The sequence below is a fragment of the Leopardus geoffroyi genome, chromosome D4, assembly GCF_018350155.1.
Source record: "Leopardus geoffroyi isolate Oge1 chromosome D4, O.geoffroyi_Oge1_pat1.0, whole genome shotgun sequence".
Classification (NCBI taxonomy): Eukaryota; Metazoa; Chordata; class Mammalia; order Carnivora; family Felidae; genus Leopardus; species Leopardus geoffroyi.
The window spans coordinates 81904310-81976398 of NC_059342.1; the positions used below are offsets into that span (position 1 = coordinate 81904310).

Below are 72089 nucleotides of genomic sequence, written 5' to 3' on the forward strand. Positions count from 1 at the left end.
CCCCTGAAATATTACATCAAGTCTATCAGTGTGTTTAAACAGCTCCACTTACCTTTAGTCCCAAATCAGACCACCTACTTCTGGTGTTAGAGCCATTATGAAGACTCTCCCACCCAGTCTCTATTACCAGTGGCCTAGATTGTCTTTTATGAAGTGACATGAACACTCAGATGGAATAATTCAGTATAAATACTGAACTTCTTATTAGTACTGTGAGTTGAAAATAATGCGAGACTGTAAAATTATTACTGCTTTAAAAGAGGTTTAGCAGCACTTTCAACAGTATCCAAATTATGGAAAGAGCCTAAATGTCCATCAATGATGAATAGATAAAGAAGATGTGGTTTATATATACAATGGAATACTGCTTGGCAATGAGAAAGAATGAAATCTGGCCATTTGCAGCAATGTGGATGGAACTGGAGAGTGTTATGCTAAGTGAAATAAGTCATACAGAGAAAGACAGATACCATATGTTTTCACTCATATGTGGATCTTCAGAAACTTAACAGAAGACCATGGGGGAGGGGAAGGGGGGAAAAGTTACAGAGAGGGAGGGAGACAAACCATAAGGGACTCTTGAGGACTGAGAACAAACTAAGGGTAGATAGGGGGTTGAGGAGAGGGGAAAGTGGGTGATGGTCAGGGAGGAGGGCACTTGTTGGGATGAGCACTGTGTGTTGTATGGAAACCAATTTGACAACAAATTATAATTTAAAAATAAAAATAAATAAAAATAAAAGAGGTTTAGGCTACTCCATGGTCCACTCAAAACTCACTCTCCTGGGTGAAACACCTGTACTCTGAAAACTATAAAACACTGATGAAAGAAATTGAAGATTACACAAATAAATGGAAAGATATTCCATGTTCATGGACTAGGAGAACAAATATTGCTAAAATGTTCATGCTACCAAAAGCAATCTATAGATCTAATGCAGTCCCTCTAAAAATATCAACAGCATTTTTCAAAGAACTAGAACAAATAATCCTAAAATTTGTATGAAACCACTGAAGACCCTGACTAGCCAAAGCAATCCTGAGAAAGAAGAACAAAAGTGGAGACATCACAATCCCAAATTTCAAGATATAATACAAAGATGTAGTAATCAAAACAGTACTGGCACAAAAGTAGACATAGATCAATGGAACAGAATAAAGAGCCCAGAAATAAATCCAATATTATATGGTTAACTAACCTTTGACAAAGGAGGCAGAATATGCAATGGGAAAAAGTCTCTTCAAGAAACGGTGTTGGGAGACTGGATAGTAGCATGCAAAAGAATGAAACTGGACCACTTTCTTGCACCATACATAAAAATAAACTCAAAATGGATTAAAGACCTAAATGTGAGACCTGAAACCACAAAGATCCTAGATGAGAATGCAGGCAGTAATTTCTCTGACATTGGCCATAGCAACATTTTTCTACATATGGCTCCGAAGGCAAGGGAAACAAAAGCAAAAATTAACTATTGAAACTACGTTACAATAGAAAGCTTTTGCACAGCAAAGAAAACAAGCAATAACACAAAAATACAACCTACTGAATGGGAGAAGATATTTGCTAATGATATATCTTATAAGGGGTTAATATCCTAAATATATAAAGAACTTATGCAACTCAACACCAAAAAACCCCACCAATAATCCAATTAAAAAGGGCAGAAGACATGAACAGACACACCAAAGAAGACATACAGATGGCCAAGAGACACATGAAAAGATGCTCGACATCACTCATCATTAGGAAAATGCAAATCAAATCCACAATGAGATATCACCTCACACTTGTCAAAATGGCTAAAATAAAAAACATGAGAAATAACAGCTGTTGGTGAGGATATGGAGAAAAAGAACCCTTGTGCTGTTGGTGGGAATTCAAACTGGTGTAGCCACTGTGAAAAACACTATGTAGGTTCCTCAAACAATTAAACAGAGAATTACCATATGATCAAGTAAGTCCACTACTTAGTATTTACCCAAAGAAGACAAAACAAAATCATGAATTCAAATATATATATATATATATATATATATATATATATACATATATATATATATGCACCCCTATGTTTATTGCAGCATTATTTATAATAGCCAAGATATGGTAGCAACCCAAGTGCCCATTGGTAGATGAATGGATAAAGAATATGTGATACACACACACACTTACACACACACACACACACACACACACACACACACACACACACACACACCATGGAATATTACTCAGCCATAAAAAAGAATGAAACCTTGCCATGTTCAACAATGTGGATGGATCTAGAGGGTATAATGCTAAGTGAAATAAGTCAGTCAGAGAAAGACAAAACCATATGATTTCACTCATAAGAAACAAAACAAATGAACAAAGGAAAAAGAGACAAACAAAACAACAAGACCCTTAAATATAAAGAACAAGCTGGTGGTTACCAGAGGGGAGATGGGTGGGAGGATGGGTAAAATTGGTGAAGGGGATTAAGAGTACACTTACCATGACAAGCACTGAGTAATGTGTAAAATTGTTGAATCACTATATTGTGCACCCAAAACTAATGCAACACTGTAAATTAATTATACTGGAATTATAGATAGATGATAGATAGATAGATAGTTAGATAGATACAAAAACACTCTCCTGTATAATGGTATTGTAACTCACTTTAACTTTTCTCTGGAAAACAGTACATGCCACAACATCACTAAAATGATCAAAATTCTGCAAGCCTTACTATGTGTAATAATCTGGTTTAGTAATCCCCTATGCCCTATATTAGATCTGAAAGATGAGAGATTCAGATGTTGAGATCTAAAAACATCTGTTCAGTTCCAATATGATGAGATTCTAGGTCAGTCAATGGGGACCAGAACTATTTATTCATGAACTCACTTCTTTCTACCAGATCCAAACAAGAGGGAGCCAACAAGGAAGATTATTCCACAGGAATGTGAACCATACCAGTTATTAGGAATGTAATCCATATATTTGAGGTATTTTCAAGTTAAATCTTAACTCTGTGCTCAGGAGATGTTCTGCCATCCCCCATTTACCTGGGAACCAGGTTGGAAGTTTCTTGAGATGCAGAGTTTCCTGAAAAGCCTTCGCAGAGCTCCCTTAACCTCCTGGTTCCTCAGGCTGTAGATCAGTGGGTTTAGCATAGGAGTAACTACTGTGTAAAACATGGCGACTTGGCGATCCTGGTCCAAGTCATAGCTGGAGGATGGCCGGAGATACATGTGGATCACAGAGCCATACAGGAGCAGCACAACCAGAATGTGGGAGCTACATGTGGACAGGGCTTTGCGCAGGGCAGCAACTGAATGCGTGCGAGCTATGGCAACAGCAATGCGGGCATAGGAACCTAAAATGAAGAAGAAGGGGCTGACCACCACAGCTACGCCCTCAGTAAATATTAGCATTTCATTGACCACTGGTCGGGTGCAGGAGAGTTTTAACAAGGGTGTGATGTCACAGAAGAAATGGGTGATCTGGTTGCCACAAAAGGTTAAGCGGGTGACCAACACACTATAAAGCAGGCTGTTGAGGCTGACAACCACCCACGAGGTCAAGGTTATACGCAGACAGAGGCCACGGCTGATGATGGCAGAGTATCTTAATGGGTCACAGATGGCAACATAGCGGTCATAGGCCATGGCAGCCAGCAAGTGGCCTTCCATGCTGCCCACAGCCATAAAACAGAAGAGCTGGATCATGCAGCAATTAAAGGAGATGATTCTATTCACAGACAGTGTGTGCACCAGCATCTGGGGAACAGTGATGGTTGTCAGAAACATGTCGATAAAGGAAAGCTGGCTGAGCAGGAAATACATTGGAGTCTGAAGCTTGGGGTCTGAGAGGGCAACAATTACTAATAGGGCATTGCCCATAAGTGCCACCAGGTACATGGCAAGGACAATCCCAAAAATAACTGGCTGCATCTCTGCCCAGCTGGACAGGCCCAATAAGAAAAATTCAGTTACTTCTGTCCTGTTTCTAGTGGCCATAACACATGATCTATAACACCTGCAAAGAGCAAGTGTTAGTATCAAATAATGCTGAAATCTACTCTGAGATAGCTTTTAGGAAACTTCTTGCACGCATACCCCTAGTTTCCAAAAGAGTTTTTTCCTTCATTTCTTTCCCTTGTCATTATCTTTCTATCTATCCACTGGAGTACCCACCCACTCTTTAGTTTATTCCAGGTTCATTTACTGACTATTTTATAATCTCTCAATGTGATATATATTAAGGGCATCAGGATAAATCACACATGGTTCCTGCATTTTCAAAATTCCCTGTATAACAAACAAGGGATCACTAAACACAAAATTTCTTTGGCGTTTGCTCTGCGCTAAACAGCATACTAAATATCATACGTTTAATTGTCACAACAATCCCGTATGGTACAAACTACTTTTATATTACAGACAAGAAAACTAAAGCAAAGAAACTACTTTGATGAAGGTCTTATAGGAGCTGGGAATCAAAACCTTGACTCAACCCTGTATAGTTTTATTAGACACAAGCACCACATTTCGCTGATTGTCAGAGTTGGAAAGAAACGAAACTTATGTCAAGGCTCCAGGCAAATGTCTGAGTCTCTACATCTCTGATGGGGCACTGGAGTGAAGATCTGGTCCTAACTTTGTATGTCCAAAAGCTATTGTTCTTTTGTAGGGGAGTTCTTCTTCCATTAAGTCAATTGAACTTGCCTGGGATGAGAGTAGAAATGGTTAATAACATCGTTGCTTTTATTAATGATTAATTTTCAATAAATAATGTAAACTGCCAGTGGATGGGAGTGTTTCTTTCCAGTTCAGGTTTTCCCTATAGGCAGATGTACATGGTACACCAAAGAGGTAACATTTTGGGACTACTATATGGATAAGGATATTTTGATGAAATACTGTATTTCTTCATGAATGTGAGAAAAATTGTTTTAAAATAGTAAGGTATAAAAGAACATACAATAAAAAGCATCAGTCTCTGACCCTAACTTTGCTCCATTTTGGTTTTATCACATCTGGTGGTTCGTACATTTACACCTTTAAATAAAATACTACTTGTTTATGTATCTATTTACCAGTTTTATCAATTTATCTTTTGGCTTTATACTACGCAAGATGGTTTATCTTGTTTCCATTATCCCCATTCTTCTCTCCTCCCTTCCCCAATTTTTTGATGATTATTTTAGTTCTTAAATTTGTTGCTTTTCTGCTTTCCAGCAGTATACTTAAAATCTATATTTTTTATTCCATCAACTGCTGACTCCACTTCTCTTCCTCATCCCTGACCCTCCCAACATTTAGAAAGCTATATCTTGATCTATATGTTGTCAAAATTGAAAACATATAAATTATGAGCTGGAACCACAATTATTTCTTTAAGGTAAAAACTATAAATTAGTAGACATTTACATTAGTATAACTACATAAATAATTTTCATTGCAGAGCCAAATGATGAGCTATAGTTGCATTTATTCTTTGATGAGTCCAGTGTCCCACCTCACTAAGGGAGAGTATTCCCAATATTCAGAGAAAGAATCAAAACACTTCTCTTAGTGATTTTCTTCACTCAAGATGATGGAGAGGCACTTAGGTGGCTCAATTGGCTGAGCGTCCAACTCCAGCTCAGGTCATGATCTCATGGTTTCTGAGTTCAAGCCCACATCAGACTCACTGCTGTCAGCCTGTCAGTGCAGAGACCACTTTGGATCCTCTCTCCCCCTCTCTTTGCCCCTCCCCAGCTTGTGCTCTCTTGAAAATAAATAAATATTTTTTTAAAAAAGGTCACGGAACAGGAGCTTAAATGATAACAAGGACTTACATTTTCCAGTGTCTGATAGTCTTTATATCTTCCTGTATCTTTCTCTATGTCTGTGGATATAGATCAATCTATACCCTCCTGTGATCCTATTACCCATTCAAGGCAGTGGTGACACAGAGATATTAACATGAAGATATAGATGAAGGTGAACAAGAAGAGATGGGAAGGAAGAGAGATGGGATAAGTTCCTTCATGGGGAAAGGATGAAAGAAAATGAACTTCAAGAAGGAAAAAGTGCCAAAGATATAGATTTATCCATTATGAAGAGAATGTATTAACATAGAGTCCATTTTCTTCCAAGAAAAGCAAAACAGTATTTTTAAACAAATTATATGCAAAAAGAGTAATAAGCAGTGGTAGTACTCTTGGCTGACTTCTTCAAGACTCATTTCTGTATATTTCCTATTTCCCCAAATGTCAACATTAGTCTTGTCAGAGCTCTGTAGGTCCTATTTAGACAATTTTGAGGGATTAAGGATGCTGATGGTTTGGAGTAGTCCATTTAGGGAAGGAAGGTATGGACACATATTCATATACAGATTTGAACACCTCAAGACAGTAAACTAAACTGAAATCAGAGAGAGAAAAAGAGGAAGAATCCCTGGCATGAAACAGAAAAGCATCTCAGGTTCCCACCTGATGCTTTGGGGATATCTAAAGTCATGGAGAAGGAACAGAGCTAGAGTGTCAGGCCTTAATCATGCTTATTCTTGTCTTTCTTCTTTGATGAAAGAACCAAGAGATACTAGATAATTCACTGTTTTATAAATATCTAAATATTAGGGATCTGCTCTATTAAATGCCTTCTTGGTCTAAATTCTATTTCTAGTCTGTTCCCCTGTGTTGATGAATCACAAAGTTTGAATCTGAGATGTGTAAATTGGAATTTCCTTTTCTCTGTCTCAAAAATGCATCTTCCAAATTATCATAAAATAAATTAGATGCTCTGTCACATATTTCTTGCACCTGGGAACTGTGGAATGTCTTTCCATACCCTCCCTGACTGCATGACTATATTCTCCATCTAAGCCTTCATAATTTCACTCAAAATCCTATTTTTTTCATGTTATAACTGACAATTCTCCCATCCCATGACTTCCCTTGACTATAATACTAGTTCCTCATTCTATTCTTTGATATTCTTAGTACCAATACCACACTATTTTCTAAAAGAGGGCTATGATTTATTATTTCTTCTTTCCTTTTGATTTACCATTAGGACAGAATATAGCCTTATTCTCACCTTTTCTCTGTATCTGCCACCATACACTCAAGATAGAAAGTTTAGGTAGAGTTGTGCTCCCTCTTCACCACAATCTTACAAAAATAAGGATTCTCTTTCCATCATTTTCCATAAAAGCCTTTCTATATAGTAGCTCGTTCCAGTGAAGTGTCACTTATACACACTCACCCTGGACTCTACCAACCCTAGGCACCTCTGTGTTCAGATGAAATATTAATTATAATGGGCTGAGCCCATCTACTTTCCATTATCAGCTGGGACTGGAGAGTGTGCTTCTTCTGCTTCCTTACACCTGGATCTCACCATAAAACTTCTGACAACAATTAGGTCTATAGGGAAGGTCTACTCCCTGGGGGACACCACAGGTTTTCTTGCATAATGTCAACAATTGAGCAAGAAAAAACCCCAAGAGGAAAATGATTCCCATTTCATCATTTCAAGAATACAGCTCTCCTAACCTATCCTTTCTGTTATTGAGTGTTATTAAATCAAACATCTTAACTCAGCTGACTTAGCTACAAGGCATAAGGCTTTATGAGATACCAGTGGGATGACTCTGACCCCTGCTGTTTCCATTCTGCTCTCCAGTGACTTTTGCATTTCCTGCCCTCACTCAGCTGCATTCTTTGTTGAAAGTCATCTGCCCATTTTGCTGATTTATTTTAGAACTATCATCTTCAAAATACCTGATTTGAACAAGTCTTTGAATATAAAAGAAGCAGTAAGAAGTGGAGCACCACACTGAAAAATCTGAGAGTATATGCAAATTAGAGATATTCTTGGTCTCACTATAAAATAATGACATATAACTTATTGACACAGATTATACATTGTGGAAATGACTGTAAATTGGATACAAACAGGTACTTTCCACGATTAACCTGCAAAAGTAGCCCAGTCACAAGCTAGAAAACCAAATTATTAACTGATGAATATGACCAAAATTCAGTGGAAACAAAGAGATTTTAACCAATCAAAATATTATCAATTTCCTCAAAAAATGTAATACATTTATTTTTGTTTGCAGTGGATCTATTTGACTTTCTAATGGCCCTTCTTACTTTGGGGAAGTGATTTCTTCCCACAGTGGATACAGGCTGATGGCATTGTCAATCAGCTGTGTTTCATTTCTACTAATCTCACTCTGAGCAGACAGTCCTGGATTTTAGACTGTTCTTTCCTCCCAATACCTGATTTCTTACCCCATCCATACACGTACACCTCTGTTTTAATTACTGCTCTAATAAATAGATCTAGACATTGAATAGCAACAGCTGCTAATTTCACCAAAAAAGTGACATAAGCAGACATTCCATCTTCCATACAACCTAGGAAGTAGTCTCACCTTTCCAAAAGCCAAACATGAATCTGATAAACCTTCTACATCCAGCTTCCAACTTATCGAAAATATAAAGTGCAGAGGAACACGTTAAACTACAATACATTGATTAACTCACACAAAACCAGACTGTAGGGAATTCCACAGGAAAATTACATGATGTCTTCCACAAATAAATTGCTAGAGATAGAGGAGAGGGGAGAAGAGGAAGAAAAAAAGGAGGTGGGGGGAGAGAGAAGAAAGAGACTGAAAAGACAAAATAACCAATTACAGTATGTAAACCTTACTTGGATCTTAATTTTAAAAACTATAGAAGTGTTTTATTATATTTATAAAAACAATGAGAAATTTCAATACTGGCCAGGAATTTCAGAATATTAAAAGAATTATTTGCATTTCAGATATGATAATAACATTGAAATTTTTGTTTAAGTCCTTATCCTGGGGCACCTGGGTGACTTAATCGGTTAAGCAACCAACTCTTGATTTCAGCTCAAGTAATGATCTCACAGTTTGTGAGTTCGAGCCCCACATTGAGCTCTGTGCTGACATCATGGAGCCTGCTTGGGATTCTGTCTCCCTCACTCTCTGCCCATCCCCCACTGGCTCTCTCTCTCTTAAAAGAAATAAAAATAAACTTTAAAAAAGTCCTTATCTTTTAGAGATTAGTATTGAAACATATATGGATGAAATGATACGACATCTGGGATTATTTCAAAGCTAATGAGGAGCAAGTAGAAGCAGAAAAGATACAACATCAGCAATGACTTGACAATAAAGTTGGGTAACTATAATATTCTGTTATGGTTATTTGTGTCAGAAATATTTCATTAAAAATACCAGGATATTTTTTAGAACACTTTGAGAAAAATAGATATTAACTCTTCTTTAAATGTTTGGTAGAATTTCGCCGGGAAGCCAGCTGGCCCTGGACTTCTGTTTTTTGGGAAATTTTTGATTGCTGATTCAATTTTTTTGTTGGCTATTGGTCTGTTCAAATTTTCTGTTTCTTCCTGTTTCAGTTTTGTTGGTTTATATGTTTCTAGGAATTTATCCATTTCTTCCAGATTACCCAATTTGTTGGTATATAATTTTTCATAATATTCTTTTATAATTGTTTGTATTTCTGTGGTGTGACTGTGACCTCTCTCATTTGTGATTTTATTTATTTGGGCCCTTTTGATAAGTCTGACTAGGGGATTATCAATTTTATTAATTCTTTCAAAGAACCACTCCTAGTTTCATTTATCTCTTCTACTGAGTTTGTTTGTTTCTAAATGTTTGCTTTATTCATTTTGAGAGGGGGAGAATGGGGCAGAAAGAAAGAATCCCAAGCGGGCTCCATGCTGAGCATGAGAGCTCAACCTCATGATGGTGAGATCATGACTTGAGCTGAAATCGAGAGCTGGATGCTTAACCAAATGAGCCACTCGGGTGCCTTTCTACTGTTTTTTGTTGTGGTTGTTTCTATGTAATTTGTTTCCATATCATTGATTTCAGCTCTAATCTTCATTGTTTTCCTTCTTCTGCTGGCTTTAGGCTTCATTTATTGTTCTTTTTCTAGCTTCTTTAGGTATAAGGATAGGTTGTGTATTTGAGATTTTTCGTGCTTTTTGATGTAGACCTGTATTGCTAAATACTTCCCTCTTATGACTACTTTTGCTGCGTCCCAAAGGTTTTGGACTCTCATGTCTTCATTTTCATTGGTTTCCACTATATGGCCAACAAACCTTTGACAAACCACGAAAAAATATCCAATGGAAAAACGATAGTCTCTTCAACAAATGGTGTTCGGAAAACTCAGCAGCAACATACAGAAAAATCACACTGGACCACTTTTTTACACCATACAAAAAAATAAATTGAAAATGGATGAAAGACCTAAATGTGAGACAGGAAGCCATCAAAATCCTAGAGGAGAACACAGGCAGAAATCTCTTTGACATCAGCCATAGCAAATTCCTACTATACATGTCTCTGGAAGCAAGGAAAGCAAAAGCAAACATGAATTACTGGGAATTTATCAAGATAAAATGCTTTCACACAATGAACAATCAAGAAAACTAAAAGGCAATCTTTGGGATAGGAGAAGATATTTGCGAATGACATATCTAATAAAGGGTAGTATCTAAAATATATAACAAACTTATAAAACTCAACACCGAAAAAACAAATAATCCAGTTAAGAAATGGGCAGCAGGATTAATAGGGGCACATGTTCCCCAATGTTTATAGCAAACTGCCAACAATAGTCAAATTATGGAAAAAGCCCAAATGTCCATCAATTGATGAATGGATAAAGAAGATGTGGTTTGTGTGTGTGTGTGTGTGTGTGTGTGTGTGTGTGTGTGTGTGATACACACACACACACACACACACACACACACACACACACACACAAAATGCAATACTACTCTGCAATGAAAAAGAATTAAATCTTGCCATTTGCCACAACATGGATGGAACTGGAACTGGAGGGTATTATGCTATGCGAAATAAGCCAGTCAGAAAAAGACAGATATATGTTTTCACTCATATGTGGAATTTGAGAAAATTAACAGAAAACCATAGGGTAAAGGAAGGAAAAATAAGTTACAAACAGAGAAGGAGGCAAACCATAAGAGACTTATATAGAGAACAAACTGAGAGGAGGTGGGGGGGGATGGGATAAATGGGTGATGGGCATTAAGAAGGGCACTTGTTGTGATAAACATTATATGTTAGTGAAATAAACCAGTAAAAGACAAATACCATATTAAATCACTCATGCGGAATTTAAGAAACACAACAGATGAACATAGGGGAAGGGAAGGAAACACAAGACAAAAACAGAGAGGGAGGCAAAGCATAAGACACTCTTAAATATAGAGAACAAACTGAGATCTATTGGAGGGGGTGTGATAGGGGGAGTGGGCTAGATGGGTGATGGGCATTAGGAGGGCACTTGTTGGGATGAGCACTGGGTGTTTTATGTAAATGATGAATTGCTGGGTTCTACTCCTGAAACCAATACTACACTGTATGTTAACTAACTTGAATTTAAATAAATGGATTTTTTAAAAAGACTACTCAGTGGGGAAAGAATAATCTCCACAACAAATGGTGTTGGAGAAACTATATGTGGATAACCACATATACAGAAATGAAATTGAACCCCCATCTTACACCATACACAAAAATTAGCTTGAAATGGACTAAAGACAGAAACATAAGGCCTGACAATGTAAAACTTCTAGAAGAAAACAGGGAAGAATTTCCTTCACATTGGTCTAGGCAATGATATCCGGATATGATACCAAAAGCACAGACAACAAAAGCATAATCAAGTGGGACTACATCAAACTAAAAAGCTTCTGCACAGTAAAAGAGACAAAGAAAAGACAACCTAGGGAACAGGAAAGAATATTTGCAAGCCATGTATCTGATAAGGGGTTCATATCCAAAATATATAAGGAACTCATATAACTCAACAGCAAAAATCAAACCCACAAATAACTCAATTAAGAAAGTGGCAAGGGATTTGAATAGTCATTTCTTCAAAAAGAACAAATAGTACAAAAAGACAATCAAATAATGAAAAAGTACTCTGCTTCACTAATCAGCAGTGAGATGCAAATCAAAACTATGATGAAATATCCCCTCACATCTGTGACAATAGCTGTCACCAAAAAGGTAAGTTGTGAAGAAAAGGGAACCCTTGGGCACTGATGCTGAAAATGTAGATGGGTGCAACCACTACAGAAAACAGCATGGAGGTTCCTCAAAAAATTAAAAATATAACCACCATATGAACCAGGAATACGACTTCTGGGTATACATGCAAAGGAAATGAAAGACGGGTATCAAAAAGATATGTTTATTTCAGCATTGTTCACAATAGAAAAGATTATGGAAACAACTTAGGTGCCTTCCAGACAAGTTTTTATTAAATTCCAGGTGGTTAACATATAGTGTAATATTAGTTTCAACTGTAGAATTTAGTGATTCATCACTTGCATACAATACCCAGTGCTCATCACAAGTGACACATCACCTATTTAACCCTTCCCCCTGTCCACCTCCCCTCCATTTGTTTGCTCTGTATTGTTAAGTCTGTTTTCTGGCTTGCCTCTCTTTTGCCCCCTATGTTCATCTGTTTTGTTTCTTAAATTCCACATATGAGTGAAATCTAACTGACTTACTTCTCTTAGCATAATACCTTCTAGCTCCATCCACATCGTTGCAAATGGCAAGATTTCATTTTTTTTAATTTTAATGTTAATTTATTTTTGAGAGAAACAGAGACAGGATGCGAGTGGGTTAGGGGAAGAGAGAGAGGGAGACACAGAATCTGAAGCAGGCTCCAGGCTCTGAGCTGTCAGCACAGAGCCCCACGTGGGGCTCAAACTCACAAGCTGTGAGATCATGACCTGAGCCAAAGTCGGAGGCTCAACTGACTGAGCCACCCAAGTGCCCCTAGATTTCATTCTCTTTTATGGCTGAGTAATATTCCATTTATCATTCAACCATAAGAAAGAAGGAAATTCTACTATTTGTGACCCATGAATGGATCTTGAGGGTATTATGCTGAGATAAGTCAGACAGAGAAAGAGAAATACTGTATGATCTCACTTTATATGTAGAACCTAAAATAACTGAACTCATAAAAACAGTAAAATGGTAGCCCAGAGACTGAGGAGTTGGGGGGGTTGGGGGGGATGTTGTTTAAGGATACAAACTCACAACTAGTAGATAAAGAAGTCCTGGAGATGTAATGCACAGCACTGTGATTTTTTTTTTTTTTTTTTTTTTTTTTTTTTTTTTTTTTTTGCACAGCATTGTGATTATAGGCAACAATACTGTATTTACAAACTTCAAAGTTGCTAGGAGACTAGATCTTCATTTTTCCTACCACAAGAAGAAATAATTACACGACATGATAGATGTGGTAGCTAACACTTGGCTGGTGCCACAGTCCCTACCACCCCCCCACCCTTATCTGTGGTTTCATTTTCTGCAGTTTCGGTTAATTACAGTCAACCGTAGTCCAGAAGATGATCCTCCTTGTGACATATTGTCAGAAGGTCAGTAGATGCCTAATGCTATTTCACATTGCCTGTGTCATTGATCTCACTTCATCTCATCACATAAACATTTTATCATCTCACACCACTGCAAGAAGGGTGAGCACCATATAATAAGATACTCTGAGAGAGAACACATTCACATAACTTCTGTTGCAGCATATTGTTATAATTGTTCCATTTTATTACCGATGTTGTTGATCTCTTACTCTGCCTAATTTGTAAGTTAAACTTTATCATAGTTATGTATATATAGGAAAAAACATAGCATATATAGAGTTCAGTACTATCTGCTGTTTTGTGCATCCACTGGGGGTTTTGGAACATATCCCCCTTTGGGGTAAGGGGGGGACTACTGTAATAATATTACCATACAAAAATGTATCAAATCAACATATTATACACCTTAAACTTACAGTGTTATATTTCAATTATATTTAAAAAGTAGTCCATGGTACTGTAACAGCATTGTATGGTGACAGATGGTATCTACACTTTCGGTGAGCACAGCATGACATATGGAGTTATCAAACTACTATGTTGTACACCTGAAACTAATGTAACATTGTGTGTCAACTACACTCCAATTAAAAAAGGGTTCAAAATATTTTTAATTATTATTCTAAATCTCATAGGAGCCAATAAAATAGAAGTCAAGTCCACCTCCCAACAGGCTAAGCACAGCCATTTTGTTTTCTTCACTGTTGAAACAGTTTGCTGTTCTTTGTTTTATTCAGAAAACTATTAAACTTTACATTTTCTCTCTATATCTTACTTGAATATGTAAATAAAATTAATTTAAAATGTAAAAAATAGAAATCATACACATCAGAATAAGATGATTACACAACGGCAGGTTCATGGAAACTGAGGCTAAGATATGGAATGGTAGAATCATGGCCCCCATTTCACACTCAATTCTGGGCATATATTTGCTCACTGAATGGAACAGGGGTAAAATTGCCATCCCTATTTGCCTAAATTGTTCCCTTTCCCTAACTTTCTGATACACACACTTGCCACAAGCAAGCACACCAAGTTAAACATGGTCATAATTAACTTCACTGTCTCTTATTTAGTTAAGATTTCATAGTATATTCCCATATTTCTTCAAAACTGTGGGATTACATATTCTAGCCCTAGTGACTCATTTATATCTACTTTGATAACTGAAGATAAATGGTCTGAGGAAGGGGTTCCTGAGGCATGCTGATGAGGAAGCCCTGAGCACATGTGGAATGAATGTGGAATGTTCACAGCTCTGTCAGAGCACCACATTAACAAGAGCTGAATCTGGGGTTCCATAAGTTGTCCAGGCCATCCGTCCCTCAACTTTCCAAAACTGGCCATGCTTAAATCTTCCCACTTCTTTCCTCAGCTAACCAAAATGGCTCTTAGGCAGGCTAATCACTTTTCTCCATCCAAGCAGCCTGTGAAGTGCACTCTTGACATCCTTGTTGCGGAGGCTGTACACAAAAGGGTTGGCCAAAGGTGTAATGGCAGTGTACATCACAGAAGCCACCATGTCTTGTTCCTGAGAGTTCTGGGAAGAAGGCTGGAAGTAGACCCAAATAATGGTGCCATAGAGGAAGCCAACCATGGTGAGGTGGGATCCACAAGTAGAGACTGCACGGTGGCGACCAGCAGCTGAAGGCAAACGCAGGATGGTGGCCCCAATGCGAACATAGGAGAGTACAATAAGGGCACAGGGACCTAGCATGAGGAAGCCACCCTCCAAAAATATGGCCAGCTCATTGGAATGTATGTCAGAGCAAGAGGCTCGCAGAAGTGGTCGGTGGTCACAAAAGAAGTGGGGAAGTTTAACGTTGCCCTTGGCATCCCCAGCCCAGTATAGAGGCAAGAGAAGTCCTACATGCAGCATGGTGTGCACTATGGACACCATCCAGCTCAAGGCCAGTAAGCGGGCACAGAGTCGACGATTCATCACTGAATGGTAGTGCAGGGGGTCACAGATGGCCACATAGCGATCCAGAGCCATGATGGAAATAACAAGTGTATCCGTAACTCCAAATGCATAGAAGAAAAAGAACTGGGCCAAGCAGCGGGCAGCAGGAATGGCTGGGTAATTAGACACCAGATGGGCCAGCAACTGGGGCAGGGTGACTGTGGACAGCCCCATGTCAATCACAGAGAGACCACGGAGCAGATAATACATCGGTGAGTGGAGCCTGGAGTCCCGGGAGATTAGCAGCACTAGAGTCACGTTCCCCATTATGGTGGCCAGGTAAATAGCCAGGAACAGGAGAAAAAGGAGATTTGGGGAGATTCTAGCTCTTGAGAACCCAAGGAGCAAGAAGACTGGAGAGTGTGAAGCATTAGGGGTGCAGCCCATGATAAATGACAATGAGCCTGCCTGAAAGAGAGTTTGTATCAAAAATCAAGTCATAGGTAGTAGGCTGAGGGTCATAACAGTTCTAATTGATTTATGTACGTTATTCAAGCTCCTTAAAGACTTAAATTCAACTGACCGCCATGGCCCTTCTACTAGGTCTATGACTTCACTTCCTTAATTTATTACAGCATCTTCTCCATTATTGCTTCCTTTTCATCCACTCTAGTGGCTCCTTTTCTGTAAACCAGCAACCCTGATAAAGTCCCTCAAACAGTTATAAAACCTTCACTCAATATGGTCTTTTCATTCTACTAGTACTCCTCTCCTTCCAATGGCAAACTTGGTGACAAAATTCCTATACTCATAGGCACTAGCTCCTCATCTTCAGTTTACACCTCATCCCACTGCAGCCCTCATGATCTCTTCTCTCTGACCCTGTAAAGAACATAATGTATCATTTAATATGTAACATATAAAAATGGTTTACTATCAGTGGTTGGTTTTTATAGTGAAATCGCTTCAGGTTGTCCTGAAATAACTTATTTTTACTCTTTATTCAATTTTGTTGGTTGATGGCATCACCATTATCATCTATCTGGTTGCCCAAAACTGGGGTCAATCTCTCCCTCATCTCCTCATGTTCAACCACTCCTTGACTTCTACATTTTTCCTTATATCCATCCTTTGCTCTCCTTTGAGTGTAATCCACTCACACTATTTAAGCTTCAGCAACTCTGACCAGTGCTAATTTCATAACCTCATGATAAGTTTCTCCACTTATTTCCCTTGATAGATCTTCCATACTGATTTGAGAGGAAAACTTTCAACAAGTGATTCCCTATTTAAAGAGTCCGGGTCTTCAGAATAGAATCCAAATAGCTTGATCTGGCTTGTAAAGAACTTTCACTGTCAATAGCTAAACTATCTTACCAAGTTCATGCTGAGTCACCTACCCAGTATTTTTTTTTTATTCTCAAGTTAGTTCACATACAGTGTAGTCTTGGCTTTAGGAATAGAACCCAGTGATTCATCTCTTACATATATCACCCAGTGTTCATCCCAACAGGTGCTTTCCTTAATGCCCATCACCCATTTACCCCACTCCCATCTATCAACAATAGCCAAATTATGGCAAGAGCCCAAATGTCCATTAACTGATGAATGGATTCAGAAGATGTGGTATATACACACAATGGAATACTGCTTGGTAATCAAAAAGAATGAAATATTGCCATTTGCAACAACATGGATGGAATTGGAGGGTATTATGCTAAGTGAAATAAGTTAGATAAAGATAGGTATCATATGATTTCGTTAATATGTGGAATTTGAGAAACCTACCCAGTATTTTTAAAACTAGACAGTTCTTTCTCAGTTTTATGAACATGGTAAGCTCTCAGATTTCTGTAGATCTTTATATTTTATTCTGAAAGCTTCAGCTTCCTGAAATATAAGGTACTAAGCACCTTCCCCACTCAACACAGGTAGAAATTTTGAAAAAATACAATAATCACCTCTTTAAATTTATAACTGAACTTTCAAGAATGTAAAGGAAATATAAGGGTTGATAAACAAGTAGGGATATGAAAAAATAATATCTAAATTGTCCATGATGGTGTAGGTGGTGGTGGTAACAGGTAGGTGAGAGGGGCATAGTATCAGTCTTGGTTGTCCAGAGGCTCAAGTAACAATTCCCATGTGGAACAGGAGGTAAGAGTATGGGCCTGTGTGAGCCAAAAGATAGACAACATCACATTAATTTAGGACATTCAAAAAGTTAAGCTTTCAAAGAGAGAATATACACAAACAAGCAAATGTATATATACCAGTGGCTACAGGACACCCAAAGAAAACTCTTATCTCCCAACCTGTACTACATGGAAGGGAAATGTCTCCCAAGAGAATGAAGGTATGGGTCTGCACAGCACACAGAATGGGTAAGCTGATTTATAAAACACATATGATCCCACACCCCGCAAACTGACAAGCTAACATAAAAATCATTCTCAGACTGCTGCCTTACAGAAGTAAACATAAAACTTCTCAAGGACTTGCAGACCCCAGATGATGCAGGAATCCCACAGGTAAAAACCAGCCAAAGAGATGAGTTCACAATTCACAATTACTAAAACAAGACCTATTTATTATGAAGACAATCAGCAATCAATAAATAATAGAATCACTTCCCTCTAAATATTATAAAATTAACTAATCTGTCAGGTTTTATAAATTTTGTTTAAAATACTTTGTGTCTAAGGCAGAGAATAAAGACTATAAAATGATATTATAAAAATAAAATACAACAGGCCAAGATGGCAGAACAGCATGGAAGCTTTTTGTGTGTCTCGCGTCTATGAAATACAGCCAGACCAACACTAAACAATCCTACACACCTAGAAAACTGACTGGAGGATTAACACAACAATCTGCACAACTTGAACCACAGAATTCAGCAGGTATGTGGCATGGAGAGGTAAACTTGGGGAGAGAGAAGCCGGTGGCAGGCAGGGAGCCGCTTTTGCAGGTGGAGACAGGACTGAGACTGGGTGGGGGGAGAATACGGGAAAAGCACCCCTCCCCAAGAGCAGCTGGAGAGAAAGTGGAAAATTGGGAAGAGCCACAGGGACTAAACTAAAAAGGGAGAAAGGAGAAAGGAGAGGGTTTAAATTTCATTAAGACTGTAAACAAGGGGAGTGCAAAGTCTGCAACTCCACCGCTCAATACCTGGCGGTGCTCTGGTGGGAAAGGTGAATCCCCAGGAACAGAGTGGGGTCTGGGAGGTTCTGAGGCCGCATGGGGAAAAGCAGTTCCACTGCTGGAAGGACACTTGGTAGAAACTGTTGAAGCCAGCTGGTCCCAGCAGGCCCCGGAAGGCGGCCACATTAGCTGGTGCTGGGGAAAGGTCACTGAGGGTGAAGCCTGGTGCCAGATGTGTGTTGCAATTTTCCATAATCCCCGAAACATTGCTGCTACACTGTCTCGCGAACTTTTTTGGGGGCAGGCTGGCACCTGGCCACAGTCTCGGGGCACCGGCAACAGAAGGGTCCAGCTGGCGTTCCTGGGTGCAGCCAACATTCAGCCATTGTTTGGTGAGACCCTCCCACAGAGGGGCAGAATGGGTCAAAGCCGCAGTCCTTCAGAAGTAAGGAGCCGGGGAAAACAGCTGCATCTGAGACAAAACTTGGGAGAGAAGTAATGCCTGAGGCCTGGTCACAGAGAGTGAAAAAGTGGGGAGTGGACGAGAACTGAAGACAGAGGACCGGTGCGCAATTGCTGATCCGGGAGAACAGACTGGGTAGCTGGGTGGCACCATTTTCACCTCTCCTGTGCATGCCATGCGCACCTACGAGCACCATGACAATCCACCCCAGTAGGGTAGCAGCGCCATCTAGTGGAGAGCAGAGCTGTTACACCGAGCCCCGCCCAACTGGGCCAACTTTGCTCGTCAAGAACACAAGCCTCACCACTGGCTTAATTTATGGACTATAAAGAGCTACATGGACTGACTTCTAGGGGAAAATGAAGCAATTTAAGTCCTACTTCCATCTGTTAGCAGGTTCATCTATTCAATTTTTTTCTTTTTTTTTCTTTTTCCTTTTTCTCTTTTACAATTCTTTTTCTTGAATGCAGAAAGAGAAAAAAACTCATTTTTATTTTCAATTTTTATTAAAAATATCTGTCTTTAATTTTTATTACTATATTTTTTACTTTTGTGTAAATTTTTTCAAATTCTACTTTCTTCCATCATTTTATTTTAGTCTACTTCAGTGTACTCACCTTTTCAAATTTTCGAACAATTATCTTTTTTCTTTCTTTTTCTTTTTTTCTCTTTTTCATTTCTTTTTTTTGAATGCAGAAAGAGAAAAACTTCATTTTTACTTTCAATTTCATCTAAAAATATTTTTATTTAATTTTTATTACTATATTTTCTGCTTTTATGTAAATGTTTTCAAATTCGATCTTACTCCCATCATTTTATCTTAGCCTACTACACTGTATTAACTTTTTCAAATTTTCAAATGATTTTTTTCTTTTATTTTTCTTTTTTTCTTTTTTTCTCTTTTTCATTTTTTTTCTTAAATACAGAAAATGAAAAAATTCATATTTCTTTTTAATTTTTATTAAAAATAATTTTTCTTTAATTTTTTCTCCTATATTCTCTACTTTTGTGTATATTTTTTCAAATTCTATTTTAACCACATCATCTCATTTTAGTCTACTTTAGTGTATTCATTGTTTCAAATTCTCAAACTATTTCCTTTTTTTTTCTCTCCCCCACCTTTGTTTTTCCTCTAATCTGTCAAATCACTTTCAAAACCCAGACCAAAACACATCTAGGACATAGCATCATCTATTCAATTTCTGTGTGTGTGTGTGTGTGTGTGTGTGTGTGCTTAATTTTTAATTTTAATATTTTTTTTAATTTTAATTTTTTTATTTCAATTTTTCTACCTCATTAATTCCTTTCCTCCCTTCAAAATGACAAAACAAAGGAATTCACTCCAAAAGAAAGAGCATGAAGAAATGACATCCAGGGATTTAACCAACACAGATACAAGCAAGATGTCTGAACCAGAATTTAGAATCATAATAATAAGAATACTAGCTGGAACCGAAAATAGATTAGAATCCCTTTCTGCAGAGATAAAAGAAGTAAAAAATAGCCAGAATGAAATTAAAAATGCTATAACTGAGCTGCAATCATGGATGGATGCAGTAGCGGCAAGGATGGATGAGGCAGAACAGACAATCAGCAATATAGAGGACAAACTTAGAGAATAACAAAGCAGAAAAAAAGAAGAAGATTAAGGCAAAAGAGCACGATTTAAGAATTAGAGAAATCAGTGACTCATTAAAAAGGAATAACATCAGAATCATAGGGGTCCCAGAGAAGGAAGAGAGAGAAATAGGGGTAGAAGAGTTATGTGAGCAAATTATAGCAGAAAACTTTCCTAACCTGGGGAAAGACACAGACATCAAAATCCAGGAAGCACAGAGGACTTCCACTAGATTCAACAAAAACTGACCATCAACAAGGCATAACAAATTCACAAAATACTCAGGCAAGGAGAGAATCATGAAAGCAGCAAGGGAAAAAAAGTCCCTAACACACAAGGGAAGACATATCAGGTTTGCAGCAGACCTATCTACAGAAACTTGGCAGGCCAGAAAGGAGTGGCAGGATATATTCAGTGTGCTGAATCACAAAAATATGCAGCCAAGAATTCTTTATCCAGTAAGGCTGTCATTCAAAGTAGAAGGAGAGATAAAAAGTTTCCCAGGCAAACAAAAATTAAAGGAGTTGTGACCACTAAACCAGCCCTGCAAGAAAGTTTAAGGGCGATTCTCTAAGGGGAGAAAAGATGAAAAAAAAAAAAAAAAAAAAAAATATATATATATATATATATATATATATATATATATACACACACACACACATATGTAAACAAATACCAAAAGCAACAAAAGATTAGAAAGGACCAGAGAACACCACCAGAAACTCCAACTCTACGAGCATCATAATGGTGATAAATTCATATCTTTCAGTATTCACTCTAAATGTCAATGGACTCAATGCTCCAATCAAAAGACATAGGGTAACAGAATGGATAAGAAAACAAGATCCATTTATATGCTGTTTACAAGAGACCCACTTTAGACCTACAGACACCTTCAGTTTGAAAATAAGGGGATGGAGAACAATCTATCATGCTAATGGTCAACAAAATAAAGCCGGAGTAGCCATACTTATATCAGACAATCTAGACTTTTTTTTTAACGTTTATTCATCTTTGAGAGACAGAGCATGAGCGGGGAAGGGGCAGAGAGAGGGAGACACAGAATCCTAAGCAGGCTCCAGGCTCTGAGCTGTCAGCACAGAGCCCGACGTGGGGCTCGAACCCACGAATCGTGAGACCATGACCTCAGCCAAAGTCGGATGCCCAACTGACTGAGCCACCCAGGCGCCCCCAGACAATCTAGACTTTAAAATAAAGACTGTATCAAGAGATGCAGAAGAGCATTATATCATAATCAAGGGGTCTATCCACAAAGAAGGCCTAACAATTGTAAACATTTATGTGCCAAATGTGAAAGCACCCAAATATATAAATCAATTAATCACAAACGTAAAGAAACTCATTGAGAGTAACACTATAACAGTAGGAGACTTCAACACCCCACTCACAACAATGGACAGATCATCTAATCAAAAAAAAATCCACAAGGAAACAATGGCTTTGAATGACACATTGGACCAGATGGACTTAACAGATACATTCACAACATTTCATCCTAAAGCAGCAGAATATCCATTCTTCTCCAGTGCACATGGAACGTTGTGCAGAATAGACCATACACTGGGACACAAATCAGCCCTAAGTCAGTACAAAATGATCAAGATCATACCACGCATATTTTCAGACCACACTGCTATGAAACTCGCAATCAACCATGAGAAAAAATTTGGAAAGGTAACAAATACTTGGAGACTGAAGAACACCCTGCTAAAGAATGAAAGGGCTAACCAAGCAGTTAAAGAGGAAATTAAAAAGTACATGGAAGTCAATGAAAATGATAGCACCACAACCCAAAACCTCTGGGATGCAGCAAAGGCGGTCATAAGAGGAAAGTATATAGCAATCCAGACCTTCCTAAAGAAGGAAGAAAGATCTCAGATACACAACCTAACCTTACACCTTAAAGACCTGGAAAAAGAAAAGCAAATGAAACCCCAAACTAGCAGAAGACAGGAAATAATAAAGATTAGAGCAAAAATTAATGCTATCGAAACCAAAAAAACCAGTAGAACAGATTAATGAAACCAGAAGCTGGTTCCTTGAAAGAATTAACAAACCTGATAAACACCTAGCCAGTTTGATCAACAAGAAAAAGGGAAGGAACCAAATAAATAAAATTAAGAATAAAAGAGGAGAGATCACAACCAACACAACAGAAATAAAAACAATAATAAGAGAATATTACGAGCAATTATATGCCAATAAAATGGGTAATCTGGAAGAAATGGACAAATTCCTAGAAACATATAAACTACCAAAACTGAAACAGGAAGAAATAGAAAATTTGAACAGATCCATAACCAGTAAGGAAATCAAATTAGTAATAAAAAATCTGCCAAAAAACAAGAGTCCAGGGCCAGATGGCTTTCCAGGGGAATTCTACCAAACATTTAAGGAAGAGTTAACACCTGTTCTCTTGAAACTGTTACAAAAAATAGAAATGGAAGGAAAACTTCCAAACTCTATGAAAGCCAGCATTACCTTGATTCCAAAACCAGACAGGGACCCCCAAAAAAGGAGAACTATAGACCAATTTCCCTGATGAACATGGATGCAAAAATCCTCAACAAGATATTAGCCAACCGGATCCAACAATACATTAAAAAGATTATTCACCACGACCAAGTGGGATTTATACCTGGGATGCAGGGCTGGTTCAACATCCACAAAACAATTGACATGATTCATCACATCAATAAAAGAAAAGACAAAAACTATATGATCCTCTCAATAGATGCAGAGAAAGCATTTGACAAAATACAACATCCTTTCTTGATAAAAACCCTCAAGGAAGTAGGGATAGAAGGAGCAAACCTTGAGATCATAAAAGTCATATATGAATGACCCAATGCTAATATCATCCTCAATGGGGAAAAACTGAGAGCTTTCCCCCTAAGGTCAGGAACAAGACAGGGATGTCCACTCTCACCACTGTTATTCAACATAGTAGTGGAAGTCTCTGCAATCAGACAACACAAAGAAATAAAAGGCATCCAAATTGGCCAGGAGGAGGTCAAACTTTCACTCTTTGCAGATATGATACTCTTTATGGAAAACCCAAAAGAATCCATCAAAAACTGCTAGAACTGATTCATGAATCCAGCAAAGTTGCAGGATATAAAATCAATGCACAGAAATTGGTTGCGTTCCTATACACCAACAGTGAAGCGACAGAAAGAGAAATCAAGGAATCGATCCCATTTACAGTTGCACCAAAAACCATAAAATACCTAGGAATAAATCTAACCAAAGAGGTGAAAAATCTATACACTGAAAACTATAGAAAGCTTATGAAAGAAATTGAAGAAGACACAAAAAAATAAAAAAAAGATTCCATGCTCCTGGATAGGAAGAACAAATATTGTTAAAATGTCGATACTACCCAAAGCAATCTACATATTCAATGCAATCCTTATCAAAGTAACACCCGCATTCTTCACAGAGTTAGAACAAATAATCCTAAAATTTGTATGGAATCAGAAAAGACCTGAATAGCCAAAGCAATCTTGAAAAAGAAAACCAAAGCAGGAGGCATCACAATCCCAGACTTCAAGCTATACTACAAAGCTGTAATCATCAAGACAGTATGGTACTGGCACAAGAACAGACACTCAGATCAATGAAATAGAATACAGAACCCAGAATTAGACTCACAAACGTATGGCCAACTAATATTTGACAAAGCAGGAAAGAATATCCAATGGAATAGAGACAGTCTCTTCAACAAGTGGTGCTGGGAAAACTGGACAGCGACATGCATAAGATTGAACCTGGACCACTTTCTTACACCATACACAAAAATAAACTCGAAATAGATGAAAGACCTCAATGTAAGACAGGAAGCCATCAAAATCCTCAAGAGAAAGCAGGCAAAAACCTCTTTGATCTTGACCGCAGCAACTTCTTACTCAACACGTCTCCAGAGGCAAGGGAAACAAAAGCAAAAATGAACTACTAGGACCTCATCAAAATAAAAAGCTTCTGCACAGCAAAGGAAACAATCAGCAAAACTAAAAGGCAACTGACAGAATGGGAGAAGATATTTGCAAATGACATATCAGAAAAAGGGTTAGTATCCAAAATCTATAAAGAACTTATTAAACTCAACATCCAAAAAACAAATAATCCAGTGAAGAAATGGGCAAAAGACATGAATAGATACTTCTCCAAGGAAGACATCCAGATGGCCAACCGACACATGAAAACATGCTCAACATCACTCATCATCAGGGAAATACAAATCAAAACCACAATGAGATACCACCTCACACCTATCAGAATGGCTAACATGAACAACTCAGGCAACAACAGATGTTGGCGAGGATGCGGAGAAAAGGATCTCTTTTGCCTTGTTGGTGGGAATGCAAGCTGGTGCAGCCACTCTGGAAAACAGTATGGAGGTTACTCAAAAAACTAAAAACATAACTACCCTACGACCCAGCAATTGCACTACTGGGCATTTATCCAAGGGATACTGGTGTGCTCTTTCGAAGGGACACATGCAGCCCCATGTTTATAGCAGCACTATTGACAATAGCCAAAGTATGGAAAGAGCCCAAATGTCCATCAATGGATAAATGGGTAAAGAAGATGTGGTATATATATATAATGGAGTATTACTCATCAATCAAAAAGAATGAAATCTTGCCATTTGCAACTACCTGGATGGAACTGGAGGGTATTATGCAAAGTGAAATTAGTCAGAGAAAGACAAAATCATATGACTTCACTCATATGAGGACTTTAAGAGAAAAAACAGATGAACCTAAGGGAAGGGAAACAAAAATAATATAAAAACAGGGAGGGGGACAAAACAGAAGAGTCTCATAATTATGGAGAACAAACTGAGGGTTGCTGGAGGGGTTGTGGGAGGGGGGATGGGCTAAGTGGATAAGGGGCACTAAGGAATCTACTCCTGAAATCACTGTTGCACTATATGCTAACTAATTTGGATGTAAATTTAAAAAAATAAAAAATAAAACAAGTTTAAAAAAATTAATAATAAAATAAAATAAATACAACAGATTTGGCAAAGACTCAAAATGAATTACTAGAAAACACAAATATTCACATTCAAAGTAAAAACTCAATGGGTGACTTGGGCAGTGACTAAAGAGAAGAGCTAGTTCTGACAAAATACGTAGAAACAGTAAAAAGTGACCAAGATGTGGGGAAAGGAGTCAAGACTTTTGGGGAAAAAAATAAAGGAGATCCACTAAGATACCAAATAAGTACAAGAAAAAAAATAATGAGGAAATAGAGGAGAGGCAATATTGAAGGAACAGACTAAGAATTTTCCAGATTTAATTAAAGAAACAAGGCCTCAGACTGAAGAATCACAATGACTTCCAAATAAGATAAATTTTTTAAAATCTATGCATAGACACTATGTTAGGGAAATTGCTATACAGCAAATACAAAGAGAAAATACTTTTTTCCTTACTGTTTATTTTATTTTTCCAAGTTTTTATTTAAATTCCAGTTAGTTAACATACAGTGTAATATTAGTTTCAAGTGTAAAATTTAGTAATTCATAACCTACATACGAAGATAAAATATTAAAACCAACCAGAGAGAACAGAAAGATTATCTACAAAGGAAAGATAATTAGACTTTCTGGTAAAAGATTTCTCAGCAACAATAGACTCTAGAAAGCTTCAAACATCCTTATCCTAACAGATTGTGTAAATGCAGCCTTCTCTAACTTTTATCCATGCACTGACAGGAGTTGCACATGACCTCTTGCTCAAATTTTGTTTAAGGCCTTAAATAATGCTTTGAGTTGTATTTTTGTTTCCAAATATGTTTTCTTAAGCTATCTTTTCATTATTGAGCTCTAATTTAATAATGTCCTGGCCTGAGAATTAAGTCGGCATGAGATTAGTTCTTAAGCTTTTTGAGACTCACATTGTGGCTAATACGTGGCTAAGTGCGGGCCTGTGGAATACAGCAAATGGCAACCCCAAAGCAAACTCACAATTTCTAGAACCTGCAATATATAACAGAGATGACATTCTCAGTCTTTGAAGGATAGGTTATTCAGTTAAATATAGTACCACAACTGTACATACTTATTTTAACGTGTGGTTTACTCATAGTATATATCAGTAGAAAGGATGCACCAATAAATCTAAGTCTCAAGAACATAATATTAACTTTAAAAATGTCAGTTCAGAATGACAGGAAAATATGACATATATGGAGATTTAAAACATGTAAAAAATATTATATATATAAACATGCATGAGAATAATGAATACTTTATTCAGGAGAGTGGTTATCTTTGGGGAAGGAAGGAAGTATAAGGATAAGATGGAGAAGTAGTTTGGGGTTTTGTTTGTTTGTTTGTTTTTGTTTTTAAGTTTAATTATTTTGAAAGAGAGAGAGAGAGAGAGAGAGAGAGAGAGAAAGTGGGGGAGGGGCAGAGAAAAAGAGGGAGAGAGAGAGAGAATCCTAAGCAAGCTCCACACTGTCAGTGCAGAACCCAGTGTGGGGCTTGAACTCACAAACTGTGAGATCATGACCTGAGCCAAAGTCAGATGTGCCAAAGCCAGGCACTTAACCAACTGAGCCATCCAGGTGCCCCTAGTTTGGGTTTTAACTGTATCTGTAACCACCTATTTTCTTTTTTTTTTCAAAATAAGAACTGAAACCAAAAAAGGCAAATGTTAAGTTTTTTTTAAGTTGGATGTTGGGTAGATGTATTATCTTGGTTTCCATATATTTTTCTATATTGTGAAAATTTTCTTACTAAAAACTATAAACAGTAAAGGCAAGAATAGAAACTGAGATATAAGAGCTTTTACTTTCTTATATTTTTTTGCAACTTATTTTTATTTTTATTTTTTAATATAATTTATTGTCAAGTTATCTAACATACAGTGTATACGATGTACCCTTGGCTTTGGGAGTAGATTCCCATGATTCATCACTTACATACAACACCCAGTACTCTTCCCAATGAGTGCCTTCCTCAATGCCCATCACCCATTTTCCCCTCCCCTCAGTCCTCCCACCATCAACCTTCAGTTTGTTCTCTGTATTTAAGAGTTTCTTATGGTTTGCCTCCCTCTCTGTTTGAAACTACTTTTTCCCCTTCCTTCCCCCATGGTCCTCTGTTAAGTTTCTCAGATTCCACATATGAATGAAAACATATGATTTCTGTCTTTCTCTATTCCTTCATAAGACTAAGCATTCCATTCTAGTTCCAAATAATACCCACCAGTTAATTCAATCACATACTCAACATCAGGACACTCAAGCCAGAACATCATGGAGAATCCATAATTAGGTAATATGTATCTTAGAACAGGGAGAACCAGAGATTTACTTCCAAAACAATTTTCCAAACCTTGTGGAAGGAGGAAGATTTCAAAATACATGTGAAATATTAACCATCAGAACTATAATGAGCCACTGGGCTGAGAAGTTTCCCTAAATTGTCTTTCCCTAATTCCAGGTACGTTTCATGTTTGCAATTACCATTCCTATTTCTCTATCTGGCTGTAGTAAATTTTACAGTAAGTTTCTGATAGAAACTCTTTCATCTGGGACTGACTCTAGAGATCTATAGCCAGGAACAAGGTTTAGACAGGTCTCTGGAAGAGAAGGGAAAAATCTTCAGCAAGACTATAATAGACAGAGGTGGAGGACTCATAACTGCTTATATTTCTCTGGCCTCAGGAGCCCAGGACTGGATTAATCAAAATCCCTGGTTCATACTGCACCTTCTTCATTGGTCCAAGCATCACTTGCTTGCTCCCTTAGTTCTGAACACTATTACAAACACCCATTAAATTGGTGTTAACACAGAAACTAGAACATTGATTATAATTCATATCTACTCATACATTACTTCACCCTGTCACTTCCTAAGACAACCAGCCTCCTGAATCTTGGGTTAATCATTCCTTTTCTTTCATTAATACATGTTTATATTTGATATATATCTCCTAAGGTATTCCAAGAAGAATAGTGCTAAGTTTGAAATGATGTGAAATTTATAAAAGGATAACCAAATTTAAATGATTTGGGGTTACTTGATTTTATGTCTGAATATTATACTACTTAGATTCACTGATATTATTGGATATAGCCATGGCTTATTTATTTTTCATTGCTACATAATAGCCCCTTGTATCAATATACCACAATGTGTTTATCTATTTTCTGTGATGTGTATTTGTGTTGCTTAGTTATTCCTGCTACAGAGTATGGGTCCAAGCTAACATAGTTTATATTTCTGTGCTCCAAGTTAGTAACTCTTACATGGGCAAGTTTCTCGATTTGTCTGAATCATGGATTTCTAAAATGGACATAGAATTTATTTTCACAAAGATGTGAGAAAAATTAAATAAAATTCCCATTAGTGTTTACAAAATAAAAAAGTATGGTCACCTCAAAAAATGCAGAAAGTGAATTTGATAAAATTTGGTAACCATTCATAACCAAAATATCCTAGTATACTAGAAATAAAAAGAATAACCCAATAGAGTTTGTCTACTATTAATCTAGAGTGAAAGTCATACTTGGCGCATTTCTAAAATAATTTCACTGAAGTTCAGGAACAAGGCAAGGATGACTATTATCCTCGGCTCAGTCAGTGGCCCAGTGTGTTAAGCATCTGACTTGATTTTGGCTCAGGTCATGATCTCAAGGTTTGAGAGATCGAGCCCTGCACTGGGCTCTGTGCTTAGAGCATGGAGCCTGCTTTGGATTCTCTCACTCTCTCTCTCTCTCGTCTCTCTCTCTCTGTCCTTCCCCTGCTCTCTCTCTCTCTCTCTCAAAATAAATAAATAAACTTTTTTAAAGGCCTATTCAACATTGCTTTGTAAGTCTTGGCCATTGAAGTAGTGGCAAGAAAAAGAAATGAAATGAATATTTAAAATTTTTAAAATACGATTCATATTTTATAATCTATCAACCATTTTCTCCATCTTGTTTGTATAATTAAACATAGTATAATTAAATATAGTTTACTTCTAAAATGATTTATTCAAATTTTTGTTTCCAAGGTTGTCAATAAACAGCCCTCACCATATACAATGACCTGTAAAAATGGTGGTGATGGTAGTCATAGTCGTAGTCATAGTAGTAAAATACGTAACATTTCTGGACCCCTTGCTACGTGACAAACAGTACAAACACTCTACATGTATGATTTTATTAAACCCGTACTCCATGAGGTAAATACGATTTTATTCTCGTTTTATACATGGGGAAATGGAGGCATAGAGAAATTAAGCAACTTGCTTAATATTGCACAGCTAGTCACTGGAAGAAGTGGAATTTTAACACAGAGAACAGTCAACACCTCAACCGCTGCTTCTCTCAATCCTTCATTTTTCTTCTCTACCAATACTCAATGTTCTTGACATTTGGTTTTTTCCAATCTCCTGAATACAGTAAAATTGTGAATTTCATCCTCCTTCCTTCAGTGGTTAGCGTTTTTCTATATATTTTTTCTCCCTTCTTCCCCCATTCCCTTCACTATGGAGGCTCCCCAAAAGCAAACCTCAAGAACATATCCAGTCCTAGAGCCTCATTGACCAACGTAATTTTAATTTTTCATAAATCAACACCTTTAAACCTGACCAACCTCACTGCTACAGTAAAAGGCTGAAGGATTCATCCTATAGTTTTGGTAAAAAATGAAGCACATAACGAACCAGAGTATACCAGGGAGGGTTAATAATATAGGTAAAGAATATAGAGAGAATATGAGTACTGGAAGAGAAAAGGAGACAGAATAACAGCCAAAAGAAAAGCAGGAAAGGAGGTGGTGGAGTATGGAGCAGGGGAAAAAATGTAGATCTAATCATTATGAATCATTCATGCCAGGGGCTTTTAATCATTTATAAGAGTAATTGCCAAAGAATATTTTTCTCTCAAAGTACAATTGTTACTCTAAGCAGGAATTAGCAACTGGAAACTGTGCCTCTGGAAATATCTCAGAGGAGAGATAACAGAAGGGATGAAGAATTTAAAAATTGATCTGAATACCTAAGTTTGCCTATGGTCCCCACAAAGTAATTTTGGCTAGATCAAGTGCAGAAGGTAATCACATGATCCAGAAGATCATTCATTTATTTATCCATTTGTTGATTAATTCATCTGCTCTATAAATATTGGATTTCTTACCTATGATGGCACTTCTTTACCTATGACGGCACATTGAAATAAACCACACAAAGGCTCTGCCATGAGGAAGCCACAGTGTGGAAAGAAGGGAAGATAAACACTAAGTGAAAAACAGTGTGATAACTTATATGATAAATATAAGCAAAGGAGCTTGTGGAGTTTACTTGGAGAACGTCCCATCTCAGCCTTAGATGAGGTCAGGGATGGGATGAGGTCATGAAAAGGTTTCTAGAAGATAGCAAAATCACAGCAAAGTGTAACATATAAAAACTCTTCTGGCTGGCACCAAAACTGCCCTCTATTTTATTCATAGAACAGCTGGCATTCTGAACAAAGAATGTGAATGTGATATAACTGTGTGTGTGCATGTGTGTGCTGTGTATAAGCTGTAAGTAGGTGACAAAGATTTAGAAAATAATTCTTGGAAAGCAGAATTTACTGTCAGTTGAGAGTTTCTCTTAAACTTTATTTCCTAAAATTTCAGCCTTCTAAAAATAATTGTGTGCTGTCACAGAGAGATGACTGGGAAGAATAATGAGAGTCAGAAACATGGAAATGGAGACAGTGGAAGAAAGGACAAAAGGGAAGAGGAAATGAAAAAAAGAATGCAAAGTGCTGGGGTAAGAGAAGAGAAAGGCATGACGGAATAAGAGTACAGAGTGCATGGGTGAATGAAAGAAACATAAGAAAAATAGGAAGAGTTTTGATTGGAGAAGAGCAGAATTAAGGGTGGGGATTTCTTTAATGACTGGGGCATAGATAATAAGCAGAAATAAAGATTTCTTTTTTAGAAGAAAGGAGAAAGGCATGTAGATGATGAGTGAGAGCAGGGTGATGATGTGTATAGGGTAGAAGGAGAAAAGAATAGAGTGACATGAAATGGTTTCTGGAAGATAGAAAGAAAAGTGAAGGCAAGTGTGAGAAATGGAACATCAAGAATGGGAACAGAAAGGAGGGCTGGTAAGAGAGATGGACAGGGTTGGGGGGGGGGATGTCTGTGAAGACATAAAGCACAAAGGATGATGCTAAACAAAATAGGTTCAGAGTGAGAGACAGAATGTTGATAGAAAAATCCTAGAATGGGTCAAGGAGAGACAAGATGGAGAATGAAGGCTAGCTCCCTACCTGCACACTCACTGGCAAGAAAGGACTGCTCTGATTCTGGATTTTGTGGCTCCAGCCTACAAACTCAGGGATATGGCCATGGTGCTGAAGGACGACAGATCAGTGCGTGGGACTGGAAGTCAGTGCTGGCAAGGTTGAGTGAGATTTAGAGGCTGTGGGGCCCCAGAGACTTTTCCCCTAGAGTCTCCTTGGGGGAGACCAAGTACAACATCTACCATACCATGGAGCAAGAGAGTGTGGACATGATCTCAAGGGAAAGTTAAAAGCACTGGAAGCCCCTCCAAATGGCTCCACTCCACTCTTCATTCAGTCTACGCACAGGCAACCCCAAATGACAGACACTTGTGTATCATTATTCTAGTCATTCACACCATCATCATCTTATTACTTTTCTACAATAATTAAAGTATGACATAATGGCCAGGACCAGAACGTTGGAGCCAAATAACAACTGAGTATAATTCCGGGGCATACCACTTGCAAGTTCTGTGGATTTGGCAAATTCGTTAGCCTCTCTGAAGTTTCACCTCCTTATAATAAAATTATAATAATATGTAATCTTCTAAAAATCATTGATTTAAGGATTAGAATATTATACATAAGGTGCTGAGAACGGGCCTCCCGTGTAGTAAAAGACTCAAATGGTAATTGCTGTTGTGGCTGCTTCTACCGCTACTGCTATGATTATTGTGGGTATTACAACAAAGTAAGTTCAGGTTTTTCAGACGTTGCTAAGATGCATTGTTTACAGCTCATTTCCTCCATTTGACGATGTGCTCCTGGAGGAAAGGGGCTGTGATGAACTCACCTCTGTCTCCAGTACTTCAGCACAGTGCTCGCAGAAAGCAAGCACTCAAAAAAGACTGGCTGGCTGAATGGCCAGTGAGTAACCATCCTTCTCTCATTTGCCCTAATTTCCCAACTCCAGCAAAATGTCCTACCTTGTCTATCATTCTCCAACACAGAACTCTTATTTACCAAGAGTAAATATGAAAAAGATCAATGCATTGTTTTCTCATTATTTCCTTTGTTTTTGCAATCAGTTAATCCATTCTCCTATCTCTTTACTAGGCTAATTGAACATTCCTTATCTGGGGATCAATTTATTATTAATGTTTTTTATAATAATAAAATATACTCTAACAAACTTATATGGAGCTTTATCCTAGGAGTATGCATAAGACAAAATAGACACAGTCCTCAACAAGTGAAGGCAGATGTGGCAAGGACTCAGGCCCATGCTGTGATCTCGGAGAGCAAGGATTGCTTCATATTCCAGAGTGATTTATGTTTACAAACTTAGTGAAATTCCAAAGCCTGGCTTAAATGTTAAAATTTTAAGTTTTCATAATTAGCAAGGAGAATCTCAGAAAAAGATGAAGTAAATGGCCTTTAACCCAATCATCAATGGGAGAAATAGCATTCTTTTTTATAAAATTCATTCAAAGAATCTGATTTAGTAAGGTGTTAGGTTGAGAACTTTCACAAGAGCATCAAAGTTGGAGACTTGCCTGAATGTTCATCGCTGTTACCAACTTGTTCTATTGTAATTCATTTATCTTGTTATTATTCATTTATCCTTGGAGGTACAATTTGAAGAAAATGATTTTTTTTTAATTCCAAAGACTTTAGAAAGTGTTGTCATATTCTGAGAAAGTAAGCTTTAAAGAGAAACCCAGAACTCTGACTGGTTGTTTTGATAACTTCTTTCCTTAGTAATAATATTAAAATTGAAAGCTTTCTGTTTCTAAACAATATAAGCATATTAAAATTTTCTCTGTGAAGTCAGATGAAGGCCATGAGCACTTTCTTCTTTTCCCTTATGTATACTGCAAAAATAAGAGCCTTCAAAACTGTTTTATTTCTTACTTTAACATTTAAACACTTTCAACCTACAATTTACTAGCCTGTCTTCTTTTTTTATTGTAGTATAATTAACATACAGTGTTTCATTAGTTTTTCAGGTGTACAATATAACAATTGTATACATTACCCAGTGCTCATCAAGGTAAGTGTACTCTTAATCCCCTTTATTTCACCCAACTGCCCACCCACCTCCCTTCTGGCAACCACCAGTTTGTTCTCTATATGTAAGAGTTTGGGTTTTTGTTTGCTCATTTATTTTGTTTCTTAAATTCCATATATGAACGAAATCATATGGTATTTGTCTTTCTCTGTCTGATTTATCTCGCTTAGCATTACATCCTCTAGGTCTATCTTGGTTATTGCAAATAGCCAACAGGAAAGACACATGCAGGGAGGGTTGCCTGGGTGGCTCAGTTGGTTGAACACTGACATCAGCTCAGGTCATGATCTCCCAACGCGTGGGTTTGAGCCCATGCAGACTCTGTGCTCAGAGCCTGGAGCCTGTTTTCGATTCTCTCTCTCTCTCTCTCTCTCTCTCTCTCTCTCTCTCTCTCTCTCTCTCCCCTTCTCCCACTTGCACTCTGTCTCTTTGTCTCTCTCTCAAAAATAAAATGAACATTAAAAAAACAAAAAGACACTTGCAAAGACGCTCAACATCACTCATCATCAGGGAAATGCAAATCAAAACCATAATGATATATCACTGTACACCTGTCAGAATGGCTGAAATCTAAAAGACAAGAAATAACAAGTGCTGGTGAGGATGTGCAGAAAAAGGAACCCTTGTACACTGCTGTTGGTATGCAAATTAGTGCAGCCATTCTGTTGGAAAACAGAATGAGGGTTCCTCAAAAAATTAAAATTAAAATTACCATATGATCCAGTAATTCCACTACTGGGTGTTTACTCAAAGAAAACAAAAACACTAATTCAAAAAGATATATGCACTCCCTATTACAGCATTATTTACAATAGCTAAGACAATAGAAGCAACCCAATTGTCCCTCAATACATGAATGGATAAAGAAGATGTGGTATATGTATAAAGTAGAATATTACTCAGTTATTTTGACAGACAATGAGAGTCTTTTCACTTAAATTAACATGTGTTTGGGGTTTTATTTGGTTGGACTTATATGTTTACTGTTTCTTGGTTTGATTAGATTTGCCAATTCCATTTGCTAAAAATAATGATATGACTATGAGTCTACATTCCTTGACCATGTTAGCTAACAGCATTGCTTTAAAAATACAAAGTCAAAAATGGCTAGAGAGGGAGGGAACCAAAACATAAGAGACTCCTAAAAACTGAAAACAAACTGAGGGTTTATGGGGGGTGGGAGGGTGGGATGGGTGGGTGATGGGTATTGAGGAGGGCACCTGTTGGGATGAGCACTGGGTGTTGTATGGAAACCAATTTGACAATAAATTTCATAATAAAAAAATAAACAAAAAATAAAAATAAAAATAAAAAAATAAAAATAAAAATACAAAGTCAAATCAGTATATTGTATACCTAAAACTAATGTAACATTGTGTGTCAACTATACTTCAAAAAATACTTTAAAAAAGGATAGAAAGAAAGAAAAATAAAAGAAGGAAGCCAAAGTTTTAGAAGGAAAACTAGTTTGGACTTTAAGAAGTATTTTACAACCTGAGATGCACAGATACCTGGGGAACTATGAACATATCCTCAGGGGTTCGGAATCATCTCTACTAGACCTTAAGAATGCAATTTCATGCCAGGAATAATCTAAAACAATTAGTGTAAAACATATTCAGACTTACCTAAGTGAGCACATTATATTGGAGAACTGGCCTTCAAATTCAACACTGGCATTGGTGTGTTTTATCTACCATGTTAATTATAACAAAGAATAACATAAAAATGATAGCAATTAATTTTTAATGTGTAGTTACAGAAATCTAATTACTCTTAAAAGTAAATGTGAAAACACTTCAACATCCTTCATCATACATCTGTTGAATTACTTAAATTTAAAAACAAAACTCTTAGAATTGAAACATATTTTATAGTCTTTAGTTTCTTGAATTGTTTAAGGCATTGAAACATTAAGACAATTATTGGCGTAACATAGAAATTAACTATTTTCACTTTTCTGAAAGAAGGTGTTTCCTAGTTCATGTTTTCAAAGAAGGTATTTCCTAGTACATATATTCCAATCTTAATAAAAATGGAAATAATTGCAAGAAATTTGATTTGTTATGAATTCATTTTTTAAACTATCACTTCCAATATCTATTTATTCCATTAAGAGCCATTGAGAGTCAATCAGCAAACCATGCTGAATTAAAAATAAAAACCTTTTTCAAAAAAAATTTTATATGATCCTTATATATAAATTTTATATAGGTATAAAATCTGCATTGGTGAAGTCAAGAACAGTTTGAAATTAAGTCATAACTGGACTTTAACTTTAAATCCCCATTATTGAAGCCACCACTATTGATTTGTTTCAATCAATATTAAAACATTGCACATGTACAGTGTACTCATGGTGTGATGAGTTCTGGCCATTATTGACAGAAGTTAAGCCTTTTACAAAAGTTAGGCTGAAGAACAGTTCATTGAGGACATGTTGTAAATTGATCAAAAGGAAAGAAGACACTTTCCACAGGGACCGAAAAGTCTCTGAGGATTATGAGTGTAATGATGACCAAGTACTAGTTAATTTGTATTGAGTGATGACTATATGACACACACCATACTATCACATGCTTTTTGTTCATTTCATACTCACAATAGAACTTTTGTGTCAGTACTTTGAAAGGCAGTATAGCTTCAAGTTTGGGCTAACAGACTGTGAAGCTATAATCCCAGCTCTACCACTTACCAGCTGTGACATCTTGGGCAAGTATCTTAATCTATATGCACCTCGGTTTTCTAACCAGTAATGAGAATTAATAATAGTCCACAACTCATAAGGTTGTTAATTGGTAATAAATGAGATTATGTAAAATATTAAAACAGCCCTAATACATAGGAAAAATTACATGAAAAATTACTGTTGGGATGCCTGGGTGGCTCAGTTGGTTAAGCGTCCAACTCTTGATTTCAGCTCAGTTCATGATCTTACGGTCATGAGATCAAGCCACATGTTGGGTTCTGCACTGAGTGTGGAGCTGCTTGGTATTCTCTCTCTCTCCATCTCTCTCTCTCTCTCTCTCTCTGCTCCTCCCCCACTCATTCTCCCTCCCTCCCTCTCTTTCTCTGTCAAATAAATAAACATTTGAAAAATCACTGTTGAGGGTGGCCCAGTGGGTTAAGCGTCCAACTTCAGCTCAGGTCATGATCTTAAGGTTTGTGGGTTGAACCCCTGGTTCAGGCTCTGTGCTGATGTCCCAGAACCTGGAGCCTGCTTCAGATACTGTGTCTCCCTCTCTCTCTGCCCCTTCCCCACTTGTGTTCTGTCTTTCTCTCTCCCTCTCTCAAAAATAAACATAAAAAATTACTGTTGAAATATTTCAAATGTTGGAAATTGAGGTTCTTTACAGTCTTAAAGTATTTTAGTAAGATTCAGTTCCTAGTCTGTCTGAAACTAAACTTATGTTCTTAACCTCCACCTGTAGCACTTTCCTATGGCTATGCTAACTGAAGTTGTAAAATCACATTTCCCAGCCTTTACAATCTTTCTCTTACTAATTCATGCAAGAATATATTCTTGTTAAGGATAGAGAGTTTGCCATGAGGATATCATTCAACACATTCAGGCTCAAGATACTGTTAGAAATTAGGGGATAGGAAGCTCTCATTTACATTAGAGCCTACTTAATTCAAGACTCTGGACTAGACAATTTATTCATCCACGTATTTTTTTAAAACTGGTCATTGTTCTTTATAAAGAACTCTGAGGGGCATTAAGGATACAACAATGAAAAATATATGATTATGTCCCTAATAGATCCTCAGTCTAGTGAGGATAAAAGGTAAGACATAATTTCAAGTGTCATGTAAACAAAAGAGAAGCACAGGTGAAGATGAGGGAAGTTTTATTCACACTACTTTTCATGTGGATGACTGAAACTATAAGAAGAATTAGGTTCTTTCCTTCATCCCCACAATTTGGAAAAAAATGTGCTGATTCTAACCCACAATGTCTTTCTGATTCTAATTTCTCCACTAGGCCATACTTTCGTCCACATGAAAAGCAGAAGACATGAAAATTCAGTGTCTTGTTGCTTCAAGAATATTCCCCTTCTTTCTGCTCTCATCATATAGGGTAGATTTCTTGGATTTCTGACAATGTTTTTGTTTTGAAATTTCAATTATTCGTTACTATACCAATTTCCTCATCGTATCTTCTAACGATATCCTTCTTTTCTATTGTTTTTTTTTGTTAGTTTTTTAGTTTTTATTTAAATTCCAGTTAGTTAACATACACTGCAATATTAGTTTCAGGAGTCGATTTCAGTCATTCATCACTCACATACAACACCCAGGGCTCATCGTAACAAGTGTCCTCCTTAATACCCATCACCCATCTAGCCCATCCCCCACCTCCTCCCTCCATCAACCTCAGTTTGTTCTCTATCTTTAGGAGTCTCTCCTGGTTTGTTTCCCTCTCCTCCCCCCATATGTTCATCTGTTTTGTGTCTTAAATTCCACATATGAGTGAAATGATATGGCATTTTTGTCTTTCTCTTACTGACTTATTTCACTTAGCATAATACTCTCTAGCTCCATCCATGTCATTGCAAATGGCAAGATTTCATTCTTTTTTATGGATGAGTAATATTCCATTGTATATATATACCACTTCTTTATCCATTCATCAGTCAATGGACATCAGTCAATGGCTCTTTCCATAAAGTAGCTATTGTTGATAATGCTGCTATAAACATTGGGGTGCATATATCCCTTTGAATCAGTATTTTTGTATCCTTTGGGTAAATACCTAGTTGTACAATTACTGGGTCATAGGGCAGTTCTATTTTTAACTTTTTGAGGAAACTCTATACTGTTTTCCAGAGTAGCTGCCCTAGTTTGCATTCTCACCAACAGTGCAAGAGGGTTCCCTTTTCTCTGCATCCTCACCAATACCTGTTGTTTCCTGTGTTGTTAATTTTAGCCATTCTGACAGGTGTGAGGTGATATCTCATTGCAGTTTTGATTTGTATTTCCCTGATGATGAGTGATGTTGAGCATCTTTTCTTGTGTCCATTAGCCATCTGTATGTCTTTTTTTGTAAAAATGTCTATTCACGTTTTCTGCCCATTTTTTTTAAACTAGATTATTTGCTTTTTGGATGTTGAGTTTGGCAAGTTCTTTATAGATTTTGGATACTAACCCTTTAACTGATATGTCATTTGCAAATATCTTCTTCCATTCCATTAGGCTTCCTTTCAGTTTGGTTGATTGTCTCCTTTGCTGTGCAGAAGTTTTTTTATTTTGATGAAGTCCCAATAGCTACTTAGCTATCTTGATTTTTCCAGTGTGACTAATTTCAGACCAGTTCCTCTGAAACAAGTACCAATCTGACTACCTACCATGAAGATTTGGACAGTGACATAGGACTTCCTTCCTAAACAGTTCAGGAGGATAGCCAAGTAGTCTTGGGAATGCCCATTTACATTATAAATGACATCATGTCTTCCTCCAGTACACAATGGGATGCTGTGATAATAAGTAATATTTGTCATAGTCTTAAGAGTCTGCCTCATATAGACCATTCGAAAATGTTAAGAGTTATTATTGTTGCCTTTAGTGGTTTGATTTCTTTACCAATCTGAGTACCCTCCATTGCATCTTTAAATATGATCCCAATGCTAATCTATTTTTCAAATAAACAGATACATGAAGGTATCTAAAAACACCTCATTAATATTAATGATCATGAATTGCTAACTAGTAGAGTTTTGATTTAGTATGATGTGTTAATTTTTCTGCACCAAAAAGAAATTCTTCAACCTATTAGTGGCATTTTTACTACCTGCTTGTGCAAACAAACATTACTTTCATTAGTATTATTGAAATTCAAATACAAAAAAAGAGAGATTAGATAAAGAACTGGATTAGAAGCTATACTCTTCATTGTTTAATACCAATAAAGGTAATCAATTTAATCAAAATAACATTATTCACCAATTAAATTATTTTCAATTTCATTTGAGTTGTTACAGTTTACATGACTTTATGTGAATTTAATTTGTAAGAATATTATTTCCTATTTTTTAGGGTTTTTGATTTATGAACAGTATAAATATTAAGAATGTACAGTTAGGGAGCACCTGGGTGGCTCTGTCAGTTAAACATCAACTCTTGTCTTCAGCTCAGGCCATGATCTCATGGTTTGTGGGATGAAGCCCCACATCTGGCTCCACACTGACAGCATGGAGCCTGCTTATGATTCTCTTTCCCAATCTCTCTGACCCTCACCTGTGCTCACTTGCTCTTTCTCTCCAAAATAAATAAATAAACATTTAAACATTTGTTTAATAAATAACAAAGAATGTACAGTTGGTTTGAGCTTATACATATTTAAATAACATCACAAAAAATTGTACATGAAACAATAGAACCCTACATATAACAGTTGGGGTTATTTATATTCTTTTTTTACTTTAGACAGAAAGCACAAGTGGGGAAGAGGGGCAGAGGGAGAGAGAGAAAGAATCTCAAGCAGCCTCATGTTCAGCGTGGAGCCCAACACGGGGCTCTCCCATGGCTCTGGGATCATGACCTGAGCCAAAATCAAGACTGGGACACACAACCAAATGAGCCACCCAGGCGCCCCTAATGTATAAGCAATAAGACAAAGATATTGAGACACTGACTATAGTGAAAGCCCAAAGTATTAAAAAAGGACAGAAGACAGACTCATTCTAACTGGTAGTCATCCAGCAAAGTGTCCTAGAGGAGGCTAAATTCAAGCCTTGCAGGTTAGGTAGAGCAGATGAGGGAGAGTCTAAACAAAGGCATGATAATATAAATGGGTAAAGGGGCAATCAATAATAAAGAATGGGATATTCTTGGGTAATGGTTATACTGGGAGACCAGGAGCGAGTTGAGTCCTCATTGGGTAATTCTGCAGTGCACACACAGTGAGATGCCCCAAATGACCAAGAACTCAGGATTCCATAAAACATAAAATATATTCACCTGGTGGTTTCCCTGAGTCAAAAAACAAGGGTCATACATCAATATTTTACAACCAGACTTAGAGATGCTTCAGACAGAAGAGTAAAGAGTATAGTCTGGGGTCTAAAATCTGAAGTATTAACTTTTATATTATGAAGTTTTAAAATATTGACCAACCAGGGGCTGCTTCTAAACCTGAGAGATGGAAAAGTGGTGGCATCAGATGTTCTAGTCTTTTTAATGCAAAGCTATGTGCACTCTGAAAAAAGGTTATCTGACCATAGACTGTCTCTCAACATAAATAATACAGCTATGGGATAAATGCTTATGAAGTTTGGGAGAGCCAGCACTGGGCAACTCTGTCACCAGAGCCAACCTCATATAGGGTGTTTTTGGCCTAAAGGAGAAAGGTCAAAACGGTGACTGCCACAGGAGAAACAAAGCACTGATACTTCACAGAATCCTTAGGGAAGAAACTCCAAAACTTCAATAATTGAAGTTCTCTTGTGCTCTAATGTCTCCTCTACCTAAGCTTTGGGGACTTCTTCACAGTCTCAAAGGATGCTCCCTTGACAGAGGGTGGAGTCTATGAATGTCTATAGTCCCCTCAGCCTGTAGAAGGTCCAGAGGAGGCAGGGAAGAAAACCTTCAGATTCATGAAGGTTGAAATCTTGTCTAGGAGCAGATGCCTTCCTTCTGTGATTTTTCTGGGCAGCCTGTCTATAGCTAAGACAGGAATTTGGAAAAGAATTACACCAACACAAATAAGCACATACCACCAATAACAACACTTTTAGATCCAGGGATTGGGCACAGGATGGGATTGATATTATCATTAAAAGAAATGTTTTCACTGTCCTATTATCTCTGCCTATCTTTTATCTTTTTATGCTTATTCTTTCGCTCCAATTAATTTTCACTAGAAAGTGAGAGGCACGGAATACCTGTTGGGTGATCTCATATTTCATTGCCTTTTCAGATAATTTTCAACCTCCAGAATAATTGATGCAGAGAAAAACATCAGAGTTAGCAGAAATCATCATTCCATCAGCTGGAAATTAGATGGGAAGCAAACTGCTGATCCTCCTGCCACGAATTAATGAATGAAAATCCTCAATCAAAAGATAATTTCTCCAGGATTCTGCTCCTGCCCTTTCAGAGAATTCTCTCTTTCTCTCATTCCCTCTCTGTATCTATCTTCTTTTTTCTCTCTCCCATTTCTGTTTTCCCTGTATTAGTCTCTCTTTACAGCAGAAGACTGAAAGGGGGTTAAAATATACATTAAATTCTGAATTCTGAACGTTAATGGAAAGAAGTCACAATCCAGGTAATTGTAATATTTTGGTTGTTTTAATTGCTGATAGGAAGAATAAACAAAAAAATTCTTGGGTAGATTATATCGAATGTTGGAAGAGTCTGTTATAGTGTTACTTTATCTCTAGGTGAACTCAAAGCTATGGGGAAAAGTAACCTAACAAGACCCTCTGAATTCATCCTCCTGGGACTCTCCTCTCGACCTGAAGATCAGAAGCCACTCTTTGCTGTGTTTCTCCCCATCTACCTCATCACAGTGATAGGAAACGTGCTCATCATCCTAGCCATTCGCTCAGACACTCGCCTCCAGACACCCATGTACTTTTTCCTGAGCATCCTGTCCTTTGTTGACATTTGCTATGTGACAGTCATTATCCCCAAGATGCTGGTGAACCTCTTATCAGAGACAAAGGCCATCTCTTATGGTGAGTGTCTGACCCAGATGTACTTCTTCATAGCCTTTGGAAATACAGACAGTTACCTCCTGGCAGCCATGGCCATTGACCGCTATGTAGCCATATGTTATCCTTTTCACTACATCACCATCATGAATCACAGACGCTGTGTCCTGCTTCTGATCCTCTCCTTCTGCATTCCACACCTCCACTCCCTCCTGCACATTCTCCTAACCAATCAACTCATCTTCTGTTCCTCTAATGTCATCCACCATTTTTTCTGTGATGACCAGCCAGTGTTGAAATTGTCCTGTTCCTCCCATTTTGTCAAAGAAATCACAGTAATGACAGAAGGGTTGGCTGTCATAATGACACCCTTTTCGTGCATCATCATCTCTTACTTAAGAATCCTCATCACTGTTCTGAAGATTCCTTCAGCTGCTGGGAAGCGCAAAGCATTTTCCACCTGTGGCTCTCATCTCACAGTGGTGACCCTGTTTTATGGAAGCATTAGCTATGTCTATTTCCAGCCCCTGTCCAACTATACTGTCAAGGATCGAATAGCAACAATTATCTACACCATACTAACCCCCATGCTAAACCCATTTATCTATAGTCTGAGGAACAAAGACATGAAGCAGGGCTTGATAAAGCTGATGCACTGGGTGAAATGCCAATAAGGAATCTGACGTCTTAAGAGAAGCCCGTTAATCTCTCACCCCTGACTGCAGGTTTTTAACGTGTCTGTCATTCAATTCTGAAGGATGGTAACTTTAATGATTTGTTTCATCCCTGATAGAAGAATGTTTATTGCATGTGATGAAACTAATGTGTTGAAGCTACCCCTAAATATGATGCCTATTTCCCAGTGGTCTCTAATATTATCTGACTGGGACAAGGTCTACCTGTATCTTGTTCTCTGTGCACCAGTCTAAATTTGGAAAACACATCTGGTTTCCAGGACATCACATGCCTTTCACATAATCCCAATCCTATTGAAATCACTCCTATCCTTGAGTTTGATCACTAGAAACTCCTTATTTATAGGTATCCCTATTCATAGGGCTGAGTTTTCTTATGTAGTCATTTAAAGCTGTTTGAATGACTTTAAGTGTGTGTGTGTGTGTGTGTGTGTGTGCACGCATGTATGAGTGTGTAACTTATCATGGTAGCCCAAGTGCCCTTCAATAGCAAGATCTCTCTTTCTCCCCTTATAATGGTCATGACTCTTTCCTCTAGGTCAATTTCAAAGACTAAGGTCCTGACTTCTATAGTTATTATATGGTAAAAAAATGAAATCACCCCAGTAGATGACTCTTGGTGAATCAGTCCCAGGCCAGTTCCTCAAGAGCATAGCATCTCAGTGTTCTTTCCTGCTTCCCACCTGGCACAGTCGACTATGCATTGTCTTTCCTTATTAATTTCATTTGACCCAAATTTAAGTGTGCCACTCTCTCAGGGAGTAGATATTATGTTCCAATTACCCTGATAATAGATGCCTCCAACTGCTAGGGATTCTTCTTCCTTAACAGATGTGACCCAACTACTAACGAGAAAAACAGAATTGGGCATGGAAAAATGCTTTTGTCCATTGGTGAGTTCTGAAAAATATTAAGGTCGCTGTTAGTCCATAAATTTATTTGGCCACTCAGAGATTTGTGAATTCATTTGTTCATTTGACAAATTTCTATTTATTATACACTATGTGCCAGTCTCTGAGACTTAAAAACAAAGATTATGTGCTAGATGATAAGCCAACAGTCTGATGGCCAAAAATCTGCAGGAGCCTAAGGAAACAAAACAAAATAGGCAACACAAGACTTTAGAGTGAAATTTTGTGTTATTTGGGTTTGTTTCCAGTTACAAGGTACAGAGGAACATGTATACTTTTAAGTAACAGGTGTCAAAAACAAAAAACAAAAAACCTCTGGGCTTAAGTAAAGAGAGACTGTATTTGAAGGGATTATTCCAAGATGGAGGGAAGGGGCCATAGTAGTAAGTGAGAGAGGACTGTTGTAACAGGAAGGATACCCAGCCAGGAGATCTGCAAGAAGTCTCAAAGGTCAGGCAGAAAAGGGCTTTTCTTTTATAGGAGGAAGAGGAAGAAACTAGAAGGAACCACGTGTGGTAAAGTGGGATGAGCAGGTGACAGTGGTGAGATTGGACAGTTGATCAGGGACAGTTTTTCCCAGACATCAGTGGACATTCAGAGGCTGCCATCACACAGGGGTGGTATGTGGACTTTGGCTGAGGGTCAAAGTCCAGTCATTTTTCAGAGCACAAAAGGGTGGGAGGATTTCTTCTCTGTTACTGTTTTCCAGGAGCACAGGGCTCAGGTAGGATTCAACATTGTCACAGGGGTTTATTGTAAAGATTCACAAGGGAAAAAGAGACAAACCTCAGCTACACAAACAAATCTCACAAAAGAATAAGAACCAAAGCATGGACATGCCCAACGGAGCTGGAACACGGTTGAAGCACTTGACAGTTATTTATCAGAAAATACGAAATTCATGAATATGTTATTTTGCTGCTCCTCTATAGTCAGTTCACAGAAGAGGGCAGTGGTCTTGGGAAGCACACAAAGGTTAAGAGGCTTTTCTCCATTACTCTCATATAAAGATGTACAGGAGAGAGGGGTCAACCAGGTGGGGTAAACTGGAGACTACATAGGACTTAACCAGACGTGAAAATTTTCCCAAGACAGACCTGTCAACGGATATTGATAGCAGGTTGATGAAGGATCAGTTAGAAACTGTTCCTTTTATGAAAGTATCAACTTCCTCCAAAACACACACAAACACATATACTCTAAACATCTTTAGCAAACCCCACTCCTTATATGAGTCATTAGGAAAGGGCTTAAGTTGCATATCTGGTCATGTGGGGAGTAACAGAAGCAGAAACTTATAGAAAGGGGTCACAATAATATCACAGTCCTCTTGGACTTGCAGAAATATTGGCATAGGTTTAAACTTCCACTGACTTTGGAAGTGAGGGATTCTATCTGATCTTACCTAGACTTTCAGCAGAGAAACCCTGCTGGTACTCAAGACTATATAATCACAGTAACCATAGAGCACTTAACTTTGAAAGAGATCAGACTAGGGACTTTACATACATGATGATACTAATTCTCTACTAAGTCTTTAACAGAAAACACAAATTCATTATTTGCATATCTCAGATGGGATACATGAGGATCAAAATGTATAAATAACTTCTTTATCCATCCATCAGTCAATGGACATTTGGGGTTTTTCCATAATTTGGCTATTGTTGATAATGCTAGTACAAACACCAGGGTGCACAGCTGTGGTATACATATACACTGGAATATTAGTCATCAAAAAGAATGAAATCTTGCCATTTTTAATGACGTGGATGGAGCTACAGTGTATTATGCTAAGCAAAATGTTAGTCAGAGAAAGACAAATACCATATGATTTCACTCATATGTGGATTTTAAGAAACAAACCAGATCAACACGGCGGGGGGGCGGGTGGGGAAGAGAAAGAGTCAAACCATAAGAGACTCTTAGTGGTAGAGTACAAACTTAGGTTTGCTGGAGGGGGGGTGGGCATGAGATGGACTAAATGGATGATGGGTATTAAGGAGGGTACCTGTTGTGATGAGCACTGGGTGTTATATATAAGTGATGAATCATTAAATTCTACTCCTAAAACCAATATTACTCTATATGTTAAACAACTAGAATTTAAATAAAAACTTGAAACAAAACAAGCAAAAAAGTATAAATAACTTTCTGGAGATCAAACATTTCTTAACCTCAGTTCTGGAGATTGAAATCTGTGTGGACAATTATGGTTTTTACTCTTAACCCCTATCCTGCCTCCCTAAGGGTGCATATGTGGCTGTAAAGAGAAATTCTCTGACTTGTTAATTCTGCCTTCTGCAATTTCTGGGGAAAAAATCAATTCTAGATCAGTGAGGTGGAGCTCCAACTTGACATTCTTGGAAACCGGAGCCCCAGAGGTAGAGATGACCAAGAGGACATACACCTTTTAAAAATGTGCAGAAATCACCAGGACAATTTAAACTTCTGCAGGTTGGTGAATGGGGGAATTGAGCCACAATAACTTAGACCTCAAGAGGAAGGCAGTCCTTCAGTTCCATACCCTTAACCATGACCTTCTCCCTTACCCTAAGGGTCCAATATGACCACAAGGAAAATTTTCTCAAAGATACCGATTTTTCCTTAAGCAATTTCAAAAAAGGATCCATACTAAGAAGAGAGGTCTTTCATGAATTACAGAAGTAGTTAGGAGATACCATGCTTCGGGAGCACCTGGGTGGCCCAATCAGTTGAGTATCCGACTCTTGATTTCAGTTCCAGTCATGAGCTCATCATCATGGGATTGGGCCCCGCATCAGGCTCCATGCTGGGTATGCAGCCTGCTTAGGATTCTCTCTCTCCCTCCCCCACCCCCCGTTTCAAAATAAATAAACATTTTTTTAACTTAAAAGAAATGCCATGTTTCAGAGTACTGCTGAGGAGTAAAGAAGAGGAATTGCTTGGGGGTGATGGTTCATGAGTGTATACAAATGTCCAAATGATCAAATTGTGTACATTAAATATGTGTAGTTTTTGGGTATCAGTGATAACACAATAAAGCTGTTTTTTTAAAGGAGGGGGAGTTTGCAATATTTCAATGCCTAATAAACACCAAGAACTATTGTAGGCACTTTATGCAAGTCAATTATTTTCACCTGAGGGCAAGAGAAAGCTTTGAGGAAGATCTTATTGCCCATTATGTACAGAAGAGGAAATGGGGGCAGAGAGAAGGTGAACGGACTTGCCTGAGAACATGCAGCTATTAAGTGGCCAGAGCCACCACTCTAAGTTGGTCCAGCTCAAAAGCCACACTCACTTAACTAAACCAGGTTGTCCAACCCTGTCCCCATTACACCCCACACAGTCATTGCTGTCTGAAAACCTAATGTTCCATTGACCGTGTCCTCAGAAAAACTGACAGTGAATCTGAGGGATGAATGAGGAGACAGAGCCAGCTGTGGAGAGCTCGGAGGGAAGGAATGTCAAGTGCAAATGTCCTGAGATGGAAAACCTTAGTTCAAGGAACATTTCAAAAGTCAGCATGGCTGGATTATAACAAGAGGGTTAGAATGGAGTTGCCTTTTTAAGTCCTGGTTAATAACTTGCATTTTATTCCAAAGTATGATGAAAGTCATTTGATGTGGAAACATGACCTGATTTCCTTTACGTTACAAATGGTGGAGTTGCTTCCCTGAGAATTGCTGGAAACGTTCTGTTTTTATACTTTGTTCTCATTGTTTCCCTTCTTTTGGTAGCTAGATAGGCTTTTGAGGCTATCTTGTTGTTGCTTTTCTATTTCCTTATGTATAACTTCCTCAATCGGAGAGCATACATCCAAAATTTAAGTCTATTAATTGTTACATTTAAGTTTCAGAAGAATTTCACTGTTAGCCTGTTTGAAAATACCAGATAATACAGAACTGGACAATAAATCCTATGGGGGAGGGTAGTGTAAGTCTTCACATGATGTTTGCAGCAGGAGTCTGTCATCAAATCCAGCCTTAAAAAAAAAGCGCTATCTTCCCATCTTTGAACCAAGGAGGCGGAATCAGCCTCAAAGGAGTCATGAATCCCCAGATGTTAAATGGGCCAGAAAATGTTCAGTGCTCTCCTCTTAGCAGAAGATGCCACCATGCAGCCCAGACTTCTAACCCTCTGGAGAGGCTATGATGCAAACTTTTGGATTCCCTCCTGCAGGGACTAATCAGCCATTGAGGTAGTCCCTTGAACCCCAATTACATTAATTCTATGAGCCAAAATGTGTCTCCTCCTGAATGAGTGCCCAAATGCTTCCAGTTCCAATCACTCTAGAGCCTTGGGCATTGTGGCAGACAACACAGAGCCTTTAGTAGTGCTTGGTAGAGCCTCCTCCTTGTGACACCGATCCCGCTCTCCAATCAGATATCCACATAAAGCCATTTTCTAAACTTATGTGTTAGAAAAAGCAGAAGCAGAAATATAAATACAGAGAACAAACTGATGGTTGCCAGAGGGGATAGGTTGGGGTATGGGAAAAACGGGTGAAGGGGAGAAGATCCAGGCTTTCAGTTATGGAATGAATAAATCACAGGAATAAAGGGCATAGCATAAGGAATCTAGTCCATAGTGTTGTAATAGTACTGTATGGTGATAGACAGTAGTTACACTTGTGAGCATAGCAAAATACATAGAGTTGTCAAATCACTATGTTGTATACTTGAAACTAATGTAACACTGCATGTCAAGTATACTCAAATAAAAAATTTTTTAATTAAACTAAAATTTTAAAAATTATATATTAGAAAACCATTGAAAACAAGCAAAAAAAAAAGGTTTAAAACAAAGCAACCCCATCCTTATAAAGGAGTATAACTTCCTACTCTTCAGGCATATGCTATGCATAGTGATTTTCTCCCGAAGAGGACAATATAGAAAAAGGCTGGAGGGTATGACCAGAGTAGCTTTATAGTGGAGAAGGCTCACCAACACTACTTCATCCAGATAATCAAGATCAACTTCAACAGTCATAAATCATGTTGATAGTATCACGAGGCCAACATCAAGGCATGGACAAGTGCTGCTAGTATTCCTCATGCTTCTAATCTTTGACTTCCTCTGTCTCTGACCTCCTACCTACCCAGATTTAAAGGACTCATGTGATTAGGTCTGACCCACCCAAATAATCTCTCTTAAACTCAACTGAGCCATACGACATAACCTAATCACAGGAGGAAAATCCAGCATATTCAGAGTCCCAGAAAATACGCAGGGTATGGATATTGGGGGCCTCCTTAGAGTTCTGCCTGCCGTACTGTGTTTACCTGCCACCTTTCCAGAAGGCAAGCACATAAGCGCAGGGGTTCTCCCACTCACCAGTCTAAGAAAACAGCCATGTGGTCATAGGGGCTACATTATTTTACATTAGAAAGGTCACCATCAGTAGCTTTCAGACAGAAACCCTATGTCTTCCCTTATTCTAATATTTATTGCTACATAAAGATAATGAGGTACTATAAAGACTATAAGATAATAAATAAAGTGTTTATAATGTGATGGGACACTGACTAGCACAACAGTGGACTCCATAAATAATTATTATTTATTATTATTACTACTACTAATGTACAGCATGATATGTGATGATAGATCTCTTTAGCTCTCTGGATACTCAATATTGATCTAAACAAAGTCAAAATTTTAAACTTTTCTTCAAGTGAATAAGACAACCATAAAGAGTTGTAAAGTGATTTTTTTTAGTAATTTTTGTGTCTGAAGATACTTATTGGCAACTTGGGCTCAGTATGATATCTGATTTTCCTGAGCTACTGAACACACCCTTGATATTATTTAATGTCATTTGCATCCCCTTCTGTTAATAGTCATTCTGCATATAAATATTATTAAAGCAAAAATATCTTTCTCTATAACACCAATACTATCAATATCATTTTTTAAAAAATTTTAATGTTTTATTCATTTTTGAGAGACAGAGCATGAGCAGGGTGGGGCAGAGAGAGAGAGGGAAACACAGAATCCAAATCAGGCTCCACGCTCTGAGCTGTCAGCATAGAGCCCAATGCAGGGCTCCAACCCATGAACCATGAGATCATGACCTAAGCTGAAGTTGGATGCTTAACCAACTGAGCCACCCAGGCGCCCCTATAAATTTCATTTTTTTTAAAATTACCCATCACATTACCTTAATGTTGTTAATTTGAATTTTGCTGGATATTGTAGTTTTGCTTATGTTTAATTTTTAACCTCTGTTTTGTTTTTCCAACTTAACAATTTTGCCTTGGATCATTGCTGGTCAATGTTCATGGGTTCGTTAGAATAAAGGAACGTATCTACCTATCTTGGCAATCAGGTCATCATTATGGAAGAAGGGAAAGTGAGCTGGTATTTGTGTGCTGGGTATAGTGATATTTTAAAATCCCAGGTTCATTGCAACACTACACACAATAGCCAAGATATACAAACAACTTAAATGCTTGTCAATGGATGAACGGATAAAGAAAAATGTGGTACACATGTATATAAAATGGAATATTATTCAGCCATATAAAAGAAGGAAATCCTGCCATTAGCAACAACATGGATGAAACTTGAGGGTGTTATTCTAAGTGAAATAAGTCAGAGAGAGACAAGATATCACTTATATATAGAATCTAAAGAAGTCAAACTCACAGAGACAGAGAGTAGATTGGTGATTTCCAGAGTCTGGGGGAGGGAGGACATGAAGAGATGTCGGACAGAGTACAAACTTTCAACTATAAGATGAATAAGTTTTGAGGATCTAATGTATTGCATGATATGTGATGATAGTTACACATGTGATGTTATACATGTGTAGTGATATGTGTGTATATGTGTGTATGTGATACTTATACATGTGATGTATTGTATACTTGAAATTTGCTAAGAAAATAGATTTTAAGTGTTCTCATCACAAAAAAATAGATGATAACTATGTGATAGATGTGTTAACTAATCTTATTGTGGTAACCATTATACAATATATACATATATCAAATTACCACATTCTATACCTTAAATTTACGCAATGCTATTTGTCAGTTATACCTCAATAAAGCTGGGAAAGAAATCGACAAGTACTGTTGCAGGTCACATACTCCAGGAAGCAAACTCTGAGTTGGAGACTTGAGTTTAGGAGATTTCTTTGGAATGCTCTTATGATCAACACCTAAGGAAAGGAAATGGCTGCAGGACTGGGCAGAGGGACAGGTCAAACTATGTTGCAGTCTCAAAGGAAGCCTCAATTGACCCAGAAGCATTCTGAAGTTGGGATGCCCGACAGACCTGTCCCAAGTTGAGATAAGAGGGCCAGACCTCTATACCTCTGCTTCAGTCAGTCATTGAAAGTAGGCTACCCTAGTTAAATGCATGGTCTAGGACTAGACAGCTTTCTTCAGCTGAGACAACCCCCAAAAAGGGCTTACAGTCAAAGGCTGTCTATCAGCATCCTCCCCAAAACTGGGACAATAAGCCCTTCATTCTTAAAGGGGGATCTGGAAAATGCATGACAATAACCACTACAGGTACTTAACATATTAATAATTGCTAGTAACTGACATGTTACTAATTGGAAACTCAAGACACTGAGAATTGCATATCTCTCTGCTTAGTTGACAAAATCATATATATGGATTTCTTAATTCAATCTTAGCTCTATTGTGCTGCTACCATGTATATTTCAATCATTGTTAGGTCATAATAGGTACATATTCAGAAAAATCATTGAGCATCTATCTACTATATGCCAGTCCTTGTCCTAGACACTGGTGACCCAACAATAGATGAGACAATATATATATTCTCTCCCTCATGTGTCTCCCAGACCAGCTGATACAGAAGAAGTAATTATGAATAATGGGGGATGGGGGGTGTCTGAATCAGCAAGGCTTTGCTTTTACCATGTGATCTCATTTAATGCTCAGAACCCAATTAGGTAGACTTTATTAGTCCTATTCAAAAGATGAATATATTGACATTCAAATAAGAAAAAGTGACTGGCCTGAAGTCACTGAGCTTGTGGTGCATGGAGCAGATAATCAAAGACAGAAGTGCTGCCTCTGAACTCATGACTTGTCCAGGAAGACCAGGGAAAAGAAAGTATGAATTGTTGGACCACAATTAAAGTGTCAAGGCATGTTCAAGTTTAGAGTAGTGTAATTCAAACTGTCCTTTTTAACTTCATCAGAAGAAATACTACTGCAGTTCTTTTCCAAAATTGAAAGCTGCAGTACTCATTTATAATTTTTGGAGAAAGAAATACCCAGAAAAGTAGAAAAATGTTTTAAATCAAAGACCTCCTCTTGGATTTAAATCCTTAATTGGATTTAGCTATACAGTCAACAATAAACCCAAGAAATGCACTTTATGAACAATCATTATCTTCTTTCCCAGCCATGTTTGATGACTTTCTACAATTACCTAAAACCAGTTTTCACTTGAGGTGACCAACAAAAACAATTTAACAGCAAAAAGAGTCTCATTTCTAACATTAACTGGAATGAAAATGGAACACAACAAACCTGCATTTATGACAAGCATATTTAAGTTTATTTTACATTGGGACCTTGTTTTTGATATGGTTAACTGGTTAGCAAAAGATCTTTTTATTTTTTCTTATCATAGACTAATACCTAAAAAAAAATTCTTTTAGGTTAAAATAAGTTTTATTATCTCTCTCCCTTTGATTAGAGTTGATTATTTCTTTATAGAAAAATTCTTCTGATTTTATTTTTTCATTCTCATAGAGGAGCCTTAGATGAGTGTGATTCCACATTTTACCTTTGACATTTTGTCTTATTACTTGTCAAATTGCAAACATTAAGAGTTTTTGTGCACTTTTCTCCACGTTTCCTTTAAAACTCTGATAGATAAGAGGATTGTCCCAGCATTCATATCTTCTTGAGGTACTGACTCTTTTTCCTTATATAATGTCCTTCTTTACCTCTTGTAACAACAGTTTACTTAAAGTCTGTTTTAGCCATCTCAGCTCTCTCTTGGTCACTATTTTCATTGGATATCTTTTCCACTCTTTCGCTTTTATTTGTATCTTTGGTCCTCAAGTGAGTCTCCTGTACATAGTATATGGTTAGATGCTGGTTTCTTTTTTAATCCATTCTTCCAAACTCTCCTTTGAATTGAAGAGTTTAATCCATTTACATTTAAGTTAATTGCTGCAAAGTAAGGGCTTATTTCTGTCATTTTATTCCATGTTTTCTATATGATTTGTATCAATTTTTGTCCCCCCATAAAAGATTTAAGAACTATTACTTCCTTATTTTGTGTTTAATCAGTTTTTTTTATAATGTACAGTTTGTTTCCCTTCTCATTTCCTTTTCTAACTATATACATAATTATTATATATAATTATTATATAACAATATTTGCATATTAATTTGTATTATTAAATATGTATTTATGTATATATATTTATCTAAATATATACTAGTAATTTTCTTAGTCATTACCCTGGGGATTGATATTAACATCTTATATTTATTATAATCTAGTTTAGATTAATACCAATGTTCCAGTATTTAAAGCTCTTGGATGACAACAGTAATTAGCTAAAGGCACATTATTTTAATAATACTTAAACCTACTTCCTCCATTGTAGTTGGTGTCTTATTTTCTAGAATAGCAAAATATTTTCTTTAGAATGAAAACCTACTAATTATACCTTCTAATTATAGTAGAGATCTCAGGAGAAACAAAGACTACTAGAAGGAGTGTTAATTATAATAACCTCATGGATGTTATTCAGTAGGTCTCCTCTTTGATACAAACAGCATGATTAAAATGAGTATTTTACTTTTTTGTATTCTACTAACATAAGAATAAGTATGGAAGTTTCAGGATGGGAAAGAACTGAGTAAGAGATAGATGAAATAACTGTAGGATCAGAGAACTAAGTGAATGATAGTTACTGTCTTCTAACATTTGAAAACATTGTTTAATTAGTTGGCTTTGTCCATGCTTAAGTCAATTTCATAAATACTTCCTGAGTACCCTCTGCAGTAAAGGCTGGGTGTTAAGTGCTATGGGATCCTAGTCTGTAAGATACGAAGGGAAAAATATTTCTTTTCCTCAATGCTATATGCCTCCAGTGAATAACAAAGTGTAGCTCATAGAAACTGCATAAGAAAGATTTATAAACTGACTGGGACAAACATAGATGAAACAAACATTATTCTTGACCTCACTGATTCTAAATTATTGTATTTTATTGAATCTAAAATGCCATCAATTGTGAGATGCATTATTTTAATGTACCGTTGAGAAAAAAAAAAGCTACCAATTATGTGTCACATGCCATGGATTTAAGTGCATCCCAATATAAGAGATGTTAAAATGTAAAAACAAAAATGAATCATATAAACAATAAAATAGCTGGATCGTGAACAATTTAATTCACAGTGCCTAGAAACGTGCCTGGATTTAAATCAGGGTACCAAGGGATAGTAGACTTCATGCTAAAAAGTCTATGCTTTTCAGTTTAATCTGGCAAAGAGAGAAACTGCACAAAATTTTGACTCCATTAGTTGTTTGAAAGCTGCTTCTTAACATAAAATTTTTAATTTTGTCAAAGCAAAACAGAGAGGCCTTTTTGTGAAGTGGATTGACTACACAGTTTGCCTTCAAGCAGCCCTTGGTTCAAGTTACGTTTTACCAGTTACTTTATTTTTCTAAGTCACCATAAAACAAAGGTAGTAAGTACACATGTTATGAGGTTGTTTTGTGGTTGACTCGAGAAAGACCTATAAATATTAGTTACCTTCATTTAACTGAAAAAGTATATGACAGTGAACATGATTGTGTTTAATGTAAATTCAGGTATTAATGAGGTACTAGATACTTTATTCCAATCAGGTCATCAAGGAATGCCTCCGTAGGGGGTCTGCATTTGGGCCTAGAGACCCAGGTGAAGGGAGAAATCTTAAAGAGTGAGGTTATTTAATTGTAAGATGTGATAATAAGCCATTAAGTGATAGGAAATGGGCAATATGTATTTGCCAGGGCATGTTGGGACTCTGATGTATGGATTCTGTGTGCTTTCATGATTAAGAAGAGTAAAAGATCCAAAACTGATGGCTTTTCCTACCGGTGGTTGTGAAGAATTATAATTAAGTATCTGACCAACCAACTTGAGAATTGGCTAATATGGGAATGGTGACCTAAAGTAAGGCTGATCTGAAAAACAAATAATCCAGTGAAAAAATGGGAAGAAGATAGGAATAGGCATTTTTCGAAAGAAGACAACCGGATGGATAACAGACACATGAAAAGATGCTGAAAATCACTCAGCATCAGGGAAATACAAAACAAAACCACAGAGATTCCTGAGGGAGACCTGGGAAGATGGTGGCGTAGGAGGACGCTGGGTTCATCTCGTCCAGCTGATCGCTTAGATTCCACCCACACCTGCCTAAATAACCTACAAAACCACCAGACGACTAGCAGAATGGACTCTCCAGAGCCAAACGTAGACGAGAGGCACACGGAAAGGATAGGAAGGGCAGAGAGGCGGTACACACTACAGGACTGGTGGGAGGGAGCTGGGCGGTGGAGGGGCAGCCCACCTGGCAAGGCAGAGCCCCCTAGTCTGACTTGCAAAAGCAGAGGGGCCAGACGGAGTGAGTTCTGACAGCCAGCAGGACTTAACATCTGGAATGTTAAAAGTCAGCAGCTCTGCTCAGAGAGCAGGAGGGCGAGAGGACACTGGGAGGGAGAGGTGTTGAGCCACAGAAGACAGAGCTCAGTTCGGTGGGGAACAAAGGTGCTGGGAAGAGCCATCTCCCTCTCCCATCCCCCAGCCAAAATCCCAAAGGTAACCAGATCCCATCACCAAACTTGCTTGCACCGGGCAAACACCCAACGCTGTGCTTCTGTGGATCCATCCCTCCAAAGGATTGGCCTGCCTCCCTCCTGGTGCTGCAAGTCCCCTACCACAGGGGACCACCAACAACAAAGCAAGCTAAGCCTGCCCCTCCCGCCCCTTTGTACCTTGGGGATCCACCTCGGCTAATACGCTCTTGGCCAGATCCCATTGAAGCAGCACCACAAGCCTGGCAGTGTGCAAGTAGCCCAGACAGGGGCCACACCACTCCACAGTGAGTCCTGCCCCTGGGAAAGGGTAAGATAAGGTACACACCAGTCTGACTGGCCCCAGCGGTGGGCTGGGGCAGATATAGGGTCTGACTGCGGCCCCGCCCACCAACACAAGTTACTCCGGACAGGACAGGGGAAGTGCCCTGCACTTAGGAGCTGCAAGGACTACCTAAAATGATGAAATGGAAGAATTCTCCTCACAATAAACTCCAGGAAGTAGCAACAGCTAGCAAATTAATCAAAACTGATGTAAGCAAGATAACGGAACAAGAATTTAGAATAATAGTCATAAAATTGATTGCTGGGCTTGAAAAAAGCATAGAGGACAGCAGACAATCTATTGCTACAGAGATCAAGGGACTAAGAAATAGTCATGAGGAGCTAAAAATGCTATAAGTGAGGTGCAAAATAAAATGGAGGTGACCAGAGCTTGGATTGAAGAGGCAGAGGAGAGAATACGTGAATTAGAAGATAAAATTATGGAAAAAGAGGAAGCTGAGAAAAAGAGAGAAAAAAAAATCCAGGAGTATGAGGGGAAAATTAGAGAACTAAGTGATGCAATGAAATGGAACAGTATCTGTATAATATGAATCCCAGGAGAGGAAGAGAGAGAGAAAAGGGCTGAAGGTGTACTTGAACAAATCATAGCTGAGAACTTCCCTGATCTGGGGAAGGAAAAAGGCATTGAAATCCAAGAGGCACAGAGAACTCCCTTCAGACGTAACTTGAATTGATCTTCTGCATGACATATCATAGTGAAACTGGCAAAATACAAGGATAAAGAGAAAATTCTGAAAGCAGCTAGGGATAAACACACTCTAACATATAAAGGGAGACCGATAAGACTAGTGGAAGACCTATCTACTGAAACTTGGCAGGCCAGAAAGGAATGGCAGGAAATCTTCAATGTGATGAACAGAAAAAATATGCAGCTGAGAATCCTTTATCCAGCAAGTCTGTCATTCAGAATAGAAGGAGAGATAAAGGTCTACCCAAAAAAAACAAAAACTGAAGGAATTTATAACCACTAAACCAGCCCTAGAAGAGATCCTAAAGGGGATCCTGTGAGACAAAGTACCAGAGACATCACTACAAACATGAAACCTACAGACATCACAATGACTCTAAACCTATATCTTTCTATAATAACACTGAATGTAAATGGACTAAATGCTCCAACCAAAAGACATAGGGTATCAGAATGGATAAAAAAAAAAAAGGCCCATCTATTTCCTGTCTACAAGAGACTCATTTTAGACCTGAGGACACTTTCAGATTGAAAATGAAGGGATGGAAAACTATCTATCATGCTACTGGAAGTCAAAAGAAAGCTAGGGTAGCCATACTTATATCGGAAACTAGACTTTCAATTAAAGGCTGTAACAAGAGATGAAGAGCATTATATAATTACAGGGCCTATCCATCAGGAAGAGCTAACAATTATAAATGTCTCTGCACCAAATACGGGAGCCCCCAAATATATGAAACAATTAATCACAAACATAAGCAACCTTATTGATAAAAATGTGGTAACTGCAGGGGACTTTAATACCCCACTTAAAGCAATGGATAGATCATCTAGACACAGGATCAATAAAGAAACAAAGGCTCTGAATGATACGTTAGATCAGATGGACTTGACAGATATATTTAGAACTCTGCGTCCCAAAGCAACAGAATACACTTTCTTCTCGAGTGCACATGGAACATTCTCCAAGATAGATCACATGCTGGGTCACAAAACAGCCCTTCATAAGTATACAAGAATTGAGATCATACCATGCACACTTTCAGACCACAATGCTATGAAACTTGAAATCAACCACAGGAAAAAGTCTAGAAAACTTCCAAAAGCATGGAGGTTAAAGAACACCCTACTAAGGAATGAATGGGTCAACCAGGCAATTAGAGAAGAAATTTAAAAATATATGGAAACAAATGAAGATGAAAATACAACAATCCAAAAGCTTTGGGACGCAGCGAAGGCAGTCCTGAGAGGAAAATACATTGCAATCCAGGTCTATCTCAAGAAACAGGAAAAATCCCAAATACAAAATCTGACAGCACACCTAAAGGAAATAGAAGCAGAACAGCAAAGACACCTGAAACCCAGCAGAAGAGAAATAATAAAAATCAGAGCAGAAATAAACAACATAGAATCTAAAACAACTGGAGAGCACATCAATGAAACCAAGAGTTGGTATTTGGGAAAAAAAATTGATAAACCTCTAGCCAGGCTTCTCAAAAAGAAAAGGGAGATGACCCAAATAGATAAAATCATGAATGAAAATGGAACTATTAGAACCAATCCCTCAGAAATACAAGCAATTATCAGGAAATACTATGAAAAATTATATACCAACAAACTGGACAACCTGGAAGAAATGGACAAATTCCTAAGCACCCACACACTTCCAAAACTCAAACAGGAAGAAACAGAAAACTTGAACAGACCCAAAACCAGCAAAGAAATTGAATCAGTTATCAAAAATCTCCCAACAAATAAGAGTCCAGGACCAGATGGCTTCCCAGGGGAATTCTACCAGTCATTTAAAGAAGAGATAATACCTATCCTTCTAAAGCTGTTCCAATAAATAGAAAGGGAAGGAATACTTCCAGACTCATTCTATGAAGCCAGCATTACTTTAATTTCCAAATCAGAGACCCAGCAAAAAAAGAGACTACAGTCCAATATTCCTGATGAATATGGATGCAAAAATTCTCAATAAGATACTAGCAAATCGAATTCAACAGCATATAAAAACATTTATCCACCATGATCAAGTGGGATTCATTCCTGGGCTGCAGGGCTGGTTCAACAGTCACAAATCAATCAATGTGATACATCACATTAATAAAAGAAAAGATAAGAACCATATGATCCTGTCAATCGACGCAGAAAAAGCATTTGACAAAACTCAGCATCTTTTCTTAATAAAAACCCTCGAGAAAGTTGGGATAGAAAGAACATACTTAAACATCATAAAGAGTGCTCGCTTCATCAGCACATATATTAAACATCTTAAAAAGCCCACAGCTAGTATCATCCTCAATGGGGAAAAACTGAGAGTTTTCCCCAAGATCAGGAACATGACAGGGATGTCCACTCTCACCACTGTTGTTTAACATTGTGTTGGAAGTGCATCAGTAATCAGACAACAAAAGGAAATCAAAGGCATCAAAATTGACAAAGATGAAGTCAAGCTTTCACTTTTTGCAGATGACATGAAATTATACATGGAAAACCCGACTCCACCAAAAGTCTGCTAGAACTGATACATGAATTCAGCAGTCGCAGGATACAAACTCAAGGTACAGAAATCAGTTGCATTCTTATACACTAATAATGAAGCAACAAAAAGACAAATAAACTGATCTCATTCACAATTGCACCAAGAATCACAAAATACCTAGGAATAAACCTAACCAAAGATGTAAACTATCTGTATGCTGGAAACTATAGAAAGCTTATGAAGGAAACTGAAGAAGATACAAAGAAACAGAAAAACATTCTGTGCTCATGGATTAGAAGAATAAATATTTTTAAAATGTCAATACTACCCAAAGCAATCTACACATTCAATGCAATCTCAATCAAAATTGCACTAGCATTGCTCTCAAAGCTAGAACAAGCAAACCTAAAATTTGTATGGAACCACAAAAGACCCCAAATAGCCAAAATAATATTGAAGAAGACCAAAGCAGGAGACATCACAATCCCAGACTTTAGCCTCTACTACAAAGCTGTAATCATCAAGACAGCATGGTATTGGCACAAAAACATACATATAGACCAAAGGAATAGAAGAGAGACTGCAGAATTGGACCCACAAAAGTATGGCCAACTAATCTTTGACAAAGCAGGAAAGGATACCCAATGGATAAAAGACAGTCTCTTTAACAAATGGTGCTGGGAAAACTGGACAGCAACATGCAGAAGGATGAAACCAGACCACTTTCTTACACCCTTCACAAAAATAAACTCAAAATGGATAAAGGACCTGAATGTGAGACAGGAAACCATCAAAACCCTAGAGGAGAAAGCAGGGAAAAACCTCTCTGACCTCAGCCACAGCAATTTCTTACTTGACACATCTCCAAAGGCAAGGGAATTAAAAGCAAAAATGAACTATTGGGACCTCATCAAGATAAAAAGCTTCTGCACTACAAAGGAAACAATCAACAAAACTAAAAGCAACCGACGGAATGGGAAAAGATATTTGCAAATGACATATCGGACAAAGGGCAAGTATCCAAACTCTATAAAGAACTCACCAAACTCCACATCTGAAAAACAAATAATCCAGTGAAGAAATGGGCAGAAAACATGAATAGACACTTCTCTAAAGAAGACATCCAGATGGCCAACAGGCACATGAAAAGATGCTCAATGTCGCTCCTCATCAGGAAACTACAAATCAAAACCACAGTGAGATATCACCTCATGCCTGTCAGAATGGCTAAAATGAACAAATCAGGAGACTATGCATGCTGGCGAGGATGTGGAGAAATGGAAACCCTCTTGCACTGTTGGTGGGAATGCAAACTGGTGCAGGCAGTCTGGAAAACAGTGTGGAGGTTCCTCAAAAAATTAAAAATAGAGGGGCGCCTGGGTGGCGCAGTCGGTTAAGCGTCCGACTTCAGCCAGGTCACGATCTCATGGTCCGTGAGTTCGAGCCCCGCGTCAGGCTCTGGGCTGATGGCTCATGATGGCTCAGAGCCTGGAGCCTGTTTCCGATTCTGTGTCTCCCTCTCTCTCTCTCTGACCCTCCCCCGTTCATGCTCTGTCTCTCTCTGTCCCAAAAATAAATAAAATAAACGTTGAAAAAAAATTAAAAAAAAAATTAAAAATAGAACTAACCTATGACCCAGAAATAGCACTGCTAGGAATTTACCCAAGGGATACAGGAGTGCTGATGCATAGGGGCACTTGTATCCCAATGTTTATAGCAGCACTTTCAACAGTAGCCAAATCATGGAAAGAGCCTAAATGTCCATCAACTGATGAATGGATAAAGAAATCATGGTTTATATACACAATGGAATACTACTTGGCAATGAGAAAGAATAAAATATGGCCTTTTGTAGCAACATGGATGGAACTGGAGTCTGTTATGCTAAGTGAAATAAGTCATACAGAGAAAGACAGATACCATATATTTTCACTCGTATGTGGCTCCTAAGAAACTTACCCGAAGACCATGGGGGAGGGGAAGGGGAAAAAATGTTAGAAAGGGAGGGAGCCAAATCATAATAGACTCTTAAAGACTGAGAATAAACTGAGGGTTGATGGGGGGTTGGATGGAGGGGAAAGAGGGTCATGGGCATTGAGTATGGCACCTTTTGGGATGAGAACTGGGTGTTGTATGGAAACCAATTTGACAATAAATTTCGTATTTAAAAAAAAAAAAAACACAATGAGATACCACCTCACACCTATCAGAATGGCTAAAATTAACAAAGCAGAAAACAACAGATGTTGGTGAGGATACAGAGAAAAGGGAACCCTTTTGCACTACTCGTGGGAATGCAAACTGGCACAGCCACTCTGGAAAACAATATGGAGGTTCTCAAAAAAAACTAAAAATAGAACTACCCTATGACCCAGCAATTGCACTACTGGGTACTGGGTATTTATCCAAAGGATACAAATTATGCTGATTTGAAAGGGCACATGCACACCAATGTTTATAACAGTGCTATCAACAATAGCTAAGTTTTGGAAACAGATCAAATGTCCACTGATTGATGAATGAATAAAGAAGGTGTGATATGTATGTATGTACACACACACACACACACACACACACAATGGACTACTCAACAATGAAAAAGAATAAAATCTTGCCATTTGCAACAACACTGATGCAACTAGAGTGTATTATATTAAGCCAAATATGTCAGTCATAGAGAGACAGATATCATGATTTCACTCATAAGTGGAATTTAAGAAATACAACAGAGGAGGGGCACCTAGGTGGCTCAGTTGGTTGAGGGTCCGACATTGGCTCAGGTCTTGATCTCATAGTTCCTAGGTTCAGGCTCCACCTCAGGCTCTGCGCTGACAGCTCAGAGCCTGGAACCTGCTTCAGATTCTGTGTCTCCCTCTCTCTGTCCCTGCCCTGCTAATGCTCGCTCTCGCTCTCTCTCTCTAAGAATAAATAAACATAAAAAAAAGAAACACAACAGATGAACATAGGGAAAGGGTAGGAAAAAGATAAAAACAGAGAGGGAGGCAAACCATAAGAGACTCTTAAATACAGAGAACAAACTGAGGGTTTCTAGAGGGGAGGTGGGTAGGGGGATGGGGTAAATGGGTGAGGGGTATTAAGGAGGGCACTTTTTGGGTTGAGCCCTGGGTGTCATATGTAAAATATGAATCACTGAGTTCCACTCCTGAAGCCAAGCCTACACTGTATGTTAACTAACTTGAACTTAAATAAAATTTAAAAAAAGAGTTCAAAGTAATGGTAATAATGATGCTTATTAAACTCAGGAAAAGAATGGATGAACACTGTGAGAACTTCAACAAAGAGATAGAAAACATAAAAAATAACCAATCTGAGCTGAAGAATACAATAACTGAAATGAAAAGTACACTAGAAGAAATCAGTAGCAGCTTATATGATGCAGAAGAATGGATCAGAATCTGGAAGAAAGAGTAGTGAAAATCACATAGTTGGAACAACAAAAAGGAAAAAAATAATAGTTTAAGGGACCTCTGAGATAACATCAAGCATACTGACATTTACATTATAGGGGTCCCAGAAGGAGAAGAAAGAAAGAAAGGGACAAAAAAAAAACCTTGAAGAAATAATGGCTAAAAGTGTCCCTAACCTAGAGAAGGAAACAGACATACAAGTCAGGGAGCACAGAGTCACAAATAAGATGAACCCAAAGATACCAGCACCAAAACTGATCATAATCAAAATGCCAACAGTTAAAGATGAAGAGAAAATCTTAAAAGCAGAAAAAGAATAAAAACTAATTATGTACAAAAGAACCCCTATAAAACTATCAGCTGATTTTTCAGCAGAAACTTTACAGTTGGATGTAAAAGTAGTAAAATCTACAACTATATCTATACCTACAATAATTAGTCAAGGGATACACGAAATAATACTATGTAAAATATGACATGAAAAACATAAAACTCGGGGAGGTCAAAATTTAGTGCTTTGAGAACATACTTGAACTTAAGCAACCATCAACTTAAAATATATTGCTACATACATGGAGTGCTGTATATGAACCTCATGGTAACCACAAACCAAATACCAATAATAGATACACAAAAAATAAGGAGAAAAGAATACAAGCAACACTGAGGAAAGACAAAATCATAAGGGAAGAGAACAAAAGAAGAAACCAGAAAACAATGAACAAAATTCTAGTAAGTAAAAAATATCCATAATTTTTTAAGTATAAATGGAAATGAACTAAATGTTCCAATCAAAATACATAGAGTAACAGAACGGATTAAAAAAAGCAACATGACCCATCTATATGCTGCCTATAAGAGACTCCCTTCAGACTTAAACACATACACAGACTAAAGTGAAAGAATGAATAAAGATATTACCTCCAAGTAGAAGTGAAAAAAACCAGAGTAGCTATAATTATATCAGAAAAAATAAATTTTAAAATGAAAACTATAGCAAAAGGCAAAGAAGAACATTACATAAGGATAGAGGGATCATTCCAACAAGAGACATACAATTGTAAATATCTATGCACCCAATGTAGAAGTCCCAAAATACATAAAGCAAATATTAACAGACATAAAGGAAAAATTGGCAGTAACATAATAATAGCAGGAAACTTTAATACCCACTTAAATCAATGGATAGGCCAACCAGACAGAAAAGCAATAAGGAAACAGTGGCTTTGAATGACACATCAGACCAGATGGACTTAACAGATATATACAGAACATTTCATCTAAAAGCGACAGAAGGGGCACCTGGGTGGCTCATTTGGTTAAGCATCCAACTTTGGCTCAGGTCTGACCTTGCGGTTCGTGGGTTTGTGCCTCGTGTTGGGCTCTGTGCTGACAGCTCAGAGCCTGCGGCCTGATTTGGATTCTCTGTCTCCCTCTCTCTCTCTCTCCCTCTCTCTGTCTCTTTCTCTCTCAAAATAAACATTTAAAAAATTTTTAAGCTACAGAAATATGCATTATTTTCAATGCACATGGAGATGGCTTTTAAACCAGTTCTAACCATTGAACTAGTTTGTATTCTTTGAATAACATTATCCTTGAAGCACACAAATCAATTCCCCCATTTCTTTTGGTTTCCTAATTTAAAACCTGGGTGATGCAGTGAAAGACATCATCAACAGAACAAAAAGGCAACCTACTGCATGGGAGAAGATATTTGCAAGTGACATCTCTCATAATGGGTTAATATCCAAAATATACAAAGAACTCACATGACTCCTATTTTAAAAAGCCAAACAATCCAATTAAAAACTTAGCAGAGGACCTGGGAATGCAAGCTGGTGCAGCCACTCTGGAAAACAGTATGGAGGTTCCTCAAAAAATTAAAAATAGAACTAACCTATGACCCAGCATTTGCACTACTAGGCATTTATCCAAGGGATACAGGTGTGCTGTTTCGAAGGGACATATGCACCCCAATGTTCATAGCAGCACTATCAACAATAGCCAAAGTACGGAAAGAGCCCAAATGTCCATCAATGGATGAATGGATAAAGAGGATGTGGTATATATATACAATGGAGTATTACTCGGCAATCAAAAAGAATGAAATCTTGCCATTTGCAACTACATGGATGGAACTGGAGGGTATTATGCTAAGCGAAGTTAGTCAGTCAGAGAAAGACAAATATCATATGACTTCACTCATATGAGGACTTTAAGAGACAAAACAGATGAACATAAGGGAAGGGAAACAAAAATAATATAAAAACAGGGAGGGGGACAAAACATAAGAGACTCTTAAATATGGGAACAAACAGAGGGTTACCAGAGGGGCTGTGGGAGAGGGGATGGGCTAAATGGGTAAGGAGGATTAAGAAATCTACTCCTGAAATCATTGTTGCACTATATGCTAATTTGGATGTAAATTAAAGAAATAAATTTTTTAAAAAGAAAAATATAGAAATCCAATATTTGGAATGATTTATCATTTTACAGTAAGATTTAAGTATCATAATTAATGTACTAATTTAAATAGTTCTGTAAAGTAATAGAAGAAAAAGAAAAAAATCATATTAAAGATAACCTTTCCTTCATCAACTCAACAAAAAATATTTTTAGTATTGAACAACAAAAAATAGATTGCCTAAATCATACACATGTTTAGTTATGTATGGGATAAAAAGAAAAAAATTAAGAATATAAGTATCAGGGGCACCTGGGTGGCGCAGTCGGTTAAGCGTCTGACTTCAGCCAGGTCACGATCTTGCGGTCCGTGAGTTCGAGCCCCGCGTCAGGCTCTGGGCTGTTTCCAATTCTGTGTCTGGAGCCTGGAGCCTGTTTCCAATTCTGTGTCTCCCTCTCTCTCTGCCCCTCCCCCGTTCATGCTCTGTCTCTCTCTGTCCCAAAAAAATAAATAAACGTTGAAAAAAAAAAAAGAATACAAGTATCAAATAACCTAAAAGAATTTGTAGAATGTTTAGGATCAGTGTTAAATTTATTTTTATGTCTATTTTCTGGAGATTTCATATAGTTTTTGTGGTGCTTGGCCAATAAATAGTATTCATTGTATTTATAAAGTCAGATTCTCTTGGCAGCTACATGTAAGAGGGGAAAGAAAAATGTATACTTCAAAACCATGCTTTGAATGAAAAGACAAATTGGAACACAGGTGTGCAGCAGTTTGCATTGTTGTTGATGTTTTCATTCCTGTGTTTTGTGAAAGTTGTATTTTTGAGGGATTTTTATCACTTTTGTTCAGTTTTGCTAACAGATTATCAAATATAAATAAGTGCTGTCATCTTTTCAAAAAAAATTAGCAGAGGACCTAAACAGATATTTATCCAAAGAAAACATACGGATGGCCAATAGACACATGAAAAGATGCTCAACATCACTAATAATCAGGGAAATGCAAATATAAATCACTGTTTATAATCGAACACCTGTAAAAATGGCTATTATCCAAAAGACAAGACATAAACAGTGCTGTAAGAATGCAGAAAAAGAAAATTCTCATGCACTGTTGGGGGATGTAGCAGCACAGAGATTCCCCCCAAAATGAAAAAAAAAATAGTTACAGAGAGGGGAAAAAGGCAAACCACAAGAGACTCTTAAATACAGAGACCAAACTGAGGGTAAATGGGGTGGGGGGGGGGGGAGAGGGGAAAATGGGTGATGGGCATTGAGGAGGGCACTTATTGGGATGAGCACTGGGTGTTGTATGTAAGACAATTTGACAATAACTTATATTAAAAAATTAAAATAGAATAAAACTACCATAAGATCCAGCAATTCTACTTCTGAGTATTTATTAGAACATAATGAGAACACTAATTGGAAAAGATACATGCACCCCTATGTTCACTGCAGCATTATTTATCATAGTCAAAATATGGAAGCAAGCTAACTGTCTGTCAATAGATGAATAAAGACGATGCGGTATACATGTATAATGAAATATTATTCAACCATAAAAAATATTGAAATCTTGCCATTTGCAACATGTTATTGATAAACCTAAAGGATTTTGCTAAGTTGAAATAAGTCAGACAGAGAGAAACAAATACTATATCATTTCACTTATACACGGAATCTAAAAAACAAAACAAATACAGAGAACACTGAGGGTTGCTAGAGGGGAGGTGGGTGGGGGGAAGGGTGATGGGCTTTAAGAAGGGCACTTGTTAGGATGAGCAGTGTGTTATATGTAAGTGATGACTCACTGGGTTCTACTCCTAAAACCAATACTACACTGTATGTCAACTAACTTGAAAGTAAACAAATTAACTTAAAAAATGAAAACAAAACAGAAACAGGCTTATAGATACAGAGAACAATCAGGTGGTCCCCAGAGGGGATTAGAGTGGGCAGGGTGTAGGGCAGTGGGAAATGGTTGAAATAGGAGAAAAAGAGTAAAAGGTTCAAACTTCTAGTTATAAAATAAATAATTAAAGGGGATGAAAGTTGCAGCATAGGGAATATAGTTAACAATATTGTAACAACTTCGTATGGTGACAGATGGCAGCTAAATTTATCCTGGTGATCACTTTAGAATGCATATAAATGTTCAAAAACTATGTTCATTGTATTAGCAGTTCACTATATTAGCACTGAAATAAATATATTATTGTATGTCAATGACATTCGAATAAAAAATAAATAAATCAGAATAAACTTGAGGAGGACAGAGCAGAAGGTACTGGTGATGTTGTGGTGCTCTGAGATAGTTGTCCTTTAGAAAAATGGCGGGACAAAGGGGAAGTCCATATTGAAGCTTTATAGGTTCAAGGAAGAAACCAGGTGTCCCTCCCTGGTACTCTATCCTCAGTCCCACATGGCACAAACCAAGGTAACCCTCAGAGAGGTTGCAATAGCCAGGGACAGAAAGTTATTGTCTCCCACGGACACCTACACCAGGCTAAGCAGATGTTGCACTATGCCCAGACCATTGAAGACAGGGATGTGGGGCCATTTGAAGAAGGAGAACACATGTAATTCCTTGGGATCCTTGGAGACAATCCTGCACAAAGTTAATGCATGTTTTTGTTCTTATTATCTCCCCTATCAAACACCAGGGACTTAGTGACACAGCATCAGAGGATATTCCTATGAGGGAAGCAGAGGCTGTAAGTATATATATCTTGGAAAGGATGGTAAGAATCCATGGAATGGAGCATTCAGATTTAAGGAGAATTAGGTTTTCTACAATCAGGCACATTTTCTGTATGCTATCTCTTGGCACAGTTTGTCTTCTTTTTCACTAATAATTCCATGGAGCATGAATGAAAGCAGTGGAATGAATACATGAAGTAAGATTTTAATGTCCTTCCCAGGTAAGAAATGAACTTTGAGAATGCCTGGTGAGAAAATATAAATATTTGATCTCAGACAGATAATTAGTCATCATTGGACACTAAGAAAGATAACTTAACGTCTGTGCTAAATGTTGAGATTTAGGTATCTATATTCTATAGTCAAATCTTTCTTTACCCAGTCCACTTGTAAGCCACCTTCCCCTGACCTCAAGATATGAAATATGAGCTGAAGAACAGGGAATTTGGGGAGAGAATTTTCTCTTGAAAATTCGCTTCGTCTCTCTCACTTTCCCTTCTCCATCTTTCTTTGCCCTCTGCTTACTTTCAACATTCAACCAAATGGTTTTGTAGGCCATTCTTACTTCCATTGCAAATGGTGTGGGAAGAAGCATCTTGATTTAAAAAGATGGCTCTTCACCAACCATAAACTAGGTGAAATAGCTATTTCATGATTATATAGATGTGCATTAGCCATGGGTAATCTTTATGAGAAGTTGACCTTAACCTGATACATAGACTGCATCTGTGGTTCCTGTGATTACTAGTCACAGAGCAAGGAGAAGGAAAAGGGAATCAAGCCTGCTCTCCCTCTTTACTCCTCCTCCTCCTCTTCCTCCTCCTTCTTCTCTTCCTCCTCCTCCTCCTCCTCCTCCTCCTCCTCCTCCTCCTCCTCCCCCTCCCCCACCGTTTAGTTTTCCTTCTTCCTCTCTGTCTCTCTCTCTCTCCTTCAATCAGTTTTCTATAGATCTCTATATCAAAGATTCTAAAAGAACAAGTGAAAACACAACTTTGGCTCTCATTTGCCCATATTCATAAAGAAAAACATTGAAGTAAATGCTCTATTACTAACTGCTAATTCTCATTGCAAGAACCAGATGGAAAGGTGCATGTCCTAGATGACATAAGAACCATTAATTGACAGGACCTTGTATCTGTAGGTGCATTCAAGTCCATGGGAATTTCCAACCTGACAAGACTGTCTGAATTCATCCTCATAGGACTCTCCTCTCACCCTGAGGACCAGAAGCCACTCTTTGCTCTCTTTCTTATCATGTACCTGGTCACTATAACGGGGAATCTGCTCATCATCCTGGCTATCCGCTCTGATCCCAAACTCCAAAACCCCATGTACTTCTTCCTGAGCATCTTGTCCTTTGCTGATATTTGCTACACAACAGTCGTAGTCCCCAAGATGTTAGTGAACTTCTTATCAGAGACAAAGACCATTTCCTATGCTGAATGTCTGACACAGATGTATTTTTTCCTGGTTTTTGGAAACATAGACAGTTATCTCCTGGCAGTTATGGCCATTGACCGCTATGTAGCCATTTGTAATCCTTTCCACTATGTCACTGTGATGAACCACAGATGCTGTACGTTGCTGCTGGCCTTCTCCGTAGCTTTCTCCTGCCTCCACTCCCTCCTACATGTCCTCCTGGTGAATCGACTCACGTTCTGCGCATCAAATGTAATCCAACATTTTTTCTGTGATGTCAACCCTGTTCTGAAACTGGCCTGCTCTTCCACCTTTGTCAATGAAGTTATGGCCATGACAGAAGGGTTGGCTTCTGTGATGGCCCCATGTATCTGCATCATCATCTCTTACCTAAGAATTCTCATTGCTGTCCTCAATGTTCCCTCAGTGGCTGGAAAATGCAAAGCCTTCCCCACCTGCAGCTCCCACCTCACTGTGGTGACTCTGTTTTATGGGAGTATTACCTATGTCTATTTCCAACCCTTGTCCAACTATACTGTCAAGGACAGAATAGCAACAATCATCTACACTGTACTGACATCCATGTTGAATCCATTTATCTACAGTTTGAGAAACAAAGACATGAAACGGGGCTTAGAGAAATTGATAAGCAGAGTGAAGACTCAAATGGATATGCTTTCTACTACACAAAGCCAACAAAATCCATGAACCCTGATTGAAAGTGTGGGTGTGGGTGTGTGTTCATACACACACATCCAGATAGACACACGTGAGGGAATACACTTTGATCAACTTTACCTGCACTGCGTACTTTCCTACCCTGCTGTTTCTGTCATACCATGGTTCCACATGACTACCCAGTCTTGGTACCGAAGCTGCAGTATAGATCATCCCCAAATACTCCCTGATTCCAGAAAATTACAATCCCTTTACTCCTTCCATACTTATTAGGAACCTCCCATATTTCCTTCGGTTTATAAATTTCCAGTCAAGTTTGGTCACTTGAATTACCAGAGAATTTTTATATACAACTATGTAGAAATCAAATATATATGTGCAAATATATTTTGCACACATAACCACCTATTCTGTTTGAAACTATTAGAAAAATTTTTACAGGTGTGCATACATGTGTGTATCTACATGTGCATGCATGTCTGTGTGTGTGTGTGTGTGGGTGTGTGTGTAACCTCACTCTCAGACTAGCAGACTAGGAGTTTCCCAAATATAGAGGCCATGTTCCCTGATCATGCCATGATATAACCATGGTCCTGCTTTTACTTCTCAAAACAGCTGAATATCTTGGGCTCTGGAGTCATTAGAGTCAAAACAACTGACATCAATCACCCAACTGACTATTAGTAAACCAGCTCTGTGCCTCTATACATGTTTTGGCCTCTACACATCGCACCCTTCATATGCTCAGGGTGCATTCATAAACCTACACTTTCTGGAGCTCCTTACCTGTATCCTCTCTACAGAGGCCTATACTTCCATCTCTTCTGTAGTGTTTTTTTAATGAAGTAGTATTTTTTTCTATCAGAAATGCTTCATATGGTCACTGAAGATAGAGTAAAAATCAATGCATGTAAACTACTAGTGAGAGCCTTTGGTTTAAAAGGCCTGATATGAAAAAGGCTCACAAATTAGCTGGAAAATGAATTATTTAAGAAACCAGTAAGGTGAATTACTTTACACTTACGTAGCAAAAGAACTCTGGGCTGAATACACAAGGATAAATAAAGACTGATTACAATGTCTGCTGTAAGTATGGACACAAAAAGTAATGGTACATATAAAAAGTGCAGTTTTAGTCACTATACGCTGGGCATGTAAAAATGGAATTAATTTCTATAAATTTATGTCTATAGTTTCATTCATCTTTTATTTTGAGCCCTCAGTCTACCTAATCATAGCTCGGTATGGACTTTTCTCCATCCAATCCAATATTTCCCCAGTGACTCTTGATTTATTCATAAGCCCCATTTATTCATTTCTCACCCTTCATGGATACCATTGCTCCTTTCAAGCCCCATTTAAAACTATCAGGGCTTATCCAGCTTCTCCCTGATGTCTCCAAAGACAGACAGGATCTCTCTTTTAGATTAGTCTATCCTTTGGTCCTGTACTGGAATCAGTTGCTGACATCTGAAGTCAGCATTTTTTCCATTCATTTGTCACCGTGAATGATGGTTAGGGCTTGCTTTTGAGATTGGTGACTGGCTTTTATGATTCCTTCTGCTCTGTAATGATGATTCAATGGTGATACCAGCCTTGGCCATCATGAAGGGCTTCTTGACACAGCCCTTTGATCTTAGTCTAGCCTCTTCTCTCCATCAACCTGACTTTTGTCTTTCTCATTCATCTACTTACATGAACCATTCCAGGCCTTGGAAAACATTTGTATTCCCTCCAGAAAAACACTGAGGGCAATAGCCAGTCCTCTGCTGTCTACAAATACAATGCCACCATTTTTCTATTATTCTTTGTAACTGAAAGAACAAGAGGAGCACAAATACAGCCCTCATATTGGGATCAAGGCACACATCCATTCTACTCTGACATTCACAGACTTAAAGGACCTTGCAAGAGATTTTCTAGCATCATCAAATGTGTTCTATTGTTTTGATTTCT

General features: G+C 37.8%; 4 protein-coding genes and 1 long non-coding RNA gene across 5 annotated transcripts; 2 read left to right on the forward strand and 3 right to left on the reverse strand.

Moving 5' to 3' along the window:
- Window positions 1-3024: 3024 nt before the first annotated feature.
- LOC123592739 (olfactory receptor 1361-like) lies at window positions 3025-4008 on the reverse strand. Its single transcript, XM_045468073.1, has one exon. The coding sequence runs from the start codon at window positions 4006-4008 to the stop codon at window positions 3025-3027; it is 984 nt and encodes a 327-aa protein (XP_045324029.1).
- A 10846-nt stretch (window positions 4009-14854) lies between these two features.
- On the reverse strand, window positions 14855-15829 carry LOC123592740 (olfactory receptor 1B1). Its single transcript, XM_045468074.1, has one exon. The coding sequence runs from the start codon at window positions 15827-15829 to the stop codon at window positions 14855-14857; it is 975 nt and encodes a 324-aa protein (XP_045324030.1).
- A 1194-nt stretch (window positions 15830-17023) lies between these two features.
- On the reverse strand, window positions 17024-25416 carry LOC123593206. Its single transcript, XR_006710186.1, has 3 exons — window positions 25386-25416; window positions 22511-22515; window positions 17024-17166 (listed from the first exon to the last, which is right to left on the reverse strand). It is a non-coding gene; the product is annotated as an uncharacterized LOC123593206 (long non-coding RNA).
- A 16883-nt stretch (window positions 25417-42299) lies between these two features.
- On the forward strand, window positions 42300-43247 carry LOC123593408 (olfactory receptor 1L1). Its single transcript, XM_045469162.1, has one exon. It carries the CDS (start codon window positions 42315-42317, stop codon window positions 43245-43247), a length of 933 nt encoding a protein of 310 aa, XP_045325118.1. The 5' UTR covers window positions 42300-42314.
- Window positions 43248-69173: 25926 nt separating this feature from the next.
- LOC123592741 (olfactory receptor 1L3-like) lies at window positions 69174-70163 on the forward strand. Its single transcript, XM_045468075.1, has one exon. It carries the CDS (start codon window positions 69192-69194, stop codon window positions 70161-70163), a length of 972 nt encoding a protein of 323 aa, XP_045324031.1. The 5' UTR covers window positions 69174-69191.
- The last annotated feature ends 1926 nt before the right edge of the window (window positions 70164-72089 follow it).

Coding starts and splice junctions, on each gene's coding strand:
- LOC123592740 (XM_045468074.1), bottom strand. CDS start 15,829: ATGGGCTGCACCCCTAATGCTTCACACTCTCCAGTCTTCTTGCTCCTT.
- LOC123592741 (XM_045468075.1), top strand. CDS start 69,192: ATGGGAATTTCCAACCTGACAAGACTGTCTGAATTCATCCTCATAGGA.
- LOC123593408 (XM_045469162.1), top strand. CDS start 42,315: ATGGGGAAAAGTAACCTAACAAGACCCTCTGAATTCATCCTCCTGGGA.
- LOC123592739 (XM_045468073.1), bottom strand. CDS start 4,008: ATGGCCACTAGAAACAGGACAGAAGTAACTGAATTTTTCTTATTGGGC.